Below are 72,089 nucleotides of genomic sequence, written 5' to 3'. Positions count from 1 at the left end.
AGTGGCAGTAAAGAAACAGCAGGAGAAGCCATGTTGAGAGTTTTATACTGTGACAGAGATTGGCGCCCCCTGCTGGGGAGGGACGTGGGATGGACACGGTCACTCCGGAAAGTAAACGGCTGCTCTGGATGCCGTGCCGGGGAGCTGGTGATCAGTGCAAGGCCAGGGCTCCAGACGGGATGTGGCCACAGTCCTCAGCCAAAATGTTACTCGGACTAAACAACGAGACAAAATGTGTTCTCCTAAAGCAGGAGGACACAGCGACTTCGTTCGAAAAAAAGAAAGCTTAAAAATTCTTTTATCCCCTTTCGGTTGCTTGAAGTGGTGCATTCTCGGAGATTAGACAGATGCAGACGCAGTGCTTACAGCGTCCGTTCCACCTGCGGGCGTGCGTGCACGCGTGTCCGCGCCCTCGGGCACGTGCGCGAGCGTGCGGAGCCGTAGAAACGGAGAGGGGGCCAGACGGTTCCACATAATTAAGCCGATAGCAGCGATTACAGAAGCTTAGCTTCAGAGCTCTGAACATTCCACCTCATTATGGAGTCAAATACACCAAACTGTCACTGACGGCTTAATTACAGTTCCGGGGTGGAACAATCACTTTAGGCCCGTCGGCGCGATCCATAAACTGGCTCCTAAACGCACGGAATTAGCCCGAAAAACGATGGTGCTCTCCACATCTCCTGTTTCTCTTCCTCCCAGAGATAAAGCTCTGGTAATTAAAGAGTCATTGCAATACTGCTGACTGCTGACTGAGGAAGAGTCATGAACATTCATGTATATATATATATATATATATATATATATATATACACTTCTTTAACCACCCCCCCTCAACCCCAGGGTTCAATGTTTTGTTCCCACCTCTTCCTTCTGTGCAGATGAATTAATGTTTGTCACCTAAGGCTAAATCCCTACAGTGGTATGACCATGCCCCACGTCCTCTCTATCTCTCTCTCTATCTCTCTCTCTCTCTCTCTCTCTCTCTCTCTCTCTCTCTCTCTCTCTCTCTCTCTCTCTCTCACCTTCCTTCTCTGCTTTCTTTTGCCCCCTCCCAGTCTCCATTTCTCTGCGGGCAGTGGGTTCTCCTACGCTCCTCCTCCCTGCGCCCCTCCCCTCACCATGGGCCCCTCACTCGGTCTGTCCCTGGACACGGCCCGGCCGACACCCGCCCTGTCTGATCACTCAGTACATCACAGCGCAAACAGGGCCTTTATCAGACTCGGGCTACTTACAATCATTTCTTATCACCCTCAGACTCACTCACTAGCTCGCTCTCTCTCTCTCTCTCTCTCTCTCTCTCTCTCTCTCTCTCTCTCTCCATCTCTACTCTCTTTCGTTGAGAGTTCCACTGCACACCTCATGTTCACCTGCACACACTGCACACTGCCACTTTCTCCAACCCCCCCTCACGACACCCCCCCCACCCCCATTCAGACTTCCATTAGATAAAGGAACACAACTCCTTCCTCCGCTGCAGTGCAATTATGCCGTGCAGTCAAGCATGCATTTGTGTGACAAAGCAAATTGCTTTTCCGGTTTGTTGTTCCTGATACAGATATGGGCTCAGGAAATCTGAGTGAAGGAGAGAATCGCTTCACCGCTCTCCACGCTCTCACAGATATCAGACGTTATTTGCTTTACGCCGCTGGAGGGTGAGTGTGTGACTGCACGTCAGACAGCTCCTCGTGCCCTAACTGTGGAGTTTAGGGGAGAGTTGATCTGGGGCCTAATTACAATGTGTCAGGTGCTGTGATAAGGGCTGGTGATTGCAAAGCATCGTCGGCAATCTTGGATTAGACATGTCTGAAGATAACGGGGATGTTAATCCTCAAAACCTGCTCCTAAATTAACAGCACCATAGTGCCTTGTGGATAACAGCTCTAAATGTGTTATTTTAGGTCTGTATCACTTCAGGAAAAGTGTCTGGTTCCAAAAACATCCCTTTAGGTTTCCCTATGCACGCTGGGCTCTGGAATTGGGCCTGTATAGTTCAGGCCCACCATCATTGCCCTGGCCGGTGCGGCCGGCCCAAAGCCCAGTGTGGAGGGCAGCGGTGGGGGTGTACACTTCCAGACTGTCTCTGTGGCCATGCCACTGAAAGAACCGTTCATGGTCACTGACTTTTTATTTATCTCCTGCTCTCCGCTCTCCCAAACCAATCAATACAGAGGGATTTAGGGAGGGAGTGACAGAGGAGAAATCACTGAAGGAGAGGAGGAAGAGTAGAGAGGGAGAGAGAGAGAGGGAGACAGAGAGATAAAAAGCAAGAGCGCGTGGGAGAAGAGAGAGAGAGAGAGAGAGAGAGAGAGAGAGAGAGAGAGAGAGAGAGAGAGTTGGGGAGAGTTTACTGAAGAGAGAAGCGACATGGGCCTTGTTTACACTCCTGCTGTTTCTGTCACCAAACAGCAGGAGCGATGTCCATAGTCCTGTGCAGGCACACTGCTGATCAGTGTGTGTGTGTGTGTGTGTGTGTGTGTGTGTGTGTGTGTGTGTGTGTGTGTGTGTGTGTGTGTGTGTGTGTGTGTGTGTGTGTGTGTGTGTGTGTGTGAAAAGTGCTGGAGATGAAGTGCAGCGAACTGCTCCGAGAGTGACGATAAACGGTCAGGGGCTGAGAGCGGGTCAGATGCTGGGGCCCCGCGCTGGAATCAGGCCCACAGCTCAGACACTTTGCTTATTTTCCTGTCGTTCATTCTCAGAGCGATGCAAAGCCCCATGGGCAGGTTCTGGGTTGCCTGCATCCAGGACATGCACTGCTAGATTTCACGAGTCCTAAGAATAGATGCGTTTTGGTTCTGCAGACATGAAATGTGGCTGCTTGCTAAATAAAATGCTTGCGTTCTTGGGGCCCGGGGTGGGGCTGAAATAAAGTTTAGCATAAACATGAGCACAGAAGCACTGGAACATACACTTGAAAAGCTGTTGTCATGGAGACTGGCTGCTGTCATGTAGCTTGGCAGGGGACCAGTGGAGGGATCAATAGATGATCAGAAGGGAGAACTCTCTCTCTCTCTCTCTCTCTCTCTCTCTCTCTCTCTCTCTCGTTCTGATTCCTGTCCAGGTATTAGGGCACTGACTCAGTCCTTCCTCTGCAGTTGGACTCTAAACCTGGCTATTTTAAGTTGCTCTGCAGAGAAACAAAGTCTGAGCCAGCGACAAGGACCATTCTGCCAAGGCCAAATTGGCTGCAATCTGGGCTCCTAAAGAAACCCAGGCAGCTAGTGGGACTCTAAAGTAATTTGTGCCTGGAAACTGGTCATTTGCATGGTTCTGTGGGATGCATATTCAGTCCACACTGCCTGGAAAACTGGGCACTTCAGAAGCCAACTGATTTATGTCTGTCAGCATGTGTATGTGCAGAGAATATGATCTGCATGTGTGTGTGTGTGTGTGTGTGTGTGTGTGTGTGTGTGTGTGTGTGTGTGTGTGTGTGTGTGTGTGAATGCATGTGTCGCATTGAGGGATGTTGAAAGCACTGACCACTCTAATTATCCTCTATTTTCTTCAAACATAGCTGGGCTTTTGTGAGCCTGTCCTTTGAGATCCACCCCTCTTCATTTTCTCTGAGATTCAATTCCACTTCATCCCTTGCTGTCTTTTACATATAAAACAACTTCTTCAGTTATTCCGCTGACATGCGTGTCTGTATTATTTGATGGCCAGGTCTATTCAGAGTGATTCCTCATTGTATACTTCTCCTGTGTGTGGAATCTGCCTGAGAAAAGCTTATTTTTTGGCCTGCAGTGGTGTGTTTGTGTGTGTGTGTGTATGTGTGTGTGTGTGTGTGTGTCTGATCAGCGGTAGGGTTACTGGCAGCTGATCCTGTGCTGTGGCTCCTCTGTGGCCATTGCTTTACTTTTCGGAGATCAGACCCTGGTGTAATCACGCAGTGGACACCTCTCCCTCTCTGTCAATTGATTGGCATGTGCAAGGGGAGGTGGATATGAGGCAGAGCTAGGGGACGGGAGCCAATTTGCGTTATCATCCCGAGCTGCCCCCCCACCCCACCCCCACCACCTCACCCAAGTGAGGTGGGCTGGCTATGTTTAAGTGAAGAGTACAGTGTGTATTATCAGAGTGGTGGGGATGCACTGTGGCTGAGTTACATGGTAAACATTGATAAAGTGTAAACCACACAGAGAAAATGTGTGATTTAGATCGCCAATTTAATCTGGCCTTCTCGGCTACTTAAGATCCTACTACCTACTACAAGCTGCAAGAACATCAGTCTACCATTATCTATCATTATCTATCATTATCTGTCATTGCCACAAGATACACAACAAGGGATCTGAAACAAGAGAACTACAACAGGAGGTTAACAATAGTGCAAATGCAGATGCAGCATTCCAATAACATCGAGAAACATGAGGGAGAAACACTCAAGACAATTAAACAGTAGCCAAATACAGGTGGAATGGAGTGGGGAACAAACTCCGCATGACAAGATGAGGGTGGAAACAGAGACCAGAGCAAAATGTTACATGGTAACATTGCCATGGGAACTGGACAAGACCAGAACTGAAAGCAAACATGGCTCTTGGCGTCATGGAAACTGCCGTGCCCGAGGAGGAAACTGTGATACTGAGGTTTATCACGTGGAAGATTAACTTTGCACATGCACGGTGCTGTCTGTGTTTAAGGATAAGGTAGAGAATGGGAAGTGTGCGGTTGAGAAGGGCCTGGGAATGCGGTTTTTGAGTGCTCGTACTGGAAGTGACATTCCTGGGACAAATTAAAGGGTGATAAATGGTTGATGAATGACCACAGAACAGGTCATTTTTAACACGGCAAAGCCCTGTTATTACCAGTTATATTAAGAACTATTATCAATTTTCCCTTTGTCTTCTTAACTGCTGTAAAACCTATGTGCATGAATTCCCAGAACTCACCAGAGCCTTGACTGAGATGTTGAAAGGAGGGAAAACTAAAAACAGAAGCATTGGAATGGACCCCGGAAGCCAACAAGGGCGACACACCCGTCAAGACGGCACTGTCGGAAGCATCTGCTTTGGCATTACTGGATGTGAAGAAGCCATCTGTGGTGCTTTGTGGGAAAAGTTGTGGGTATAATGTCATTGTCACATAGATTGCAAATGATGCAGATCATGAATTAGTCGGGCAGGACGTGCAGATTCTAGTCGTCGTAAACAGACAGCGTTGCAGTCTTCAAAATGTAAATTGCAGCTCCTGGGCATGTAGATGTCACTCTCTCCTGAAACTCCTGATGCGATTGAAGACCATTTCCACTACAAGAAGGGCATGAGGCAAATTAAAGCTGCTGGCTCCACACTTCAAGACTGTTTGAAATCAATGAACAAACCCCACTGAACCCATGGTTGATGAGGTAACTGCAGTTCACTTGTCGAGAAAGAATTGACCAGGAGGAAAAGATTCACCACTCTGCCATTTTCCCCAGAAGATGTGCGTGATCTCCTCTTTGTTGGGTCAAGCCAATGTTTTAAGGGGCAGCGTGGTAGAGGATGCGCAGTAGTATCTACACGATTTAGACAAAAAGAAAGAAAAGATGAAGGCAACCCAAGCTGCCGAGCTCAGGGATGCTACACCTGCCTCCCAGCTGTATCCTGGACGAGGTGTGAATGTCTTATCCACGTTTACCTTGCTCTGTGGGAAAGAGGAGAGTTCAACACTGTAGAAGGACTCTGATGACGCACAGATCATTAACCCAAGGACTTGAGCAGGCCGTCTCAGTCTCATGCAATGTTGCCGTTACCAGAATAGCTGCTCACCGCACGCGTGACTCTTATGAAAGCACTATGCCAACGAAGCTGCAAAAAATGCCCCATGGTGATCGTCCGCCTCAAGTGGACATTGCAGAACCAGTTGTGTTGGAAGGCACTGGATAGACGTGGATGGATGGATAGAGATGACGTATGACTTCACTACCCAAGAAGAAAAGGAGATGTGGAAAAGACATTAGTGCAAACTTCAAGAAGATAGAATTCAGATATGTACACTCCCCTACTCTCAACATGGTGGAATGCCATGGCGCAGACTCTGTAGTTGTGTTTGTTAGTGTCATGTAGAATATTTCTCAGAGGATAGCTCGAGTATATATGAATATGATTGGGTGGAATTACTGCGGATTATAGATTAATCACAAGATGCTTTGGACTTTGATGCACTGTCATTACTGCCTGAAGAGTTGCGAAGGACACCTGCAAACTATCAGGAATGGTCTCATTTCAACACAGTGAGCTTTAAAACTTTTTAAGTTTTAAGCCAGTTTTGTTCTCCCACCACCGGGTACTTTAGTATCGACTGCAGACCTTTTTATCTCCCTAAAGAGATTGCATCAGTTATTTTATTTGGGGCATATATTCCCACAGAAGCATGTGGTAGGGAAGCGATCAGTGAACTGACACAGCATGTGTCTTCTTTGGAAAGCCCTCAATGATCCAAGTCTTTCCTGGGACTTTCCGTACATCCAGCAGCAGGTCACGTTCTCCCAGAAATGATCAAATATTATTTCAATAACATTTTCAAAGGTGAAAATTAATGATGCCAGATCTGTCCAGGAAAGTCTGTGGCTGATGATACGTCATCTGTTACAGTTTGGTACGGAAATACAGACATCCAGACTCAGTATAAATTGCAAGGTATTTTTAGTAAAGCTTCAAAGATAATTGGAAAATCACTTCCTTCGGTGGATCTTGTTTATGTTCATCGCACCCTTATGCGAGCAAAGAGAACAATTCCAGAATCCTCTCCTTCATTGTACCATATTTTTCCAACTGCTTCCTTCTGGGAGGCAGTACAGGTCCATAAAAACCAAGACTTCACTTCAACAGCAGCAATCCTCCCACTGTGATGAGGTTACTAATCTCTTCTGAGTGGTAAACGTCATTACAACCTGTCTGTTTTCATGATTCTCCTTTACTAAATGTTGTATTTTGTGTATTGTATTGTATATTATTTATTATATATGCATAACATTATGTTTATGTATATTGTGCAGCAACAGAGTTAAATTATATCTTGTTGCATTGGATACAATTACCACAAAAATGTTGTGTGGCGATAAAAGAAAAAAATCAATCAATCAACCAATCAATCAATCAATCAATCAACCAGTACAGAAAGCCAGTAGCACTAATTAATGGCCTAGAACATGTTGCTGCCACCCTGAAAAACATCTCCAAGACCGACTGATGGCCTAAGATGGAATCTCCTTATCCTTGCCCAGTGACAACAGGGCTCATTTCACTGAAACAATGATGTTTTTCTTGAATGCTTCCCATGATGCCTTTGGCCGTTGCATCTTTTGTGTGCAAGGTCTTTCGCAAACACCAGACCAATGTGTGTTTCTCATCACCAGCCTGTTGGCACGCTCCAGTGACTTCATGCAGTAGGAATCCTGATGAGATTAATGCAACCAACATGTTTTGCATTGATGGATATCCTACACAGCTTGGTTGGTGATAAAACCCAATCCCAACTACAGATAACTTCAAAGTACCATTCTGAGTCCACAGCATTTGATAAGTGCATTACTAGTGTACTCAGTATAGAGCCACTGCAAGTCTCCCAAGTCAGAGAAACTGCCAAAGCTATTCAGCCTCATCCAACATGTCTTAAAAGATCAGAGGGGACCATTGATCCTCATATAATCCTAATTAGAAGACCAGCAAAATGTGGTGTACTTAGAAACCTGACAGTCAAAACTAGGCTGTTCCTTATATCACAAAATACACTCTCACACCATACCCTGATTCTAAAAGAAACTCTATTCAGTTCCAGTCAGACTAAGGCTACATCTCAGTCCTTGGTTCCTGTCATGACTAAAAATAATTTTCAATGTGTTTGAAGCTATACTACTATGCTTCAGATATCTACTATGCTGAATTAGCCAGTAAAAAAAGGGAAATAAGCCTGTGTTATAATTACACCAGTTTTCCCTGCAGAACTGTTTCTCCAAGTCTTAGATCAATTAATGGTTTTCTTGAGAAACTTGAAGAGTTGGAAATAGCGAATCACAAAGACATATTTAGTCCATCTTTTAGCTCTAAAGTTTTTTGGGTTTTTTTGCCCTACTGTGACATGCTTTGGCTCCTTATATTGAGTGTTTATGGAACAATAGATTCTTACTGGCTTTCTGATAAACCAGTTTCTCCAGTGCACACCCAGTTTATTCCTCCATACTCCTTTGCTGAACCAGTCGCACCTCACTCAAAACCGGACTGTGTTCATTTACATAATCAGGTGCCATTACCTCACCCAGGGTTAGTCTATGATAGTCATAAAATATCTCAGTGTTTGTACTTCCAGTTTGTCACCACATTAAAAGTGCCATTTTCGATCCACTGGTGTATATCCTCATGCCCTGTTTTTACTCATGATTTTACTCATGGGTGGATGTGGTATTGGCGTATGACCACCATGCTGACTGCTGTAACAGTTGTGGTTGTGGTTTCAGCGGTTGGATATGATTATGCAGTGAAACCTGTGATTAAATTGTCTGTATCCTTTGGTTATATGTAAAAGACGCTGGGGTATATATCCTCAGGTATGGTATGGTTTTAGCTGTTGTTCTAACAATTCTCAAGTCTACTGCTCTGTTAAATATTATGTTTGTAGGATGATTCTTAGACAAAACTTTGATGCCTGATGCTTTCTGGAGTGAGGGTCATCAGATCAAGGGGGTGATGTTTGCACAAGGTCTCAGAGTGCTGCGGAGGGGAACTGTGTCTCCCCATCCCTCCTGTGCTCTTATCAGAGAGCTCTTACTGCCCCATAAGGATTCACATGAGGTGTAGGCGGGATGCCTGTGCAGGAAAAAAACCCAAAGAGACAAACAAGAACATGTAAAAAACTGAAAATGGAACTTCACAAAGCAATCAGAAACATAAACAAACACACATAGGGCATGAAACAAGACAAGCGTAGCCTGTAGCATAACATGAAAACAAGAAACAAACACAAAAGGACACTGTCAAACAGGAACGGGATACAGTAACCACCAGGAGACAGTCTAACAAGGAGAACACCAGGAATAGCCGGGCATAATCACGGGAAGGGCACAGAACATGGAACTAGGAACAAGACCAAAGCATTAACAAAGAACACATGGCAAAGGAACTGCCATGGGAATCACGACTCCAGAGGAGGAAACCATACCCCTTACACATATCCCTTATGGTGTTGTTTCCTCCTCCTGTTCTGCCGTATCCTGGGGAGCCTGATTCCGAAGCAGATGATTAAGTGATTAATATTAAACTTTATGGAAAATGCTGCAGGTTGGAATGAATTTAAATCAATTAAAATGCTAAACTGCCTTCTTGTCCTTCTATTTTTTTTGTATTAGTTAAGTACTGCGTCTTCTTGAGCAAAGTTATAATAATCTGCTTGATTTTATGTTGTTTGTTAGAGTTCGTGGTGATTTGTTGATTTATACATTGTTAGTTTTGTGTGTTGTGGTTTTGACTTAATCCATGAAAAAGTGTGGGTCTGATGGGAGTTAAATCATTTAGAAGTTTAATAATTTAGGAAGTCGTCAAAACCCGTAAACTTTGTGAACCATGAAACATCCATGCTTGACCTGGAGCCCAGGAAGCAGGAGCATGATTCTGTCGTTGCTCCACTGACCCGTGATCATGTTTCTGAGGTTGGTCCACTGACCCGTGCTCTGAGGCTGATCAAGGGAAACATCAACTTTGCAAACACACACTGCTGTCTGTGTTTACTGATAAGGAAAAGAACTTCAAGCATCCTGATGATGAGGTCAAGGGCCTCTGAGTGAGTTGTTGTTTCTGGGTGCTTGAGGGAGAAATTTGGTTTCTGTTTAGTTTGTGTGTATGAATTTCTGAATAATTGTTGATATATTCATAAGTTATAATTAACAAACAACAAATTAATTACAATGACATTGATGCATGTATGTGCTGTTTTATGCAATTTTCTGCAGGAATAAAGTCAAAGCATATGGGATGTTCATAGTGAGATTAAAATATGTGTAATATAACATGTAACGGAGAGGGCGGTGGGGGGGTACTTGTACCCTGAAACTTCCAACCTCAATTTGGAGGAGGTCTAGGACACCATTTAAGGTTTGCATGAACGTAATCTGACATAATCTGTATAAGGTACTTGCACTGCTATTAAATTATCTTATATACACTCTTATAATCATAGATCGGTGTGCATTTCTAGTATGTCCACTCCTCACCTCACATGAATTTAAAGAGTTATGAGTTTAAAAGAACACAAGACAAAAGAATGCGATAGTGCTGCTTATACGAGCGTATAATATACATAACAAGTGTCATAAAGATCCTTATGCATATGGGTCTATGGGTAATTGTAATACTAAGCATCACCATCTAAACTCCAGAAGAAGCTGAACTTTGAGTGACAAGTTAGCATGCAAACCATCTCATAACATGCAAATCACACACAAGTCTTAGCTGTTCCAGCAAGCATACAGAAAGACAGAGAGAGAGAGATAGCATGAAGCACACATATAAACTGCAAAGGCATTAGGCATTCCTCTCAGGAGAGTTCAGCTTTCATCGTATTAGACAGTAGGGCTCACGGGAGTTCACTTGGAAAAGCTTTCTGATGTCCACAAGGAGAGTGATGCAAGTAACCCCAGAAGAAAACACCATGTGTGATTGACAGGAGAGGGTGGTAAATCAGAAAGGCAGAGAGAAGTCTAATGATGGTGATGTAGGGTATGCTAACTGTTATGGTCTTGGATATCCAGACACTTTTACGAGTGCAGCTCAGTATCATATATTTTTAACAATAGATGTATAGTTGTGCTCATAAGTTTACATACCTTGGCAGAATTTGTGATTTTTTGATATTTTTTCAGAGAATAATATTGAAAATACACCAACTTTTCTTTTATTCATGTTTAGTGGTTGGGTCACGCCATTTATTATCAAACTATTGTTTTTGCCCCTTTTTAAAATCATAATGACAACAGAAACTACCCAGATGACCCTGATCAAAAGTCCACATACCCTAGTCCTTAATACCGTGTATTGTATATCAATGACAGCTTGAAGTCTTTTGTGGTAGTTGTGGATGAGGCACTTTATTTTCCCAGATGGTAAAGCTGCCCATTCATCTTGGCAAAATGCCTCAAATTCCTGTAAATTCTTAGGCTGTCTTGCATGAACTGCACGTTTGAGATCTCCCCAAAGTGGCCAATGATACTGAGGTCAGGAGACTGAGCTGGCCACTCCAGAACCTTCACTTTTTTCTGCTGTAGCCAATGACAGGTTGACTTGGCCTTGTGTTTTGGATCATTGTCATGTTGGAACATCCAAGTGCGTCCCATGCGCAGCTTCTGGGCTGATGAGTGTAAATTTTCCTCCAGTATTTTCTGATAAAATGCTGCATTCATCCTGCCATCAATTTTAACCAAAACAGCCATATCCATTTTTTTTTTCAGAGTCCTGTATGTCAGCTGACATTATTTGTGGGTTTTACTTTGCATCCCGAACAATTTACCTGGCAGTTGTAGCTGAAATTGTTGTTGGTTTACCTGACCTTGGCTTGGTTTCAACAGAATCCCTCATTTTCCACTTCTTAATTAGAGTTTGAATACTGCTGATTGGCATTCTCAATTCCTTGGATATCTTTTTATATCCTTTTCCTGTTTTATAAAGTTCAACTATCTTCTCCTGCAGATCCTTTGATATCTTTTGCTTTCCCCATGTCTCATGCAGGGGTCTGTCAGCAGCCCAGTAACTTACTGACTCTTTATACACACACACTGATTGGCAAGAAAACAGATCACAGGTGAGGATGGTTACCTTTAGTAGCCATTTAAACCTTTGTGTGTTAACTTGTGTGTATGTTATCATGTCAAAACTTGTAAAACTTTTGATCAGGGTCATCTGGGTAGTTTCTGTTGTCATTATGATTTTAAAAAGGGGCAAAAACAATTGTTTGATAATAATTGGCTTGACCCAACCACTAAACATGAATAGAATAATGTATTATCATTATTATTCTCTGAAAAATATCAAAAAATCACAAATTCTTCCAGGGTATGTAAACTTATGAGCACAACTGTATATCTTCTCTCTTGACAATTGTGTGCTGGTCTGACCTGGTAATAAAAAAAAAAAGGTTTCATTGTAAAATAACAATAATAAAAAAAGATGGAGCAACTATGCATGGAACCACACTCTAAAACCTCCCTTAAAATATCTACATTTAAAATAAAATGTTATGCATGTTCTTGTTGCTATAACAACGTTACTTACCTGGTAATGCTTGCGTAGCCTATTCATGACTTGCATGCTATCACAACAGATTAAAAGTGGGTATTGGTACCAAAACATACAAATAAACCAGAGAAAGTGATATCAGTATATTGTTTAAGGCTGAGCATGTCTCACTTTATCCACGTGTCTTATCTGTCTACAGGACATTGCTTCTAGGTTGTACTTAATCTGTAAAAAAATAGAAATTCACTGATATGTGCTGGACTTCGTACTATTTTTATGAGACTATGCCTGCCTGGCCCTGCAGAAAAAAATGGGGGAATTTCAAGCCTTCCAGTCACGATGGGAGTCCTTTTCATCTGGTCTTCACTATTCTCACCGATACCAAATTCATGTCTCGACTTCACAGTGTGTTATCAATTTATTTACATTCGATTGCAGTGTTAATTAACTTTTCCAACTTTTGTGTAAAACGTTGAAAGCAATTTGGCCACTTTCGAGGCGCTGTCCATGGTGCTGAAGCGCGGGCTCGTCGTACCGCCACGGCACTTGTACTGCACACTGAATTCGCCTAGTTTCATCAGCGGAATAGTAAGGTCTGGCAGATCGATCGCGCTTTCTGCCAAGGTTTCTATCATGTTTCCTCCATGTTTTAGAGTTGTTCAATCGACAGGAGTGAAGAAGGAGGAAGGAATGAAAAACAGAGGGGGGGGGGGGGGGGAGAGACAGATCACTGATGACCAATTCTGGCCATTTGTTCCAGGGCCAGGGTACAAACGCGTGGTCGTAATCAGCGAGCTGCCGTGTGATGCCTTTATGAACATGCTGTCTCCATGTTTTAAATTGGTCTGAGTGATGCGTGCGCCGTTTTCGTTCCCCTAGTTAAAGCGAGCCACATGATTACTGTGCTCCGAGACGTTGCTCCCGAGGACTAAATTAAGTGAGAGTGACACACCGACGCCAGGCTGCGAGAGCTCGAACAGACGGTACACGGCCAGCCGACTGACCCAAGTACGAGGCCCCCTCGTCTCAGAGATAATAATTCGACACTCTCCCTGACAGCGGTGCTGTCCGCGACACGGAGCTGCTGGCTCACTAATTCCATTTTTCAGCACCTCTTCTCTTTCTCAGCTAAGTCAGTGTTTGCTGTATTGATAATGAATTTAGATGGACCTTGAATTACTTTGTTTTCTCTCTCTCTCTCTCTCTCTCTCTCTCTCTCTCTCTCTCATCTCATATTAATAAGTCAGTTGCATCCACCTGTTTCTTTCTGTCGTCAATGTAACACTAACGAAAGTCAGCGGAGCTTCCCGGTTGGTGAGAACACACGTAGGAACACTAATGAGAAAATGCTCACTTATTTTTTTTCGATAATAGGTGTGGTCTCTTTTCAGAAGAGCTCATGTGAAATCAGCCCGCGATGAGTCTAGTGAGTTTATACTGTTCTCGTGTGCACTTTGGTACACACGCAATAAAATTCCTAATTGTAAATTCGTCTACATATACTACACAAATTAATGAATGATGAGTGATTTTAATGAGCTTCATGGTGAGTTTATTGGGATAACAGTTACTAATAAACATTGCTGGCCTGCGTCTATGGCTTATATGTCACTACTACTGATTAAAGAAAAAGAAATCCTAATTGTTATTGATACGCGTGTAGCTTTTAGAGACACAAAAGAACTGTTTAGGCAGGTGAAGGCCAGTGAGATTCTTCTGTCCATGCATAAACCCGGCTCAGATATTCTCTCTCTCTTTTTCTCTCATCTTGTATTAATAAGTGAGTTGCATCCACCTGTTTCTCACGGTTAGAATCACTGTTGCGTGCACATACTGCCTAGGGGTGCGTAGAGACAAAGAAACTTGCATGTGTTTTGCAGCAACAGTCAAGACTGGAGTACGTTGTCTCTTGTTTTTGCACTTACTGCACAGATCACAAGAGGTGTGTCAATTAAAAACAGGCTTACACCTCCATGTTTACCTTACTCAAGCAGCTTTGATTCACCCATGACGTCCCCAAACCCTTACAGAGCAGAGTCTGGTGTGGAGGAAGACTACAACACTACCAAGGAGGTGGATTCAATAGCTTGGGCGGATGGCTCAGATTAGACTAGCACCTGCGCGCTACACTAACTATGACTTGGGAATGAGCCGAGAGCACCTGGAGCAGTGGACAGCTCCCGGCTAATTTGTGGTGCCACTGGTTTTCGGATACCCAGGAGGGAGATCACACACTCGGATCAACTTGCCCAAGGCGTGCGCATCTGGACCTCATTTCTATTCCATCCCTGCCATGCAGCAAGACCTTTCTGAGCCCAGGGCTTAAGCTCAAGCTGAAATTTGATTGAGCCGAAGGAAGCCAAAAGTGTAGAAAATACAGCCATTCTTCCCAGCAGTGCCAACCCAGTGGAGAAGTCCCAGTAGAGACAAATGGCATGGCTCTCTCCAAAGCCAACCTGCAAGGAGCGAGAGAGAAAACGCCATGACCTAAGGCTCCTTTGACTGATGTGTAGAACGGACGTGTGGGTTTTTCTGTTTAGTTCTGCTACTCCCCAACATGTCTAATGTTGGTCCTGTTAAGTCAGGGAAAGGTAGTGAGAGAGAGAGAGAGACAGAGAGAGAGACAGACAGACAGACAGACAATGGGATAGAGAGAGATGTACATAACCACAAGGAAACAACTCAAAACCGACACCACAGGTGGTATTTAAGTGATTGGGTCTTTTATTTCCCCCAATTACATTGTCTACTACATAACTTCAGAATATTCCATGTCAAGACTGGGATGAGTCGCAGTTTTTATCTTGATTTCCGTAAGGATTTGTTCTGGTTCAGTATAATTGTGGTCAGAAAGTGACAGGAGTCAGGACTGGGCAGGAGACCCGAGTCAGGAGAGAGGAAGAGAAGGAGAGAGATGCCTAATTCCATGCTCTAGTTCCTCATGTTCCTCCACAGATATGGCTCATTCTCCTTGGCTCACTTTCTAATACAGAGCCATTTCATTATTCACACATACATACACACACACAGAGACACACAGACACACACACACACACACACCAGCCATGCAGTATGTCTGACTCCCTATCCTTGGTTGCACTCCTGGGGATGGAAACAAAAGTTAATTGAAATAAATGAACTGGGGAGTGAATCAGAGTTGATTACATCAGCGAGGTGGGAAGTAATGTTGATTACAAGTGCAGAAAAGAGAGAGAGAGCAAGAGAAAGAGAGAGAGCAAGAGAAAGAGAGAGAAAGCCAGAGAAGGAGAGAGAGAGCCAGACTGGAAAAGCTGAAGGAGGTTAGAGAGCATGAGACAGAGACGCACGCAGGGAGAGAAAACGAGGAGCAAAGTGAGAGTGGATAATGAGACATGGCCTGGCTGCAGCCTTTAAGGCACCTCAGCCTCCCGGATCCTGTCAAATCCTCGTGTCTCTCACCATAATGTACGATATTACAGTCTTTTTTTTAATGCGCTCATCATTTTTTTTCCCCAGAATTACACTTTTTTTTTTTCCCATCCAGGAAGCAGATTATTATTACTTTTTAACAACTGTACAATATATAAAAATTAATACCACAGATAGTGTACATAAAAGAGGACAGGAAGTGGGAGATGGAGCAAAACATTTTGAGTGGTTCGTTAAGAGCATCAGGAGTTACACTCCCCCTGTGCCACAATTACACCGCACAGCTACTGGATAAGGCGCAGGATGGTAGAGCTGTAGATCACGGCAGCACGCCTGTGGGTGTCTGTGCAGTATGAGTGATCAGTGGCCGCATTTATGGAGATCTGTGCACTAGTGCTGGGTCTCACCATCCACTCCATCTCCCTCCTCCGTCCAGCCCCGTCTCAGGAGGAGGCAAATGAAAAGTAATGACTTTTTTTTTCTGTAGCACCACAGCAGAACGTAAAGATAAATTTAACAACAGGACAAAAGAATGAGAGAGAGACGATATTTGAACACAAAACAAAAAAAAACATCCAAATGAACACCAAGCACCAAGGTACAGGACCAGGATGAGAAGTAAAACTAATTTACATGTAGGGAATTTAAAGGGATGCGTTAATGTTGCTACATTGTCTTCACTGTAAAGCTCTTATGGGATTTTTCAGAAGTCCTACCATGCTTGATGCAAACACATCACAAGGCACAGAGAATTTCAGCACACCACTCAGTAAAACCGCAGATACTAAAGCTTTCACTAACCCAGGATGAAATCAGAACCCGTAACACGGAATTTATGTCCGGCCGTGGGGCAGGACGAGCACACCATTCCGCCTGTTGCCGGCACACAAGTGAAGAGGCTATTCTGCATATCGGGGCGACGCTGGGTTCTCGCTCGGTCACACCTTACCCCGCCCACTCAGCCCTTGCCCATTCTGCTGGGGCACAGAATTCAAACCGTGCTTGATGCCGTTTATGAGGACTCGCTGATTAAAGATGGACAGCACCGTGAGTCCGACGCATGACAGGCACTGAGTAACAATTAACCGGAGCCAACGGCACGTCCCTGTCAGAGCTGTTGTGAGGTATAACTGTGCTCTTGTAGGCTCCCACTGAGGTGAGGGTGAGGGAAATTAGAGAACTTCAATATTGGCTCTCTGGCACTTAAGCTGGTCCCTCGAGTAGCAAATTACTTTAAAATAACATTACTAGCACACAAAACAAACAAGCAATACATGTCACAGACGATAAAGCCCAAAGTTGCACCTTGGTCTGAGCGGTCTGTACACGTAGGTTGACAGGCAAGATGCCAAACAGAAGGTGATGCGTCGGCCTTTCAGTGTGAGTTTCAAGTGGAGTCTATTAATTCTAGCCAGTCACACCACATAATTCACATCTTAGGTGAGCAGAGGAGATGAGGGGGAAGAAATGAAATCAAATTAAATGTCAGCATGGACAATTTCCCTCTGATAAATGTGCTCCGTTCTCGCAGGAGGGCTTGCCGGAATCTCTGTGGATTTAGTTCTCTCGCGACCATCAAACGGCGCAACGTTCTTTTGCACATCTCGAAGTCGCTTTTTTAAAAAGCCACGCCCACCTATCGCCCCCTCCCCCCCGCCACAGGCACATTACATACATAAATAAACATCGTGCGTGGCGAAGGCAGAGTCCGCGCTCGTTTGGATGGTGAATCCCCCAGTGTGGCGGCGTGCCCCAGCTAGCCATGGAAACAGACAGGTCCAATCTGGAACCCAAACTTCTGGTTGCTGTTCCCAAAGTCTGAGGCGGCGACGTCCATGATGGGGAGCAGCTCCGATCGCGGGGAATCGATCTCCAGCACCGTGCTCTCCTGGCCTTTGCGCGTCTAGAAAACACACAGCGAGACCCCGGTGAGCAAAAACCGGCTCCAGAGGCTTATGTCTCCTCTGAGCTTCTGTCACACTGGCCTGCTCTGATGTTTGCTCATTCTGTAGTGTTTTAGCTCCAAAATGATCTGATAGTTTTCAACTTCTCAGCTTCCCTGAGTCGGGGAATAATTGGGTGATCTGGTCATTTTCTCTCACTGTCTCCTCTTTTCCCCTCTCCTTCTCTGTCTCCTTCTCTCTATCCCCCTCTCTTCTTCTCTAACCCTGTCTTTTCTCTCTCTCCCGCTCTCTCTCTTTTTCTTTCCTCCCCATCCTTGTCTTTTTCTCTCTCTTTCTCTCTCTCCTCCTCTCTATCTCTCTCTCTCTCTCTGCAGTTCCTCTGCTTTGTGCAAACACACAGTGCTAGTGAGTTCACATTACCGTTTGTGTGCCAGTATCTAATGAAACAGTTAAAACATTGAGAACCTGGTGTGATTTTTGTTTTAAAAACCAGTAATAAATTGTTCTCCCCAAAACACAAAGGCTTTACAAGATGCCAGAATGGCCTTTAGGATCACACAAACGATCACTTCCCCATGCAGTGTATCATGAGACAACCAAATCTCAAATAAATGCGATCGTATTTATAGAAATTCTGATTTTTTTATAGAAATCTCTGATTTTTTCCCTGTGCACAAAGGACTTGCTACCATGGCCACTACTACATGATAATTACTAACACCATGTGGCATTTTGCAAATGAGTTCCTGCGAAGCGTTCTCACTGGGTTTCATTTACTGCTCGCGCCATTAGCATTCTGGCCGGCACCCCTTTAAGAGCGTTCCCATGATGATCCGGACTGCTGTCCAGGCCGTGGTCCAGGCCTCCGCTCTGCTCACCTGGCAGCCGTCGTGCAGCGATGAGATGAAGGGCGCTGTGGCGAGCTTCATCTCCTCGTCGTTGGCGGCGCGGAAGCGAACGGCATGGTGGTAGCTGCCGGCAGCGGCGTCATACCAGCCGGCCGAGTTGTGGCACACGTAGGTGAACGTCTGGCGGGCCGTGGCGCTCAGGAGCTTGAGGAAGGTCATCTGGACCACAGGCATGGGAAGGCCGTCGGCATCCGTGTAGGAGAACTACAGCCAGGAGAAACCGAAAACCGCACACATCATCATCATCGTCATCTTCATCATCATCATATACAGTGTTTTCCAGACACCCAAGATAATTTTATTAGGTATGTTACCAAAAAAGGCAAGGAAGATTTAGAGAGGAGGGGGAAAAACTTTGCGAGAAGTGAAGATGAACTGAGATCTGAAGAACGAAATAGAAGAGCTGTCCCAGAGAGGCTGGGCTGGAGATGTTCAAGGGCATGACCACTGAGGACCGCCGTGTGTATGCAGAATGAGCACTGAAGGGAGTGAGATATAAGGATGCAGACACTCGCAATAATAACTGGACCAGGAAGAAGAGCACGAAGGGCCTTGAACATGATAAATGGTCACTTTAAGGGCCCATGTCCTACAGTCTTTTGTTTTATTTATCTGGCTTTATGTTACATAACATAATTCCTTTTTACACCTTTTTCCAACCTGTCTTTATTCCTTAGGCTGCTGTTACTGCGCCTTTAAGACGGATATAAGCAAAATACGTTTTGTTCTTATTGGCTGCCTTGTGCTGCGCCTCATCCAAAACGCATTTAGAGCTGAAACTTGCCCGAGAACGGCAATGTAAGTGGGCGGGGCTAAACTGCTGTAGGCTGAATAGGCGGAGATATGTAAACGAGTTTTCTCGTGACATCAGAGAAACAGTGATTTCACAACGGGCTGTTTCTGCAGATCACGCCGCACTGTATGACTTTCGTCATATCATTGTACTGCTCACACTAGACAATTTGTAACCGGGAATCCTGAGGTCGTTGTGGTCTGCACACTACATGACTTAGCAAGGACGGGCGATCACACGCATTCACCGTCCGACGAGTCTGTCTGGTCTCGAGACTACGTTTCGTCACACAGGGAAACGACACGATGCCTTGCGCGAGACGGATTGCCGTCGTTTTCCCTTTAAAGTAATATCTTTACTTTTTTTAGTAAACAATCAAGCCGTCCCCCCGGGGTTTCTGCTCATGCCTGCGATCCCATGGGCTGCAGCTCGACACTGCATTCACTACCAGTCATAACACTTTCACAGTACAGGATTTTGACTCGCTGACAGGTCCAGATATTTAACACGCGGGACTCTGCGTGCGTCTCCGATCGCGTCTTTGATCAATTGACACATACAGAGACGATTTTCGAGCCTCAAGCGAATGCTGGTTTGGTTATGATCTGAGGTTTTACTCGGCGACCTGCAAAACCTTTCTGCGAGTGGGAAATCAGGGCTAAAATTATGTAGCCTGAACTCGGCATTAGATTTCATATATGAACTGTCAACTGAGAGAATGACTGGTGCGATTTGAAACTTTAACAATATTTTTTACATTTTACATTTAAAAGAAAATTATAATAAAACAAGGAAGAAAATTGTCCTTTAAACTGAATATGCTGAGCGACAGGCAACATGCGTAGTTGATAAAGCACGGGAGTTATATGTGCTGATCACGTGGTGCGCATCAGCACTCTAGCAGGTGAGCTAACGAATACATGGTCCGAACTTCCAGCATCTTTCATGCTGAGAAACATCGAGAAACGTGCAATATTGCAACGGTGAAAACGTGCAATGTGAGAGTCAGGTGTCCATGTGGGTTGAAGGAGAACTGGAATGTTCCCAGGAACCTGCACAGGCTTAGCAGCTCTACCCGAGAGAGAGAGAGAGAGAGAGAGAGAGAGAGAGAGAGAGAGAGAGAGAGAGAGAGAGAGAGAGAGAGAGAGAGAGAGAGAGAGAGAGAGAGAGAGAGAGAGAGAGAGAGAGAGAGAGAGAGAGAGAGAGAGAGAGAGAGAGTCTATATTTGGGACCTTCTAGCTGCTTTTGTTTTATTTCTTGTTATTGATTCAGACTAGACGCCACAGGTCGCAGTCAAGGGCAGTGGTGTTTACACTTATTTGTTTCAATTCTACACCATGGCAAGTTCCACTAATCACATTCTCTTCTTCAGTGAGGAGGAGAACTCATTAGTGAAAACGTGTGGCTACATGCAGGGTGAGAACAAAATGATGTAGACTCTATAGCCTTCAGTGAACCCAACTGAGTGCTTCTGATCTATACTACAGAGAGAGAGAGAGAGAGAGAGAGAGAATCTTCTATTCTCAAGCGGCATGGCATCTGTCTATGCCAATCTCTGTGACAAGGTCACATATGTTAAGTTGTATGAATGGTCTCACAGTGAGGCAAACCCCCACTGCCATTCTGAACTGCTCTTTAACGATCTGGGTGTGGCAGAGCACTCTCGTGCACACTCACGAGGGTTCCAGCCTGGGGCGTGCAGTGTGGCAGAGCGCTCTCGTGCAGACTCACGAGGGTTCCAGCCCGGGGCGTGCAGTGTGGCAGAGCGCTCTCGTGCACACTCACGAGGGTTCCAGCCCGGGGCGTGCAGTGTGGCAGAGCGCTCTCGTGCACACTCACGAGGGTTCCAGACGGGGGCTTATGGGCAGGGCCACATACTAATTCCTCCATCAGGAATGCATGCATGATTTACTCCTTTGTTTCTTATTTTTAGTCCTTAATTTAGTCCTGTATTTCTTTATTTTACACAAAGAGGGGCTGGCAGTGAGCTATTTGTATCAGCCAGAGCACTGTGCAGCAGGCTTCAGCTTTCTGTTTCTCCCCTCAACAACATATCACGTAATGACTAACTTTCTAAGATTAACAGATCCAATAGCCCATTACTCTAGTTAAGCTACAATAGCCATCTATCATAAACATAACACTGTCCACAGTGTCAACAGCACAGGGTGCAATAAAAGGATTCACTGACCACCAGCCCATCCAGGTTAACTGAAAGGTCTTTGACAAGGGCATCGTTGAACTGATGCCTGGCCGACCATGTGGTAAACGGAGGATTTGGAAGGGGGCTAGAAAACAGTAAAATGGTACCTGTTTGCCCCTCCTGTACTGGCTGTACCACGTGCCCGGTTTCTCCCGGTTCCAGGCTGCTGGCTTCACCTGGGTTGAGTGATAAACACAGACGGATCAGATGGTGCGTGCTCTTCAAGGCTGGCCGCACCCCAGGCTGACAGGGGCGAGGGTTAGAGCCATGTGCGCGGGCGCTTTCCGGGGTACTCACCGTCTCAAACCGTTTGTCAGGGTGCAGGCAGGTCTCTCCGCCTGCGGTGAAGTTGCAAAACACCTTGATGGAGTCTCTGTGGCTGCCCTGATTTGGGTCGATCCAGTATTCGCCTAAAGAGGTGAGCGGCATGGTGACACTGCTAAATATTTCGATTTACATAACTGTTCAGTTCTCTGTAGTTCAGAATTTTTTATCGAATTACAAGTAAAAGTGGGATCGTTAGGATATATCATTAGTGGGATATATTCTTATGTATTCTTTGTGGTGTGCAATACTTGCAAGTGCATAGATTATCTGTTAAGCATTTATTGGTGAGTAGTCAGGGGTCCATTACTTAGCCTGCATCTAATGTAGCATAATAGTGACTCATATTAGATCTTTGGATGACCTGTTTAGCAGTGTGCTGGGTGTCTGTTTACACCCAGGTCAGGGAACCTCTCTGTGTGGTGGCCAGGTGTTCGAAACGTGCAGTCGCCTGGCATCGGATGCAGCTCGTACCATCATGGTAGTTAGGCCGGCAAATCCTCAGCTCCTTGCAGGTGCGCGCAGGGCTCTCGAACGTGCCCAGTGGCCTCCTCATCAGCTCCACCTCCGTCTTCATGGAGTTGAGCGAAGCGAACACCTCTTCCATGCCCTGGGCGTCTTCCAGGGGTTCGTCCGCCTGTAGCATGTCCTCCACGTTCAGCTGTGCCTCCTCATCCTGCTCCTCCCTTGTGGCCTCTTCCCCGTGGGTCTGGCCCGAATGCCTCCTTCGCTTCCTGCGGCCCTCGCGGATGGGGAGCGGTTCGATCATAGTAGCCGGAGAACCCTGGGAGAGGAGCGGTAAGGATGGAAGGACAGTTAAAATGGAAGGACAGTTGCTGAAGCTATGCGAGATGTCATCACATTTAGATGTAGAATGTTCCTTGACTTATTTACTCTGTACACCTCTTGCGCAGCTGTTTACAAACATCATAACCTATGATGTTCTTTAACTGTATGGAGATGTTAAATGTCACGTATCATCTGATGCCTTTCTTCAGCATTCAGGGCTCTGTGATGATGCCATTTCGACTTTTGATAGTGTTGACATTGAGAAGGTTCTGGAAGGGCTTAGGGAGCTTACAGGTGGTCCTGGTGGGCCGGACCGTCCTGGGTCTCCTTTTGGGCCGATTGGTCCCTGTGTTGGAGAGAGCAAGGAGGTGAATTCTGATTCAACTATCGCTCCGCCCCCAAACTCCCCTCCCACCCAAACCAGAGGCTTAGCCTGTGTCTGTCTCAGCAGGATTAGCCAGGGTTGAGTGACAGGGCTGCTGTCAGGTGCCCGACGCTACTCCTCAGTCATGTCATGACTGTTACGGCATAGTACAACTACAGACCCAAAGCCACACAGAGAGAGAGAGAGACATGGAGAGAGAGAGAGACACACACACAGAAAAACAGAGAGAGAGACATGCAGAGAGAGAGAAAAACAGACAGACAGGGGGAGAAACAGAAACAGAGACACTACTGCACTGCTAACACATGAATCAGGGAAAGAAAGATACAAAAAAACACTGCAGGGAGCGATATCAGGAGTGCAGGAGAGAGAGAGAAATGGAGTAAGTGAGAAAAAAGAATGAAGGAGAATAAGAGTGAGCAAGAGATTGCCAGTGTGACAGAGAGAGGAAAATTGATGTGTATCTTGAACAGGCATGAGGACAGGAATGAAAATATAGTGATCACAGAGAAAAAAAACTACAGACCTGTTCTCCTTTAGATCCTTTTTCTCCCATCGCGCCCTGTTGGGGGTAGAAAGAGCGGGGAAGGAGTGTGAGAGCGTGAGCCGAGACAGAAGGCGAGGCAGGAGACGCCCTGGAAGTGGTGACATGTGCAAAGTATGAGTGGTGTCGGATTGTGGTGCAGGGAGTCAGTACTCACAGACAGTCCTGGAGGTCCAGGGGGGCCCAAGGGACCAAGCAGCCCGCCCACACCCTGTGTGCCGTACAGAAAAAAATGTATGATGTAAAGCAATGAGCGCTAACATTGTGTCTGAAGTCTACAAAATGCTGCATCAGTGCATCAGCGAGTTATTCTGTGATGATAGGCTATATACTGCATGCTATATGCCATACGCACCGGGTCTCCTTTGGGTCCAGGTATTCCCTGATTGCCAGGCAACCCTCTGTCTCCTTTCTCACCGAAGTCCCCCGGAGGTCCAATGAGTCCAATCAGGCCTACGTGACCCTAGGGAGTGCAATTTTTTCAGCAGGGTGAGTGCTGGAGGACAGTGGGCTGATGGGCAATGGGCTGACAGTCAGCCCTAAAGGCTGCTGCACGGGGCATGTTCATGGTATGTTCAGCACAATTTGCCATGCATATGTGCAAGGGTCGTGCCCAAAGGTGCGAGCATTACTCATCCTGCCGGATGACCCATTCTGGGTCTCTCACCTTCTCTCCCTTCTGGCCTGGATCTCCTTTCAGTCCCGGCAGTCCAGCAGGTCCCTGCCAAAGCAAAGGACGATTAAAGGGGAAGTCTGCTTTGGCAGCGAGCCTGAATTTTCTGCAGCATAATTCAATCGGGCGGGTCAATGAGAGTGGGATATGCTGGAGTGCTTACCATAGGCCCCGGCGGGCCCGTCTGTCCAGGGGGCCCGTTTAAGCCCTGTTCCCCCTGCGTATGGAAAGAGATTGAGCAACTAAACACACATCGATTAGCAGGTACATCTATCCATAGTTTGGGTTTGTCTGCATCTTGTCTGTTTTTTTTTTTTTTTTTTCAGACACATCCATCATGGCATGCGCAGGGAAACTCACCGCAGAGCCTGGGATTCCACGCAAGCCCTCTGGACCAGGCTGTCCAGGCTGTCCCTGGGGTCCCACGGGCCCTCTCTTCCCAATCGGACCCTCTGTCCCTGGGGTGCCCTGTGGTGAGTAACGGAGCCTTCAGTCACCCGTGACAGAAAAGGAAGATGGCCTGATAACAGCACCATACCACACAACCATAAAAAGAGAGAAAATCCTCACCTTTGACCCCTTTTTCCCCTGTTTCCCTTCTTTACCGGGCATGCCCACATGACCCTGTCAAACGAGGAAAGCAAGATGGCGGTCGCAGTTTTTACATAAAGGGGCTAAGAAAAAGACGATGAAGAAGAACGCACCCTCCGTCCTGGTGGCCCCGGAGGTCCTGGTTCCCCAGAGGCCCCTGGTGGTCCCTGTACAAGCAAGAGGAATATAGTGGGTGAGAGTTGTACCATAATACCTTTATATCACATGTATGTGTACTGGCATGACATGTGTGATTACTTACAACGTTCCCAGGCTTCCCAATATCTCCCTTCACTCCTGGTCCACCATCAATGCCCTTTATGTGACAGTTATAGTGGCATATAATACACTGACAGCGCACTATAAATAAAGACATACAACAGTAAAATATCATCATTTATCCGTGATGGTAGCCGGTGATGGGACTCACGTTTGTCCCTGGATCTCCCTGGGGTCCTTGGTCTCCAGGAAATCCAAGGGGACCCTGTAAGGGACAGAATGTGTTAGAACGCTGATTGCTGTCCCACACTCATTAACATAGCTAGAACTGAGTGCCGTCAATTCACTCTGAATCAGATCTCCAGAAAAAAGAGGCTCAAAGTAGCGAGAAACAGGTTTGTATTCGTGTTCCCAAGGCCTCTGTGGCGAAAGCAATCCCTGAGGAGTATCGCAGAAGAACAGCTAGTGATTGGGGGGACAGAGAACTCTAGTGACAGAGAACTGTCGCAGCAGAGCGTCCCTGAATTCCTGGGGAGAATCGATCCCACTCACCAGGTTTCCTTTGGGGCCGTCCTCTCCCGGCTGGCCCCGCACACCTGGGGGTCCCGCGGCCCCGGGCACACCCGTATCGCCCTTCTCACCCACATCCCCTTTCTTGCCCTGAAAATAGGAGCCAACGGGGAGGTTAGCCACCAAACTCGGGGGACTAAAGACCCACAGCACTAAAGAGGAGGTGGAAACTCACAGGGGAGCCCGTTTCTCCCACGATGCCTGGACTGCCTGCCTCTCCATCTTCCCCCTTGGTTCAGAAAGCAAGTGAGAGAGAGGAACATGCATGCACATAAATGCAACATCGATCATGCCGAGTCACTTCGCATTTCAGAGAGCAAGCAGCCAGCCGACCTTCATTTCACGCCCTTAAGCAAACTGTATCGTGTTTTTCGATGCCTACCTTTTCACCCACTAAGCCAGGTTGGCCCACTCCACCAGGCAGGCCCTGAGCACCCTATGAACACAGGAAGACCCACAGTGACTTTAAGGCACTTGGCATGCAACTACGCACCCCCCGCCCCACCCCACCTCGACACACAACCTCCCCGCACAACCCACCTCGTTCATATTCATTTAAACTTGAAACTGAATTTGAAATGCCAAACCACATGCTTTCTCTTTGTACATAAAACCGGATTATGTGAAGCCAAAGCCCTGCCTTCTGCCAGTGCTGGGCCCGTTTCCTGTTTTTGGAACCTGAGGCTAAGCAGAGGTGAGCACTCACACAGCCGCTGACCCTGGAGCCTGACCCTGGTCCCTGGAGCCTGACCCTGTCTGAGTGGACGGCGGGTCCCTGTGTGCCCAGTTTCATTCCCACTCATGCCCTAATCGCCTGCCCACCTGCTCACACACTCCACTTCTACAACAGTCCACGGCACGCCAGGCTCGAGCGCGGAAACCCATCCTCTCCCAGCACAGCGCCCGCGGCCGCCTCGCCTTGCCTCGGCCCGCCTTGTCCCGCCTTGTCTCGGCGCCGCACGCACCGCGTTTAATAATTAACGTGTGGGGAACATCGAGAGGCACCATTAACAGAAGTAAATCTAACTCTCCCTCTCTGGGATGATAATCTAATAGCCCTTAATCATTCATAGCAGAGTAAATATAACTCATGAGCCAGGGATCGTGGCCCACTACTAGTTAATAATTGAAGGCTAAAAATCATCTGCTGGCCAGGGCAAGAGGGGGAGGTGCAGGAGGTGCAGGGGGTGTGTGAGGAGAAAGAGAAGGAGATGGGAGGACAGGAGGAGCACGGAGCTCACTAGCAGTGTATGGCAGTCGGCCAGCGTCAGAGGCCGATGGAGCCTAGCGCAGGGGCCCGTAAAGCACACATACCCTCATTAGGAGCCATCTGTGTGAGAGTGGAGGGCAGGGTTATTATTCTTAAAACAGCTCCAACCACCCACTACTGGCTTGGCCATGGGATAACCACGGCATTAGCCGCACACACACACACACATGCTGGGTGACAGTGTGACTCTTACCTCACCACCGATGGGTCCCGGGGGGCCATGAGGACCGTGCTGTCCTGGAGGGCCCTGAGGAAACAGGGACAAAACAACCACTTTTGTTACAGGAGCACATCATTATCCACACAATCGTCACACACACACACACACACACACACACACGCGCGCGCGCACACACGAGCCTGCTCAGTCTGCCTGTATCATCAGCACTTCCCTTCACTGATCTCAGAACAGTAGGGTTTTTCTCATCATTGCTTGCTGACACAGCGATGACAGGCCATTACAGATGACCTCATACCTCATTTCCCCTCCTTCCCTTCCTTACTGTCTTTTTTACTCTAATGCTCTCTCACTCGCTCACTCTCTCTCTCTCTCTCTCTCTCTCTCTCTCTCTCTCTCCATCTCCTCTCTGTCTCTCAAATCCCCTGATTCTCTCCCTTCGCTCTCTCTCAGTGAATTTTAATGAGGACCGTTTCACCCTCATTCTCTCCGGGTGAAATCTGAGAATCGCCCCGCTGAGCCATTAACCAAGCTGACTGGATCCCCATGGCATCAGGACCCATGGGAGCGCACGGTCCCCGTCGCCTGGCATCATGCTTCCACCTCCAGAAAGCTCCTTCCTCTTCATTCCTTCTTCCTTCGTTCCATCTTCCTCTGTCTTCTCTTTCTCTCCCGACTGTCACTCTCCAATCCGAAGGACGCGTCTCACACACACACACACACACACACACACTCGACCACATTTACTCTGATGCCTCACTCCCTAAGCCATGGTCACTCGTTCACGGCACGGTGTGAGAACGTGAGGCACACCGGAGGCAAACCACAGAGGATAGTAAAGAAGAGAAGGGTTGAGGTTTATTTTACCAGTGGGCCAACATGTCCAGTCTCTCCCTTCTCCCCAGGGGGTCCTGGCATTCCCTGTCCACACAGAGGTAAACTGTAAGGCTACAATGGAAGTCATTAGGGTTTCCTGATTCATGGCAAGTTTCTCAGACTGCAGGTGAGATGTGGATGAATGGCTTTACCTGGAGGCCTGCAGGCCCCGTGGCACCGACAAACCCCCGAGGTCCTTCATCACCCTTTGCCCCATACATTCCCTGCTGGCCCCTGGGACCCGGCTCACCATCCATACCCTGAGAGAGGAGCCGGCCATTTAAAAAAGCTAGCACACTATCATTTTTTCTTTTCTGTTTATGTACATAATGTACATAAAATGGTGGGATATGTGGTGGGACGGTGGGATGATGAGGGAGAGTAATTAGCTCCAGTACCTCCGCTACTCAAAAACAGTACAGGTGTGGACAGATGGGTTCATCGCTGTGGATGCTGGTGTATATCATGGATTAGCCACTAACATTGCTTATCAGCTAATGACTGGCAGACAGAGTTGTCAGATGTAGGGATGTACATACAGGTAAGCCAGGATGTCCAATGGGCCCCTGAATTCCGGTTGGTCCTGGAGGTCCCTGTGAAATAACACACCATAACCGAGTTTAAGGTTTATGCGTTTTCTGTCAAAAGTCACTATTAAACGATCTTATTCTCAGAATTGATGAATCGCTCGGGTGAAGGTCATACCGATTCTCCTTCATCTCCTTTGCTACCTTTCTGTCCTGGGCCTCCAGTCTCTCCCTTTGGAAACAAATACAACACCCACAAAATCAGCCGAGGTCAACCATAAAGAAAAAGGACGGCAACGTTTGTCAATGTAGGAATCTGAGGGTTCCGCACGCACCTTATCACCGTCCTCTCCGGGCGGTCCGTGCGGCCCAGCGGGTCCGGGTAAGCCCACGGGCCCCTGCTCCCCATCCTGGCCGGCAGGGCCCGTTAGTCCCTTTCCCCCCTGCAGACAGCCACAGACTGTACATGAGAGTCACGTCAACACCTCCCAAGAACTGCAGTCAGCACATGTCAGACAGTGGCACGTGGGGTCCTTTCAGGTTCTTACGGGTTCACCCTTCTCCCCCATCGAGCCAGGAGGGCCCACTGTTCCCGTTCGCCCGGGCTGGCCGATGCCGCCCGCTTGTCCAGGCGGTCCCCTCTCCCCAGTGGCGCCCTGCGGAGAGACACGGTACGTCTGAGTCGTTCGCTCGCGAGCGGGCGAGGTTTTAAATATCAGCTGCAGGCGACCGAGGGAGGTGACTGCGCGCCTCATGGTCCCATGAATCACACTTACAGTCGCTCCCGCAGGTCCGACTGGTCCTTCCTCTCCCTTCAGACCGGCAGCACCCTGAGAGCACACAAGAGCGACACGAGGAATCACTGGAGGAAGGGCAGCGGTTGAGCTCTCATCAAGCACCTACAGTGCTGCAGGTTGTAATGACGATGTCAAGGAAGCTGTGTGCACACGGCACGTTGTCAAGACTCCCGCGTGAGGCACGTGACCCAGGCAGGAGGGGTATCGCCCACGCTTGACCGGAGAGCATCACCACAAAGAAAATGGGATCAGAAAAGACGGAATCCGACGGGGGTCGGGGCGTGTTACCGTGGCGCCAGGCGTGCCTCGGCTGCCCCTGAATCCGCGCTGACCAGCAGGGCCGCTTTTCCCAGGAATACCCGTGAGCCCCTGATCACCCTGGAAACCAGAGAGCACACATACCAGCATTCAGTGTCGCTGGAAGCTGACTGCTCTGGCAGTCTGTTCTGTACTGACCCAAACCCAGAGTCTGACTAGCAGCCTGGTCTACACTGACTGAACAGATGCACATGAACAGTCACATACCTTGTTTATAAACATGTACCATGATTATTGAACTTTCCTGACAACGATGATGTCATTTCCAGACAATGATGATGATGGTGACACTGTAGGAGTCACAAACCTTTGTGCCTTCTTTGCCCGCAGATCCAGGCAGACCTTGCTCCCCAGGAGGCCCCGGGGGTCCTGGGTGACCTCTTTCTCCAGCTGGTCCCGTCTCCCCAGTTTTACCCTGAAACAGGCCACACAAAGCCAGTGCTCCAATCCAACACAGTTGTCTTCAGCTGGAACATGAAACACTTAGAGGCCGTGGATAAACACTGTGGAAAAATTCCCTGCTGTCGGCACACCCACCTGAGGTCCGACCACTCCAGTAGGTCCCGGTGGGCCAGTTTTTCCTTGGAATCCCTGTGTGAAGAAATAGGACAGTTAGCGCCACCTACCTCTGACCCCATTTGCAAAGCAAATAGTAGATGGAGTCATTTTGTGTTTAAGGGTTAACAGACATGGAGCTAACTGCCTCAGAATTTACAGAATTTACACAACAATTTATCAAAGCAAAATTCATCCAGTTATAGCAGGAGGAATTAAGCACTACAGGGGAAAAATAGCTAATAATCAGTTCACCCTAGCCTTTTCTGAAGATATCTAACTCACCGGCTCCCCCCGTTGGCCTGGGTGACCTGGTAATCCATCTTTTCCTGGAGGGCCCTTGGAAAAAAGGCAAACAATAGATTGCAATGTAAAAAGCACAAGACCTTCTTGTTCCTACATAGAACGTCCCCCATGTGATGAATGCATGAGGCTTACATTCGGTCCCTTGGCCCCTGGATCTCCGCTCCGGCCCTGCGGTCCTTGAGGTCCCTGCAAGAGTAGAGCAGAAATGTGGGGAAAAACAGTATGGGAATGTGAGTTATTGTGGGTCATTTCGGTGCCCTGGTGCACTGACCTGAAAACAGCTTCATTAGCACAGCAGTGTGAAGATATATTACGTACAGGCACTTAAAGGAAATGCTGGATGTTTTGTTGGCAGTGTGTACTAACCAGAGCCTTGTGGTGTACTGAGGTTTACACTGTTAACGTAACGAAAGCACAGTGCAGGCTAACCCTAGGCCCAACTCAGCACCATTAAAGAAAAACCAAAAACTGGTGTTAGAACTCTGCAGTTACTCTGCAGTTACTCTGCAGTTGCGATGTATGAATATGTTTGTGGTATTGTGTAAATGCCTTTCATCTGTAGTTTAAGTTGTACCTTGTCTCCTACGGGCCCTGGCGGGCCGTCGTGACCAGTGGAGCCCTAGCAGGACAAAAGAAGTGGCAAGTGAATATTTAATACAACAAAGCACATTGCGTATTCTGGACCTTTTTCGTTGGAACACCAGAGCGGTGTTTTTCATGCCCACTTTATCCCTCACCTTTTAATGGCTTTTAGTTTTATTTATTTGTTCTTTTTTTTCACATGGCTGGCCTACTCACCTTGGCACCGGGCACTCCTGTTGCTCCCCTGGCTCCTCTGCCTCCTCGTGACCCCTGTAGCCACGGAAACACCATCACGCAAGGGCACCCCACATGAACAGAAGGTGCTTGGGATTCTTATACTTACATTCGGGCCACGTTCACCTGCTTCCCCTTGAGGACCCGCAGGCCCCTGTAAAGGAAGAAGACAAAGGGATAAGCACACTCACACACATACACACACACACACACACTCACACACACACACACTCACACACACACTCACACACACACACACACACACACACACACACACACACTCACACACACACACACACACACACTCACACACACACACACACACACACACACACACACACACACTCACACACACACTCACACACACACACACTCACACACACACTCACACACACACACACACACACACACACACTCACACACACACACACACACACACACACACACACTCACACACACACACACACACTCACACACACACACATACACACACACACACACACTCACACACACACACACACACGCACACACTCACACACACTCACACACACACACACACACGCACACACTCACGCACACACTCACACACACACACACACACACACACACTCACACACACACACACACGCACACACACACACACACACTCACACACACACACACACACTCACACACACACACACACACACACCATATGGAAAAGTGCATGGAAGAGTCGACTGAAACACTCTCTCACCCTCCTTCCTTTCTCTCCTGGCACACCCGCCACTCCAGGAAAGCCGCCCGATCCCTGCAGGCGGGTGCAGAAGCTAATCAATTAGTGCATTCCGCTCATTAATCAATCTCTACATTTAATTAACCACAAATTAACCTCAGAAATCACATTACCATAAATAAACCTAACATTAATTGTTGTCTCTGATAAGCTATTAATAAAACCATGTCTTTAATAGCCATTTATCGCCCTTTCTATAAATGAAATATTGAAATATTAATGTGCCAAGAATTTCCGTCGCCCATAATTCATGGTACTACAATCTATCAGCTGATTGTGAGCTTTGCACACAGCTTAGCATGATTGGTGACATACCTTCGGTCCCTGTCTCCCTGGGTAGCCTGGTAAACCAGGCACTCCTAGTTTGCCCTAGGAAGGAGATGCAAAAATTGGGGTAATTGATCCATTTAACCTGCTTCAACAGTGACCCAGATTGTCACTACAAATGGTAAACCTCTGATTTATATAGAACGTGTTTAACAAAATACACCCAGGCATGTGACATAATGTAGGAATGACCACTGCCACCTTTTCTCCAGCGATACCAAGAGATCCAGACTCTCCGGGTGGTCCTAACTGACCCTTTGGCCCCTCAGGTCCATCTTCACCACGGGGTCCGGCAGGTCCAATGTCACCCTACGCACACACACACACACACACACTTGAATGGCATCTTGGAGGAAAAATTTTTGACAGCTGACAGGAACCAAGGATGTCTGAAGCAAGGCCATAAATCCCTTACTCTGTCTCCTTCAGCTCCCATATCACCTTTGGACCCCGGGAAGCCATCCTCACCCTGACACAAACAGCAGAGAGGCCCTCATTCACCGGCCAGCCAGTCTCTCATCATACTACATACAGAGCCTCCACTTCTGGTTTTTAGATTTTTATTTGGGGTTAAGAATATGAGCAACTGTTATCAAAAAACTATTCATCTGGAAATGCCACGATCAGCACCACAGCTTATGTCCGCTATGAGGATTTGTTCTCCAGTTCTGAAGAAAACATAGCAGCCATACATGTACACGCACATATATGTAAGCGAGAGTCATTTCCTCTACCTTCTCTCCTTTGCTTCCTTTGAGGCCCCTCACCCCTTCAGCACCCTGTGGCAGAAGACCAGAAAATGTTAGCGATGGTCACAGAACCTTCTAAACACACAGAACCTACTTAACACACAGAACCTTCTAAACACACAGAACCTACTTAACACACAGAACCTTCTAAACACACAGAACCTACTTAACACACAGAACCTTCTAAACACACAGAACCTACTTAACACACAGAACCTTCTAAACACACAGAACCTACTTAACACACAGAACCTTCTAAACACACAGAACCTACTTAACACACAGAACCTTTTAAATACACAGAACCTTCTTAACACACAGAACCTTCTAAACACACAGAACCTACTTAACACACAGAACCTTCTAAACACACAGAACCTACTTAACACACAGAACCTTCTAAACACACAGAACCTACTTAACACACAGAACCTTCTAAACACACAGAACCTACTTAACACACAGAACCTTCTAAACACACAGAACCTACTTAACACACAGAACCTTCTAAACACACAGAACCTACTTAACACACAGAACCTTCTAAACACACAGAACCTACTTAACACACAGAACCTTCTAAACACACAGAACCTTTTAAATACACAGAACCTTCTTAACACACAGAACCTACTTAACACACAGAACCTTCTAAACACACAGAACCTACTTAACACACAGAACCTTCTAAACACACAGAAACTTCTAAACACCCAGAACCTTCTAAACAGAATAGGCAATGGTGGCTAAACTTACAGATGCCGTGTGAATAATACAAAACAGTGCACAAGCCACAGAAACCATGTACGATTCCTACTGTAGTCCTTAAGTGGTCTAATTCTGCTAAGAAACTCTATATACACCCCCACAGACACACATAAACACACATGCCCAGGACACTGTTTCATAACTGTCTTGTTATTATTTCTCCTGTTCGTCTACTGCATCTCACACTGCCAGGACGTGTCCCCTGAGAGTGCATTGCTCTCTACCCGGACGCATCAGCTGACAGTCGGCCACATAGCAGCACCACTCCAACATCCGTCATTCCACACGTCCGCCGTCTCCGGGGGCGGGGCTGAATCAGCCGCTAGGAAAAAAACAAACTCTGAGAGCTGCTCTCACCTTCACTCCGCGGGGCCCCGGGTATCCGATGGGCCCTTGCGCTCCGGGTAACCCCTAAAATTAAAAAAATAATAATTTAAATGTGGGCACTCGTAATACCCCTGTTGTGTCTGCCCCATGCAGTGAAAGTGTACTGGCCATGTAACACTTAGCATCTGTGAGTGAACCAATACAGCCCACGGCAGCTGGCGCCGAGCTAACGTAGATGTGCAGAGAGTGAACGTGATGAAAGGGAGTGTCTGTGCGTGTGAGAGTGAATGTATTTAAAGGGAGTGTCCGTGTGTGTGAAAGGGAGTGTCTGTGCGTGTGAGAGTGAATGTATTTAAAGGGAGTGTCCGTGTGTGTGAAAGGGAGTGTCTGTGCGTGTGAGAGTGAATGTATTTAAAGGTAGTGTCCGTGTGTGTGAAAGGGAGTGTCTGTGCGTGTGAGAGTGAATGTATTTAAAGGGAGTGTCCGTGTGTGTGAAAGGGAGTGTCTGTGCGTGTGAGAGTGAATGTATTTAAAGGTAGTGTCCGTGTGTGTGAAAGGGAGTGTCTGTGCGTGTGAGAGTGAATGTATTTAAAGGTAGTGTCCGTGTGTGTGAAAGGGAGTGTCTGTGCGTGTGAGAGTGAATGTATATAAAGGTAGTGTCCGTGTGTGTGAAAGGGAGTGTCTGTGCGTGTGAGAGTGAATGTATTTAAAGGGAGTGTCCGTGTGTGTGAAAGGGAGTGTCTGTGCGTGTGAGAGTGAATGTATTTAAAGGTAGTGTCCGTGTGTGTGAAAGGGAGTGTCTGTGCGTGTGAGAGTGAATGTATTTAAAGGTAGTGTCCGTGTGTGTGAAAGGGAGTGTCTGTGCGTGTGAGAGTGAATGTATTTAAAGGTAGTGTCCGTGTGTGTGAAAGGGAGTGTCTGTGCGTGTGAGAGTGAATGTATTTAAAGGGAGTGTCCGTGTGTGTGAAAGGGAGTGTCTGTGCGTGTGAGAGTGAATGTATTTAAAGGGAGTGTCCGTGTGTGTGAAAGGGAGTGTCTGTGCGTGTGAGAGTGAATGTATTTAAAGGTAGTGTCCGTGTGTGTGAAAGGGAGTGTCTGTGCGTGTGAGAGTGAATGTATTTAAAGGGAGTGTCCGTGTGTGTGAAAGGGAGTGTCTGTGCGTGTGAGAGTGAATGTATTTAAAGGTAGTGTCCGTGTGTGTGAAAGGGAGTGTCTGTGCGTGTGAGAGTGAATGTATTTAAAGGGAGTGTCCGTGTGTGTGAAAGGGAGTGGATGTACTTAATGGGTGTGTCGGTGCGTGTGAAAAAGAGTGAACATTCTGAAAGGGAGTGTCCTTGCGTGTGAAAGAGAGTGAATGTTCTGAATGGGTGTGTCCGTGCGTGTGAAAGAGAGTGAACATTCTGAAAGGGAGTGTCTGTGTGTGTTTAAGGGAGTTCCCACACACAGGAAGCGCTAAAGCTTAGCAGTGTGGACAGCATGCAGCTGTTTACGGGATGCTCTTTCGCTTTCCCACCCCGCATGAAATCTTGGCTCCGTGCATTTCCTCAGCAGAGTGATCTCAGGGAGTGTAGCAGCTGACCGGAACGCATCCACATTCAGCCTGCGTGAGAGTGCATGTTCCTGCATGGGTAACCTCGTGTGTGTCTGTGTGTGAATGACTCTGTGTGTGTGTATGTGTATGTGAGCAAATGAGCACATATGTGTACAAGTTCATGCATATACTTGTGTAATTGCGAACGAGTGTGTGTGTGTGTGTGTGTGTGTGTGCGCTCGCACGTGTGTTTGTGTCTGTGTGTGTGTGTGTGTGTGTGTGTGTGTGTGTGCGTGTGTGTGTGTGTGTGTGTGTGTGTGTGTGTGTGTGTGTGCGTATAACCCACCTGGAGCCCCTTCTCTCCTGGGGGTCCCTCTCTTCCTGGATGACCCTGTGAGCAGAATGACCAGGTGTTACAGTAACAGCAAACTGACTATAACACATTCTGTTTCCCTTGAACAGCTAACGAGCCACTGCCTGGGCCCAAATAATGCCCCCATCTCTACCGTCCACGCTGGTGCCCCCTCAGCTAATGCCCCCATCTCTACCGTCCACGCTGGTGCCCCCTCAGCTAATGCCCCCATCTCTACCGTCCACGCTGGTGCCCCCTCAGCTAATGCCCCCATCTCTACTAACCGCACTAGTGCCCCCTCAACTAATGCCCCCATCTCTACTAACCGCACTAGTCCCCCCTCAGCTAATGCCCCCATCTCTACTAACCGCACTAGTGCCCCCTCAGCTAATGCCCCCATCTGTACCGTCCGTGCTGGTGCCCCCTCAGCTAATGCCCCCATCTCTATCGTCCATGCTGGTGCCCCCTCAGCTAATGCCCCCATCTCTATCGTCCATGCTGGTGCCCCCTCAGCTAATGCCCCCATCTCTACCGTCCACGCTGGTGCCCCCTCAGCTAATGCTCCCATCTCTACTAACCGCACTAGTGCCCCCTCAGCTAATGCCCCCATCTCTACTAACCGCACTAGTGCCCCCTCAGCTAATGCCCCCATCTCTACCGTCCACGCTGGTGCCCCCTCAGCTAATGCCCCCATCTCTACCGTCTGCTCTGGTATGCAGCTTGTGCACGGAACATGAGGAGCTAATGAAATCAGCTACATGGATGAGCGCACGTGAAACCCACATGCAGCAGTTAGTGTAAGAATCAGATGTACTTACTGGAGGTCCATCTATCCCAGCAAGCCCCTGCATCCCAATATGCCCCTGGGGTCCCTGTGTTGAAAGAGAGAAACAGAGGAATCTCTGGTCAGGGAGTCGAATAGAACCTGTACCGGTCAGGTGGCTTCTCCGGGCAAAGCAGACACAGACCGACCTTCACTGCCTTTGTGTATATCCCACATGGCACAGTTCTGTCTACGTGACCTTTCTGTCCCTTGTTGAAGCAGCTTTGTAATGTGCAAACTAAAGTGGCTCATTCGCCTCATTTGTTTAGATTCTCGTTTCTCACCAAAAACACTTGTGGCCAAATCTGTTTACACCCTCCCTCTGCCATGTAGAAAAATAGCAGCTAGTGATCTAGGCATTGCATCACTCGTGAATATTAGTGAAAACGTGCAGTACAATTATGGCTTGCACTGCAGGGGATCTTACATGGACCACAGCCATTGTGGTTAAAGGAGACATTTGTTTGTGATAACTGATGCCATCAGTGTCATTATCGTTGATAGAAACCACATTATACACACACACACACACACACACACACATTCTCACACACCATTAACCTACAAGCTACAATACTAAAGTGCCCTCTGATTCAAATCACCAGACCTAAGCCTTATAATACCACCTTTCCAAGTTTGTTACTGGAATCGGCGGCTTTAATCTTTTCTCCTTTTTTTCTGCGGCTGGGGCTGCATCAGCACCTCTGGCTCCGAGCGGGGCCTCTCCCACTGCTGCCCGTCGGGACGCAGCGGGAAGCCCCCTAGGTGGGACGCAGTGGGAGGTCTGAGCCGATCCGCCTGGTGCGCACCAGAGGTCAATTCTGGCTGTGTTAACAGAGACGTGCTCGAGGGTGTCTTACCTTTTCTCCAGGCAGGCCAATGGGACCCTGAGGACCCGGGAATCCCTGTGACGAGAGTGGAACATTGCCAGGATTAGGAGCATGGTATGGTGAGTGGTTGCGTGCCTGGTCTGGGCGGCAGGGAGACACACGTACCTGGATGCCTGGGTTTCCCTGTTGTCCCGGGGGACCCGGCTCTCCTGGCGGGCCCTTTAAATAGCAAAACATGGGAGTCAGCATGTTTCTTATAATAATGTGTGTATTAATTGAAACACCCCCCCCACCACCACCCATTTAAAGTATCACAGAGAGATCCTCCTGCTTTTCAGTATCACAGAGCATGAAGGGACGATGGCAGTACCTTCATGCCTTCATCTGCCTGTAATATCAACATTGCCACTAGATTTAATTGGGTAATGGCCCTTCACATTTATTGCCTTGAACGTCCCCCCAGAGACCTACCTGGTTTCCCTTGAGTCCCTGAACTCCATCCACACCTTGAATGCCCTATGAGAAAATGGCAACAAGAGAGAGTCAAATTCTGTACGTGAACTAGATATGCGTTGGCTGAAAAACAACAGCTTTCAAACCGGGACATTTTTAAAGCTGCGTTTTTAAGTTGTTGGTTTTTTTTCATCCATCTGGGACAAATAGAAGGATCTCAGAGAAATCTGTCATTAGTGAGCACTCAGGCAGAAAATAGACTGACCCCCTGCTTGTAGCAGGGCTTTTGAGAAATGTGCAGGTCTGCTTGGCCCTGGGCTACAGCTGCTCATGAGCTCCACCTAGTGGACACACCTCACTTGACCACCTTCATCTTAAGGTGCTTTGAGAATAACGTACAACACTCCAAAATATGTAGCTCTTATGATCTTATGCAGTATTGGACATGAGTAACAAGCAATCAATTTGTGTCTTTTCCACTGCATGCTGAGTTAGACAGCAGTAGTTTGCTGATGCAGCTTTCTTTACTGTGTGACCTTTGACCTATGTGAATCGATTTGCATAGGAATCAATGACTTGCTAACTTACAGGCGGTCCGGGTGGTCCGTGTGGCCCTTTAGGCCCCACAAGTCCCCTGGCCCCCTGAAAATGACCACAATGCAACAGTCAGAATCTGTAGAGAAAGATTAATTTAAGCATTTAGGCTCGCACACGGAAACACTCCCTGCCAACGTGCATGTGCGCGCGTTGTGCATACACCCTTGCTGGTGCACTGGTGTACCCGCATGCCTGCCAAAGTGTCATCATGTATGTGTGCAACTGTGTTTGTGTTCTCGCATCAGTCTAAGTGTGCATGCATTTGTGAGGCAGTGGGGGCTGGGTGAGGTGGGTGAGGTGGGTGGGGTGCGGGGGGGGGCACACGCAGCTGCTGGCACGTGCGTGGTCCACTGCAAGCCAGCCAAGCCACCTGTTCCAGGGCCACATCTGTGATCTCCGGGGAGGTGATTGATATGGAAATATAATCATACAAGCCAGGATCTCATCCCCCCCCCCCCCGTTTGCCAATCTTCCGCACCATCCATCTCCGTCTCGCTCCCGTGGCCCTGGCAGCACGAGAGGGGCGCCTTTAGAGAGGCGGACCCCTGCGGAGATCCAGCTCACCCGCAGAGCCCCCGAATGGAGCCGGAGTCCCAGCTAATCAGCCCTAGGGCAGACGGGGAGGGGCAGAGCGACGGAGGCAGGATGTGTGGACGTGTGCATGACTCACAGGTTCGCCCGGCTGTCCTCTCGGCCCGACTGGTCCGTCTGCTCCCTAAAACAAAGCGCATCACTCACTTTTTACTGTGGTCCCACATACGCAGAGCTGCAGGAACAACAATGCTATATTGCACATGCACATGCATATTGGTAAACACATGACAGCCTGCATTTTCTTCTTTTTTACCAGAATTATTTTCAGTTGATGAATAATGCGAATGCTCTCATTCAAGAAGTCGCCCACAGAACAGAACCCTTAATGCCTGCAATTGGTCAGCATGCTCACACCACAAATATTACACAATTTGTAAGTCATCGCAGATGCATATCAGTATCAGTATTGCAAAGGCCGGTATCATGATGATTAATGAATGATATATCGTACCACCCTAGCTACACCTCTGTCATAATTCAGTCTTGCCAGTGTGTTGGCATAATGCAAATACTGGTGCGGTGGGTCTTCTGTAGGTTTTGCCCGTGTGAGCCAAAGCCAGAGCCGGAACAATATAAGACTTATGCATGCAAAGATATTCTTTTTTTTCTTCCCTCTCTCCCAAAAGCTTTGATCAGCCTGAATTGCTACAGAATAAATTTTGCAACTTTGCATAAAGAAACCTACTACGCTGCTAGTTATGCATGTGCCTCTCACACCGTGCACCGCCACGGGTTACGCCTCGCACGGCGCAATCATACAAAAGCCTATTAGTGAGATGACGGAGAGTTTGATGAGGCTTTCCCATCATGCCACATGGTTCCAGTGGTGTGCAAATGCATGACTTCCATCACCTTCTCTCCAGGCTCCCCGACTGGTCCATGAGGGCCTGGTTTCCCTCTGTCGCCCTGGGCAGACAAAGCAGGAATGAAGCGCATGATAGCGGATCAGCAGACGGGTTTTGTGGGAGGGGGCAACTTTCTAAACTGCACATGGATGAATGAGATCAAAGGAGGCATGCAGCTGAACAGATGTGCTCCAACTGGACGGCAGGGATGGCGGGACATGAGGAAGGAGCTCCGTGTCTCCACGTCCGTGTCTTCACTCACCCTGTGTCCTTTGTTCCCTGGCAGGCCTGCGAGCCCATCATAGCCCCTGTCGCCCTGCGTCAGAAACACACACGCATGAGCAGGACGCACGGTATGTGCGGGACAGCGCGTGCATGACTTGAATGTGTACGCACGGATGCACACGTGCGCATGCACGGGACCTTCATTAACTGAGGTTCGTTTCTCAATGTCAGCTGGCTTTCATTAATACACACGTTGATGCAGGTGCGTGCAGAGAGGGATGGAGGGGCGGAGGTGTTTGTGGGGCGCCTCCATCTGCCGTGCGGCCCATGGGTGGAGTTGCTTTGGTTAATCTTGCCACAGGCAGCCTCTGCGGCTGTGTTGGGAATATATGCTATGTGTCTGCAATCCTGTCCTGCAGCTGAACATGTTCTCCGTCCTCCGCCCTCCACCTACTGTCCTCCACCCTTTGCCCTCCATCCTCTACCATCCACCCTGCATCCTTCTTCCTCCACCCTTCATCCTCAACCCTCCACCCTCCACCTGCTGTCCTCCACCTTTTGCCCTCCATCCTCCACCCTCCACTCTGCATCCTTCTTCCTCCACCCTTCATCCTCAACCCTCCACCGTTCACCTGCTGTCCTCCACCCTGCATCCTCCTTCCTCCACCCTTCATCCTCAACCCTCCACCCTTCACCTGCTGTCCTCCACCCTCCACCCTTCACCCGCTATTCTCCACCCTTCACCCTCCATCCTCTATCCTTTATTCTCCATCCTCTACCCACCACCCTCCGCCCTGCATCCTTCATACTCCACCCTCAGCCCTCCACCCTCAGCTCTATAGTCAGAGGCTCACTAGACAAAACCGGCCTACATCCCCGTCAGTGTTCCACCCACCGACCCTAAAACGATGTCCACCACTCACACTGACACAGGCGTGAGGATACGAGCCATTCAGCAGTACAGTGAGCACCAGGACCTGCAGTGTGATTAAAACGTTGATGTCTGCTTAACGCATTATGAACGCACACATGTATGAAACTTGCCTTTGCGCCTGGCTCTCCTGGAACCCCTCGAGCTCCATCTGTCCCTGAACGACCCTAAGGAGAAACACACTCTCCTTTGCCATGGTACTGCGCACTCCATTACGGGACTCATTTATCCATTAGACATGAATCAAAGAAACTCAGAGCCATCTGAATGTGCATGTGTCATTATCAACATCTCATATTCAGGACTATATTGTCCCTCTAAGACAGGGGAACTGTTTTTTTTCCCCTGTCCTTTGCAACTCACATCTACCAAATTATGGCAAAAGTACTGCAGTGGAAAAGAATTCCTACCCTCTTTCCTGGTTTTCCACTCGGACCCGTAGGACCTGGTAACCCTCGGGGCCCCTGCAAGAGCAAAACAGAGGAGAGAGAAAAGAAAAACAAAAGTGAGGATCTGAACACGTGCAGCGCGCCGCTCTCTAAGGCCACGAGCATCACGAGACTCATGACACCTTTAAGCATTCATTACTCTGCATGGCAAAGAAGAGTGGAGAAGTTGAACGTGAACTTGCTCACCGAAGGTCCGGGGTCCCCACTGTCCCCTTTAAGTCCATCTGGGCCCAGGAGACCCTGCAACACACATGCATCTCACGTGACACCGCATCCGAACAGGAGGTACAGTTCCACGGCCCACGTGCTATCGTTCATGGCCTATTGATCCAAAGCTTACGCAGTCCGCCAGCTGGCCACAGTGTGACTTCTTGATCAGATCACACCATCGTATAAAACGTATTATAAGTGGCAAAAAAAGTCTCACCATTTCATTATCATCACTGGCCAGTAAATTATGTTAAATAAAGGAAGTTAGTCCCAGAGTGCATTAAAGTCCCAATTACAATGCTGGGCAGAGCAACATTTGGTACTGCATTCAAATACAGAATGCAGTACCAAAAAAGCAATGAGCTGCTGGCTTTCTGTCCCCGGTGTTTCATTACCGCTGCCGGCCAGCAGACGGATGATCTTTAGCCAGATCGTTAGGTGGTACGGACATGTGGCTGCGTGTGCAGTCAGAGTTTAACATCAGGTGGGAGACGCAAACTTTATTCCCCCTGCACTCTGAGTTTCTCGTGCCAGCTGCATCAGGTTACTCGCTTCTGTACGCAGAGTTCAAGGGTTTGGCACGGCGCGAGCTGCAGTCAGGAAGCAGCCGTTGCTGAAGGCCAGCGGGATGTCAACAGGACTTCTAAACCGTCAATGACACAGGACAGGTGAGGAACTTGTCTGTGTTTTCTCAGAACGCGGCATTTCTGAGTGAGCGCATTGTTTCCACGTTTGAGTTTACCTCACTCCAACCATGCAAATGAAACAGAAACCCTTACCATCGGTCCTGGTCTGCCCATGAGTCCCACGGGCCCCGGAGGTCCGGTCAGCGAGAGCTGAGAAAGGAAACGCAGAGAGGTTAAACATTTGAGACTTCACAAACGGAGGAAAGGTGGAGCAGATCGGGGCAGGGTGGGGCGGGGCAGAGCGGGGCAGGGCGGAGCTTGGAGTAGGTGTGGTCCTTACTTTGGTTTGCTGCAGGATGGCTTGTGCCTGGGCTTCCTGGGCGGACACCACGGGGCCCTTCTGAGAATCACCGCCATACTGGAACTCAACGAGAGAAAGAGAGAGATACAGTGAAAGGGAGCAAATGTCCACAGGTCAGTAGGCCAGAAATAAAACCAGCCAAAGAATCGTGAACATATAAAACAAAAAGCTTAATATATGAAACACTTGATATATGAAATACTTATATATCATAAATACTTATATATGAAACAAGGGCCACTGCAGTGGAAAGAGTGAGGTTGATATCACAGCTCCCCCATGTGGCCGTGAGCTGCTACTGACACAAACGCATGGAATTGCATTTTTATGTGCAGCAGATGTGCTTTTATCTGGCAGTAGGGTCTCGGCAGTAGACATCCATATATGCCTGCGACATTAAGCAAATGTGTTTTAATCTTACTGGTAACATTAAAAGAGTGCCTGGAGGACCCGGTATCCCATCAGCCCCTGCAAGTCCTGGACGTCCCTCAGGCCCCTTTAAGAGAAGGCAAAAAATAGCATTTCATTAAGCATGCGCATGTCTACACGTGTGGTCCATGTGTGAATGCCCCATTCCCACCAGTCCATTAAAAGCAACCCACCATCTATGTCCTGGGGTGGGGGGGGGGGGGCGGCACGACACATCAGTCAGCATCAACTCACTACCAATTAGCTCGTCTCCAGAGTCCCAGAGCCCATCATGTGGCGCGTTCCTAATGCCGTCTTAAGCGCTGGCACCAACATTAAAGAGTCCGTTGGAGCTAATAACTGCCGTCCATCAGGCCAACAGCCATGCTGGCCACTGAGAGGGAAAGCATACATGTGGAGAAGCCCCTCGCTAGGAAATGTAAGGGGGCCCATCCAGGGGTGCAGTGACGCGCGGCTCGCGCTGCCCCAGCTTTCCTGTGGAGCTGAGATGGGACGCGGGAATCGATTCCAGTGACTTAACCACTGCACGCAATCAGAGGCAAAGCCTGTTCTGAGTACACTCTAGAGCATGGACACCGAGTCCAGTTCAGTGTCTGTGTTTACAATGCCTGATCACTCTTATACACTTATACACACAGGGAGTGCACTTGATTCTGCCTGAAACATGTATAGAGGAGGGTGTGTAACTCCACGAGGACAAAGGCAAACATGTGCACACACACACACACACACACAAGCACATACACACAAATGCACACACATAAAGACATGCACACCCAGACAATCAGGACAGAATGTATGAGTCATGATTTGCAGATGCCCGAGGTCATGAGGACCCACGGCAAGCTCGCGCTCAGAGGGGTCTGTACAGACTTGCTCTGTTCAGACCACTGGCTCCACATACTCCACACACTCCTCCCCGGGACCTCTTGGGTGTGTGAGTGTTTTGGTTGTACCTGGGGGATGCACTCACCACATCACCTGGATCTCCCATGTGCCCCGGGGGACCTACTACTCCTTGAATGCCTGGAAGACCCTAAGGAACAGATCCACGCCCTCATCAGACTGGCCTTAGCAGCAGATGGATTTTGATTCACAGTGAGGAGGAGAAGTGTGGAGACAAAGTGAGGAGGAGAAGTGTGGAGACAAAGTGAGGAGGAGGGGTGTGGAGAAGTGAGGAGGAGAAGTGAGGAGAAGTGAGGAGGAGATGTGTGTAGATGAAGTGAGGAGAAGTGAGGAGGAAATGTGAGGAGGAGACATGTGGAGAAGTGAGGAGAAGTGAGGAGAAGTGATGGGAAGTGAGGAGGAGAAGTGAGAAGAAGTGATGGGAAGTGAGAAGGAGAAGTGAGACTTACAGCAGGTCCTGGTGGTCCCGGAGGTCCTTCCATTATTGTTCCCTGGTAAACAGAACACACACCTGAAACCAAACGTCCAGTGAAGGACTGCAGGTCAAACTGTAGCTGGTTACCACGTCTCTCTCACCGGCTCCAGGGTGGCTGCCTCTCCTTTCTGGCCTTTCTCAAAGTTTTGCTTCCCCTGAGGAAATGCAGCGAGGATAAGATCTCAGAGTTCACTCACAAAGCACACATTAACCAAATTAATATCTTAACTAGCATTTTGGTTCTAGATCATTTAGCTCATATTTTCACTCATAAAGTTAAATTCTCCCAGTCTTCTAGTAAATAATTTTGCTTCTTCCTTCAAGCTATGATGCCTATCAGTAGAAGAGCAGGTTGCTGTAAGAGTGTCGACTGACTGCCGCTGGTTCTACTCTGAGATGTAGGGCCAACCTGTCCATCCCAGGTCCCCGCTCTCTCTCTCTCTGCAGGGCCGTAGCGTTCTACGAAGACCTCATACTCCTCGTACTCCTCGTACTCCGCGCTGTCCGTGCCATTCCGGTAGTCGCTGTACTCGACAAGCTGGAACCGAGTACAAGTGATCAGTGCTATGGTAACGCCAGCGGTAACCACCGGAAGCTCAGTGCAAAGATCCTCACCTCATGCTCACTGGCATTTGCTCCGGCCATCACCGTGGAGATGTCAAGGTCTCCATGCGGGCCACCATGAACGTTGGCCGCGTGCCCCTCCACATCTGGCATTTGGGTGGGCCTCTCTGCCTGTACATGAGCAAACCAGGGATCAGTACAGCGGCGTGGAGTGAGCCGGTTCAGGTCGATGCCGGCTTTGCTCCACGAATCCATGGAACAGGAATGTTAGTATGCTAGGCTCACGGCATGTGGGTTATACACACACACACACACACACACGCGTGCTGTGGCTGCAGAACACAGCATCGGGTGTGAGTTCTTAACAAAGTGGTGGATGTGGGGTTAGTTACTTCTCCACATACTCAGTTAATGAGGGCTGATGCTAGCAGGGGAGCCATATGGTGTAGCAGCAGCCCTGCCGACAAGAACGAAACGTAGGGCACACCGCGCACCTCAGGGTGGGCCGCAGAAGCCCACACCTCAGCAAATCACCACAGAAACTGCCTGCGTCCGTGTCTGTGGCGCTAGGTTTGCTGTGAGCTAATTTTGAGCAAATTTTTTTTTCAGATTTGCTTGGAGTAGGCATCGTTTGGAAAAAAAAAAAAAAGCCTTTGAACTGTGAAGTTCACAGAGAGGTGTGCAGTGTTTTCGCTGACCGTAACAAAGAACTGACACACAACATCATGCACAGACACACGCAAAAGAACATACGCATTATCACTCACTTTCATCTGCGCACATCAAAGTGTCACAGCTGAAGATGAGCCTTAATCCATATGTCATTAAATCTACACAACTAACTAACGACGTCTATGACCTGGTTAGTGGTGTGGGAGGCAGGCCTGGGGCGGGGCTCGGGGATGGGGGGGGGGGGTGTGGCATCTGCGGTTAGGAGGCGTTAAGTAGGACAGTGGGTGGTGGTGAGGGGGAGCAGGAGGAGAGTGGAGCAGGAAGGGGTAGACATGTTTTACAATCTACCTCCACCTCAGTCACAGAGGACTGGGGCGACGGAGTGAGCGTTATGGCAGGGCCCTCTGTGCTCTCGGGGGAAACAGTCATATCCGGCTCATGAGTAGGCATCTCAGGGATGCTGTCCGTTGGGTCGCCGGTCACAGGCGGAATTCCCGTGGCAGCCATGGGCTGTTCCGCGACAGGCAGCACAGTCCCGGGGGGCCCGTCTCGAGTCAGGTACTCCGGAGGTGGCGAGGACACCTCAAGAAACATCTCCTCCAGAGAGTCCAACTGCTTTCTCTTCTTGCGGGACTCCTTTTTGTCCCTTTTCTTGGATTTGTTCCTCTTCTTTTTGTTCTTCTTGCCCTTTCGATCTTTCTTGGAGCTTTTTTTTGGGACTTGCGGTTCATCGCCTTGAATCGTGGCCTCAAACTTTAAGGGTGGGATCTTTTGCATGCAGAAGCAGGTTGAGAGTTTGGGGAGGGGCATGGATGGAGAAGAGTAACAGAAGAGTGAGACACTTGATGATGCTGACAGCAAAAGAACCCCCTCCCCATCACCAGTAGTAAACAACCTTCACAGTGTACAGAGAGAAGACATTCCAAGAATTCCTAATTCCATTTTCCACATTCCCTGATGGAGGTATGGGGATGCAGACTGGATCTGATAAGCCCAGCGCTGTGGTCACTGTGTCACTATGGTCACTGTGTGCATCCGTGTATGTGTGTGTGTGTGTGTGTGTGTGTGTGTGTGTGTGTGTGTGTGTGTGTGTGTGTGTGTGTGCGTGTGTTTATGTGTGTGTGTGTGTTTGTTTGTGTGATTGAGTGTGGTAGTAACTGTTGATAGTTTTGGGCAGTCATGAATGGGATGTGTTTGTGCAGTAGAAGTAGAAGTAATGCAAGCAATGTTGATGAGACCTGCTTTTACATGCTGTTCTCTCAGCTGTGGCCTAGCAAAGCAGAAAGCCAACTGGCTCTGTCTCTCTGGCTGCTAAAAAATAATCATACACGCACACACACACACACACACACACACACACACACACACACACACACTCATACACTAGGCATGGGAAGCTCTGTGCACAATGAATCTTCCCCCTGACCTTAGTAGATCCACCCAGAGGGTCCAAGCAAAAATGCTACCCACTGACACTCTTCGTCAGTGCTCTGACTCACACGTGCAGGCAGAAGCACACACTCTCTAATGGGTTCTCACAAACTCACACACACGTCGATGTCCAATGACACACACATAAACAAGAAACACAAATGATCACAAACACTATGCATTACAAACATTTTGCAGATACTTACACACACACACACCTACATACACACATGCATGCACAGACACACACACACACACACAAACACAAACATTTATGCTGTCCAACATTTAGAGCCTGCGACCTGCTCCCAGGACATACAGAACTGTTTTTTTATTGTGTTTGCTGGAAAGAATGCATCACCCAAATATGCAATCAAGGAAAATCCCTCCAGTGGACCTAGACTCCACTAGTGTATCTACAGCTATCCAGGAACAACCTTTAGTGGGTCTCTGTCTATCAAAGAATAAGCTCTAGTGGATCTCTAGCTACCAAGGAAGAGTCTAGCAGATCACACATCTCATGCTAAACACACCCTGTTAAAAAGTAACACTTTCAGGTGTTCCTTTAAGGAGGAACTAATCAGTGACATGCTGGAGTGTTAGAGGGGGCCAGTGTCAGCATAGCAGAAACAGCTTGGGCCAACAAGAACCAACCTTCTGTGGAGTTTAGTGGAGTGACTCACATCTCCTAAAGTTGCTGCACTTTTGTAAGCTGCAAGTTTTCAGAAAATAAAATACATGTATTTTAAAAATATATGAAGCAATAAATTGGCTTTGCCAGGAAGCGGAAGGGTGAGGGGGAGGTATGAGGGGAGTGATAAAAGTGGGGAACAAGAGGAAGTGAGGAGTGCTCACAGTCTGCCAGACACGCAGCAGGTCCGACTGACTGATGGAAGGAGAAATTCCTTTAGGTTTAAAATGCAGTCGGCAACTTCAGGGTGTAAACCAAAGGAAACTGAGCCAATTTAGAAATCTGAGTCAGGAGAAGTGAAGGGCTGCTGAGTGAGGAGGGTGTGTGTGTGTGTGTGTGTGTGTGTGTGTGTGTGTGTGTGTGTGTGTGTGTGTGTGTGTGTGTGTGTGTGTGTGTGTAGGCACTCACCTCCTCAGGTTCATGGTTCTTTGTGTGGTAAGGCAGAGGTGAGTCACAGTCTGGGATGTAGTGTAGACAGTAGTCAACTGCAGCCTGGGGATCCTCCATGATTAACAACTGCTGGATCTCTCCCTAGAACACAAACACACAAACACACAACTGCTGGATCTCTCCCTAGAATGCAAACACAGAAACACACAACTGCTGGATGTCTCCCTAAAACCTGAACACACAAACACACAACTGCTGGATCTCTCCCTAGACCACAAACACACAAACACACAACTGCTGGATCTCTCCCTAGAACCCAAATATGCAAGCATGCATAGACACACACGCACACACACATGCACACATGTATACTAATCAGATACTGTTCAGATACCAGCCAAACTGAACAAGCAAAGAGAAAACGCCTTTGTTCTTGAACTGTTGTAGTACTTTAATTGCTGGGTAGTGTAAAGAGCACAGAAGCTGGTTAAAAGAGCTTAAGCAGATTCACAGATCAAGGGTTTAACAGAAGACATGCGTTGCAACATGAAAAGCTCCAGTGTGCTGAATTAATTGCACAGCATGTTCCTACTGAAGCACGGGCAGATGCCATCAGCTGGTGCCTTTTAATCTTCCGCTGGACTTTAGCAGGGAGCTCTCAGAGCTGGGCTTCACCATCTATTTATCATGCATGGAAAGCAACCCCCCCCCCCTCCCCACCCTAGGACAGAGAGCCCCAGAACCCCTCACCTCACAGAAACACACTGAAATAAAATGAGAAATGTTAGAGTTACCATCAATACCTCATTGTCAAATAATGAAACGGTGCTATCTTTATCATCATCTACAAATGACTACAAATCTACGAATGTTACTACACCAAAATTTAAAACTGACAATAAAACACTCAAAGAAACAGTTTGGCAGCTTAAATTGCTTACATGCTGTCTTGACACTCTGCCATCTGACTTTCTAAAAAATATATTTGGCTGAGAAGCAGCTGAAGAGCAATGAGTGGTTAAGGGTATGGTTTCGATTTAGAAGGCTGGAGTCACGTTTTCTGAATCGGCAATTTTGAATCTGATATGATGGCTGTAATTTGCAGTACCCGTGTGTGAGATGTGTAAACACTGTGTGTAGTCCCTCAGGGAGCACTTTTAGGCAATCTGTATATGTACTCATTAGGCAAATTTGTACAAGAAAACAAAATCTCATCGCAGTTACGCACATGACACATAAATAACCTTAACTCTCTTCCCTGGTGATTTCAGACCAATAGATGCACCCTGTCTATTTTTGAAACACATAAACAAGTGGATGAGACAGAATTTCCTGCAGTTAAATAAGGGCACAGCAGGGCGGCGGAAAGTAGCATCTCAAAATCACTGCTCATCTCGAACGTAGGGATTTAAAAACTCAAGATCCAGTCTGAGGCCTCCGCATTTGAACAGGCTCAAATCTCACCTCTAATAACCACATCAAAACAATAATCAGAATAGCCTTGGACAATCTTCTACGAAACGTCGCATCAGTCGAAGGTTCGGTGTCCCAGCAAGACATGGAGAAGCCGGACACGTTCATGTCCAGCAGGGTGGACTACTGGGAGTGGTCTCATAACTGGTTTCATAACTGGGCTTCCAGACAGATTTTCCAACAGCAGATGCATCTTTCTTGCTATGCTACTGCATGAGTTTTAATCAGCACAAAAAGGACAGAGAAGGTTACTCCAGTTCGAAAAATCTCATTGCCGGCTTTCAAGTAGTTATAGAATCGATTTTAAAGTGCCACTATTAGTCTATAAATCACCGAATGGATTAGGACCAGAAGCCATTTCAGACAGGCTAAAAGAGTGCACACCAGTAGAGCTCGTAGATGTATGGGTGCAGGGTCAGTAATGGTGCCCACAACTCAAACTGAAATGGTGAACAAGCATTGAGCTTTTAGCCTTCACACACAACTAGAACACGTTTCAGGAAGGACTTAGCTGGGCCCCAAATGTAGCCATGATTAAATCCACATTTAAAACATTTGTTTTCTTGTGCCTATAAGCGTTGTACTTGTAGGAATCAAATAAAATCACTTACATTATATATGAAGGAGATCATGTGATTCAGGTGCAGACTGCCCATATCTCCTCTGATCTCATGATTTCTCACTCCCTGCTCCTCTTCGGTCCTTGCACAGTGCTCATGATCATTGGGAGCAGTTAGTTAACCTCCAAAGCCCCCAACCAACTCTTCACCAACTCTTCATCATCCTTCAGACCTTCTCTCTCTCTCTCTCTCTCTCACACACACACACACACACACACACACACCCTGTATCCCCTCCCCAAACCACTTGCCTCTTTATTTTCCCTCCAAATATATTGCTTTTGCTTTAGTTCATAAGTTAGAACTTCTCTGACTGGTCTCCTGATTTGGGGGCTGCTCTCTGTGCACACGTCGACAGAACAGACAGGATACTGAAGAGACGGCCGATGTCCCACAACTGCGCTAGGGTTTGACCAAGAAGCTACAAAACCTTTACACTACTTATATATTTTGCTCCAATTTTAAGCAGACATTCTTGATTCTGTTATGGGTTTTCATTACTTTTATTATTTTATTATTTCTTTGTTTTGTTGTGAATGATCCTTTCAGTTTAAATCCATTGTCTATAATGCGTTTCTTTGATGTGCTATATAAATAAACTTGCCTTGCCACACTCAAATGCACTCTCCCCGCTTTCCTAATTCAATCTCTCCTCTGCCGCCGTCATTTCTTAGATGTGTGTGTGTGTGTGTGTGTGTGTGTCTGTGTGTGTGTGTGTGTGTGTGTGTGTGTGTGTGTGTCTGTGTCTGTGTGTGTGTGTGTGTGTGTGTGTGTCTCAGTTCTTTCCCAAACAAGTGCTGTCTGTCAGATCTTGGTGCACAGCTTCATTCATGGGTATGGAGATCTAACACAAAGTAACTCTCTCTGAAAGTAGCTTCTCACAAGTCTTAGTGAGTCCATGTAATTCTGATGAAATCAGAGGTAAAGCAAAACTTCACCCTGGAAATGGGTCCTCAAGAGAGCAAAACACACACAGACACGCACACATACACACACACACACACACACGCCCACACACATGTGAGCGCACACACACACACATGCACGCGTGCATGTACGCACACGTACGCACCTTCAAAGTGTCATGCAAACAGCTCATGTGAACTCCCTGTCGTCTACATGTAGAATGCACAGAATGTACAGAACCCCTGGGCTGGACCACAGAAAGCGGTCTATTTAAGCTTCCGCTAGTCAGTCCCAGTACGTGTGCTCTCCAGCTCTCCGGTGTACAACATATGCTGTGTACAACGGTGCCCCCTGTTGGCCAGCCGGCATAAAGTCTGAGCTGTATCCAGCTTGCCAGCTTCTGTTCCAGAGAAAATCTTGTTTAGCAAGAGTACATTCCACTCATTTCCCACTGAGCGGTTCTTTCGTTGGACAGGAAGTGGAGCACCTAGGATTCACCACATTAGCCTTAGCAGCAGAAAGCATAAGAGATCACACACGTGCAGCACAGCCCCCAAGGGCTTCTTTCCACAAGGATGTTTTTACAGGGAAAATATGTCAATGTTGCCCTTAGTTGCACTCATCCAATCAGCCCGACATCACAGTGAAATGTCTCCCTTGCCTGAGTGGACACACTTGTCTTCTCCTTGTTTGACAGCTCAAGGACTCAATGAACAGCAATTCTCACACAGCTCTGTATGCTTTTAAATGGATCTCTCAAACGCAGACACACACACATGCACAACAATGTGTCTGGTTGAATCTTTTCTCAGCACCAAACAATTCCAAACCATGCAAATAACCCTTAGAAAGCTGGGCATTTTGCTCAGTCATTCAGACTTGACGGACATCGTGCTTAACGGGCTTTGAGCTGTGCAGCTCTTTCGCAATGTGCACTCGTCCTGGAGAGGAAAGGAGGCTGTGGTTCTGACCGCAGTCCCCAGGCTCAGAGGCTGCTTTCCCACGCCAGCGAAACTGGACCAGAACACAAATCCCCCTGGAAGCTGGAGCCCGGGAAACGACCCGGGGAGTGAACGTGCGCCATGGCCCCCCTCTCCCTGACTTGCCCCAGAGCCAGGCGAGCAAAAAACCAGGAGCGTAGTGATTAAGGAAAGTTAGTCATTACTTCACATAGGCGGTTGCAGTGTGTGAACAGGGAGTAATGTGAGATTGTTTTCTTGTTTAAACAGTGGAGGGTCTTAATCATCGACCAGGCGGAGGTGTTCTGGAGAGGACTGAGGATTCTGTTCTGGGAAGGAATGGAGGTTTTATGGGTGTGTGTGTGTGTGTGTGTGTGTGTGCAGCAGGGTCTTGCTGTTGCCTAGAGGCATGCTGGTGTGTGACACAGAAAGGGCAAAGAAGGTTTTTTGAGGGCAGGTTTGAGGGCAGAGGAGACAGAGGATGTGAGGGTGTGTCTTAGTTGGTCTGATCAGTATGGGAGGGGGTGACCAGAGGGGGTTTGGCCTGGTCTGCAACAGATGCTTTCATCCGGTGATAAAAGAGAAGAGAAGCCTGTGTGACTTTATAGCTGTACTTCAAACAAAGAAGCCAAATTAATATGGCACATGAAGAGAACCCGGTGAAGAATGAACTCATTTGTACATCGCCACTGGCCCCCACAAGCTCTCAATCACTATTAGTCAAGAGCTTTAGGTGAAGTATTCCTTTAAGACACTGATAACCTTTCTGAAGGTTAAAACATGCACAGTTAATGGGACCACAAGGCTACACTGATATCCTGAGGGAGAGAGAGAAATAGAGAGAGAGGTGCTATGGAGTGTCTGACTATACACCACACACACACACACACACACACACACACACACACACACACACATGCACATACGCGCACACCCACGCACAAAGCAGATGCAGACACAAGCCCTCAGGGCCAGATAGGGATGATGGGATCTCTGCTCTCACCTGCATTTCAGACTCACCTTTTGGTGAGCAGTGCAAGCCATGAGTGCTTAGAGTGGCAAGGGTTAACCCACAGCATGCACAGCCACAAACTGGGTTCATACACAAAGTATGAGAGTATGCCCTCTGACACACAGCACTGGCTTCAAAGAGCCTAAATTATACAGTTCATTAATCTAGCAGTTTAATGGGAGCGCTGCCTCTCAAATATCTGGCCTCTGACCCAGTCCTGTGAACAAAACAGTGACCAGCACGGGTCGCCGTGGGGATAAACACGACAGGACTCATTTGTCAAAATCCAGTGTGGTGATGTGCGGAGCCACATCCGTCTTAGTCTGCCCCATAGAAACAATTTTGGTTATTCTGAATGCTTTTGTGAGTCAGACCACACGTGTTTGGAATGGGAAAGTTTCTCGCTTGGATGTGTCTTGTCATAATCCACAACCGAATGTATCAGCAAACAAGGCTGTGACACAATTAGCACGGTCCCAGCAGTGGGAAGATGTGGGCCCTGAATAAGTCTGGGACACCACCATGGTGGTGCACCTCGCTCGGTACACCACCAACTCCACGCAAGCCTGCGCACCACGACCGCTACGTCCCTATCACCCTCAGGTCCTGTGCAGCTAAACAGCAGTAATCAAGTGATCTGTCAGGAAAAACAGCAGCCCCTGTAAAAATCACCTATCCGAGTAAACAGGGCATGGCCAAAGGGTAGGTGATTCCCTTACGGGTCATCCAATAAATGAAGCCGATCGTAATTTCCATAAACACGATAACTCCATCACAGGCATATCTGAAGAAGATGCAGTGACAGCTGGAATGGCAGAATTCCATGCATCCACTTAGCTCATGTTCTGGCCTTCCTTTTCCATGACAAATGACCCATATGAGGTGCCATTCTTTATCCCAGCTGCGTGGTGCCAGCTCAGCATGGTGCTGAGACACAACCTTGCTCTTGATGAGCTCCTCAGATTGTTATGTGGTGACAATGACACACTGACTTTTAATATTTGCTAATTCATGTCTGGACTGTGTCTGACCATGTCCGACAGCTGGAAGAAGTTAAACACCTGCACACTAGTGTCTACGATGTACATCATGGAAATGTCATTCACTAAGCTCATTAAAAAAAATCAATTCTGGAAGATTACATCAGGAAAAAATTTAGATTTTTACATTTAAATTTAATAGGATTAATTGTCAAGGTTTTTTTGTGAACCAGTCATCTCTGTGTCAACCGACTCATCCACGAAACCATGCCATCCCAACACATCAGCGCACTCACTGTCCCAGGACAGTCTCGCCACGCCCTCAGGAAGCGTTGTGTCTTTACCTCGAACACCTCCTCGTCCAGCAGCCGCGTCCCGAAGACGGTGACCCCATCTGTGCTGACCACGGCGCCATCGCCACGCTGAAGCTCCAGGGTCTGAACCCACCTGCAGTCCAGGTACAGCGTGACCGATTTTCCCCGCACGCTGTATGCTATCCTGTGCCACCTGGGCAGAGGAAGCGGAGAGGTTAGCCATGCTAGTGGAGAGGACAATGTACAGGAACAGGAACATCTGAAAAGCCAAGCCTCCAGACACGCTTCCTGAACGCATTGTGAAGGGTCGTTATCGAATCTCGACTACCTCTCTATATTTTGAAGCAGTAAAAGAAAAAAAAAACTCCTCTGTATGTTTTCATGTCTTTATTATATATATATTATATGCTTTGTATCACCTTTGGTCATGTAAGATCGCTCCCGTTTAGCAGTATCAGTATCACACCATTTCTCAAAGTCCCTTCAAATGAATGTAACATCTTAGGCATTAGTAAAACACCACTTTCAGTACTGAGGGAGTAGCCGGGACTGCTCTGGCCTGTCTCTGGCACGGTAATCTACGCTGAATGACTGGTATGAGGTATGGCTTCTCTGTAGCTGTGAGTGAAAGGCAGACATTTTCTTGTCCAATTTTCAGTCTTCTCCCACAACACTCACAAGCCTGGTACTCTGTCAACTGACTTCACCAGAACGAGTGGCTTTACCTGTCTCGATATTTATTTTGTGAGTGACCTGTTTAGAATGAAGAGCAGGTATTATCTGGATGTATTTAATATACACTTATATTTGCATGTATATCTGTAATCACAAAAATATGCAAATATGTACAATCACAACATAAACTTAAAAAAACATAAAATATATGCATTTGAATATAGCTGAAATATCCAGATATCCCCTGCCCTAAATTTAAATGATGAAATTGATGAGTGGCCACTGGAAACATGGCAGAACTGTGGTACACACCAGCTGTACACCCAGATTACTGGTGCAGCTACAGAGTAGATTTGCCTAATAAAGTGATGAGTCAGGGGCATTTGAGCAGCTTTACTAGTTACAGAGATCAGAGGGCACTCACTTCCCATCAGCCAGGTTGATCTTCTTGAAGGTGGGGTACTGGTCGGGTGTCGGCTGTCCCCACTGGTCCTCATAGAGGAAGACGGGCGACTTGCCCAGCTCCAGGCCCAGCTGCTGGACACCCTGCTCATCATATACGGATAGAAGGAAGACATGCGCATTCTTCCGTGCCCGCACCGTGGCTGTCAGCGAGAAGTCCTCAGGAAAGGCAGAGTCTGTCGGAACAAGGAGTTGCACACGGGCTCGATCACCATTCGCTCATCAGCCCACAGAAATCACAGTCAAAGCACATACCACAGGAACAGAGTTGGACATGTATTGATTGCAATAAAGTATATTATGATGTGGTGTCCCCACCAGGGGACAAGTCAATAGTCTCAGCTGGACATTTCACCTACTAAAGAGGAAGCAGGTCAGACAGAGATGCATTGATGTGTCCCTACGGAGAGGACACATACCTGGGAAGAGCTGCCTGGTTGGAGCACTGAGCTGAATCTTCTTGTCTATCCGGAATGCCATGTCTGCTTCCCCCGTGCCCTGCCTATGGGTGCACAGCCCCGCATCTATGGACACGCCCTCCAGGCGATCTGAGATCTGCAGGCCACCCAGGACGTCAACGGGATCTGCTGGGCAGGACAGAGGAGACAGGAAAAGTGTTAAGATTTTGCGTATGCCAAAAAATACCATAAGCACCCTTCGTCCCCATCCAAACACGAGCATCTGTGTTCCATCGGAGTTTTGTGAGGCTGGGCCACTGGTTCCCAGCAGCAGTGACGTGTTGTCCCTGTACTGGTCAGTGTTAGCTCCGTGCAGTTGAAGAGTATCCCCAGGATTTGGAGCAAAGCGCTCTCAAAGCTGGTCCCTTCAAGACTGTGTTGGAGGACTGGTGACCGGCAGGAGTCTGGAGGTGACGTGGTGCTGTAGGCCTGCCTCTTACCTCCTGTGAGCCCCAGGGGCTGCAGATGTTCTAAAATCTGCAGGTGTCTGGCGGCGACTGTCATTAAGGGATAGAGCCCCGGCGTGGTCTAGCTAAGCCACACCTGCCACCTGTCTGTGGATGCTCTCTCCCAGACCTGCCTGCTCCTCCCCTTGCCTGGCACACATCCTCACGTCCTCTTCTCATGTTAGCTCTACTGTAAAGCTCCTTCATCGGGACATTACAACATGACACCTTACAGCTCTCTAAAGCCTTTTCTTGCCAAGTGACTGCCCCTGACGCCCGGGTGTAGCAACAATGGCTTATCAGTACTTAAATAAATCATGTGTCAACACTCACAGGCTTTCTGGATCCAAGAAAGGTATCTGGGGTATTTGGGGGGGGGGGGGGGGATCTGGGGTATCTTTGTGCTGAGGTGCAAAGGGCAGCTCGGGGCACCTCTGCACTGTTATCCAATCCCATGTAGGTCTTGGTATCTAAACATTTTACAATGGAAATCAGCACCCTAATCCTAATGCCACCCCCCTCACCCCCTGAGCGTTCCTTTCCCCTGGCAGTAATTAAATATGTGGGAAGTGTTTGCCCATGCAGACACTCCTGGCTGCGAGGACCACTGCTGGATTTTTATGGCTTTATTTATTTGCTTAGCACATGCCTCTTGTTCCAGGCCTTAGCACTGGGTGACGCGAGGCATAGCAACAGGAGTCTTGGCAACAGTGCTGAATGGGGTGTGGGGGGGATGCCGCCCAGCAACACCATGGCAAACATCAGGTCGTGATTTAAGAGTGTGTCAGACGGGGCTCCACTTTGACATGGTGCCTATAAATGCTTAATCACAGAGCTTCTTCTATACAGAGCGATCAGCTTCACACCTGCTGGGCTCACACACCAGATGTCAGCACTCCCACACGTCATCTGACTGTACTGGTCTGTGATCATGGGTTTAATTTCTATCAATCCAGCAGGGAAAATGTTGGATGCTTGTGCCAGTCAAGAGCTCCACTGTAGACAAAGGGATTAGAGATGAGGGGTTAAACTATCGGAAAACATACGATGATGGCTTCCTTCTCTTTCGGCTTCTTTCATACGCATGTGTACACACACACACACACACACACACACACACACACACACACGCACACATAGACACACACATGCTTATGCTCACACAGTACAAGATAGAAGGTATTAGGACCCTGAAAGGCCTCATAATCTGCTGTAATCTAATAATTTTCTGTACTTATTGTTACACAAAGATTGTTACACTGAGAGCACCTGACACTTCTGCAGATGCACTAAATAAGTGAGCACCGGCACAAAGAAACAAAACAACCTTGACTCCATGGGACGCGTTTAGTCGGGACAATAAAGTTATACGGCCATAAATCATGCGCTTTTCACTCTGTTCCGATTCACAGAAAGAGAACGCCATTTAGGGAGAAATGGCTGACCAAGTGACTGAATGAGCTCAGACTAACATGGCACCATTAAATGTCTGACCTCTGACCTCTGCAAATACGCATGCCATTAAAAACAATGTCCAACAGAACTGGGAACCAGAGCAGGAATGCCATCTCTCTGAGGGACATTTTACTGAGGACTCCCACCATGTTTATATATTCATAGAGGGTATGGGGGGTTTTTTGGAGGGGTGTCATGTTTTTTTTAAGATGGAAATGGACATATACACCTTGTCTTGATCAATTATCAGCCAAACGATTAGAACCCTGAGGTTGGTTCAGTTTCTGGTTTTCAAATGAAAACAGTCATGTCAGTCGATGTGCCAAACTACTTTTGAATGGTCTAATGGGGATTATCTGATGTCTAATATCTGTCTTAAAATAATTTTTTTTTAAATTTGCTGTCCTGGAAGTTCTTCTCATTCTGCAATAAGATACTGGGTTGTGGGATTTGGCACTGGGATGAAACAAGTCTCCCGCACTTCCCAAGTCTCCCACACTTCCCAAGTTGCCCGCACTTCCCAAGTCTCCCTGTGCTCATCAGGCTGTTTGCACAGGCCCAGCGAGTTCTCTTCTCCCTGGTTTCATAAAGAGTCTCTGGGGCAGGTGGCGGGGTGCCAGGACAAGGGAGGGGGTGGTTGGAGCCAGCCCAGCACTCTGTTCTCTCTTCCCTCCAGATGCAGCAGCACGTATAGTCTGCTTAACGCTTCCGGGCAGCCAGAGGCAGTGCCGGCCTTGCGTCTCCTTCACGCAGGTCTTCAGTTTCAGTGCACGAGGCCATGTCAGGGAGACATGTCTTCCAGGGGGATTACCTCACCTGGCTGCACAGCACCTGCATAGAAGGGTGTGTCGGTGCAGGTCTGTGGACTCCGAGGGGTAAGCCGCTGTCCAAGATCACCTCAGATAACTCACACCAGCCATCAAAGATTGATGGGGGCTTGAGAAGAACATTCCAGTCCTTGTATGAAATTATTCAGAATGCATAAAACAACATCTATAGTGGAGACTCCCACTGAATACCAAGTGGAGCACGGTTGTAAATCTCGGCTCCTGTGTGCGCGGCGAATGGAGGTGTACTTTCATCACCTCTGTCACAATAAACCTCACGCACCCCTCATAAAGAGAAGACAAGGGGTTAAATTGAGATGTCTCTACTCATCAACACAAATGCCCCGGAGACTCTCCTCGCCACAGCCCTGTTGTCCAACCTCTCTGCTTTTAACAACAAAGAATCAATCCTGAACTTTGTTGGTTGACTGTGTGTGTTGGTTACAATTAATCGCAAAGGACTGCAAGGTTGTAGCAAACATTAGCTCTTACAGCCGTGAACAGCAGCATTTACATCTGGACCGCCAATCTAAACTCAGTTAAAAACAGTGGATGACCAGTCAGTCATCACTGCTGGCTCCCAGAATAAAGGTGAAGTGGAGGATCTACACATCCCAGAATAAAGGTGGGGTGGAGGATCTACACATCCCAGAATAATGGTGGGGTGGGGGGGATCTACACATGCCAGAATAAAGGTGGGGTGGGGGGATCTACACATCCTAGAATAAAGGTGGGGTGGGGGATCTACACATCCCAGAATAAAGGTGGGGTGGAGCGATCTACACATCCCAGAATAAAGGTGGGGTGGGGGGGATCTACACATCCCAGAATAAAGGTGGGGTGGGGGGATCTACACATCCCAGAATAAAGGTGGGGTGGGGGGATCTACACATCCCAGAATAAAGGCGGGGTGGGGGGATCTACACATCCCAGAATAAAGGTGGGGTGGGGGGATCTACACATCCCAGAATAAAGGTGGAGTGGAGGGATCTACACATCCCAGAATAAAGGTGGGGTGGGGGGGATCTACACATCCCAGAATAAAGGTGGGGTGGGGGGATCTACACATCCCAGAATAAAGGTGGGGTGGGGGGATCTACACATCCCAGAATAAAGGTGGGGTGGGGGATCTACACATCCCAGAATAAAGGCGGGGTGGGGGGATCTACACATCCCAGAATAAAGGTGGAGTGGAGGGATCTACACATCCCAGAATAAAGGTGGGGTGGAGGGATCTACACATCCCAGAATAAAGGTGGGGTGGAGCGATCTACACATCCCAGAATAAAGGTGGAGTGGAGGGATCTACACATCGCAGAATAAAGGTGGGGTGGAGCGATCTACACATCCCAGAATAAAGGTGGGGTGGGGGATCTACACATCCCAGAATAAAGGTGGGGTGGAGCGATCTACACATCCCAGAATAAAGGTTGGGTGGGGGATCTACACATCCCAGAATAAAGGTGGAGTGGGGGGGATCTACACATCCCAGAATAAAGGTGGAGTGGGGGGGATCTACACATCCCAGAATAAAGGTGGAGTGGGGGATCTACACATCCCAGAATAAAGGTGGAGTGGGGGGGATCTACACATCCCAGAATAAAGGTGGGGTGGAGGATCTACACATCCCAGAATAAAGGTGGAGTGGGGGGGATCTACACATCCCAGAATAAAGGTGGAGTGGGGGGGATCTACACATCCCAGAATAAAGGTGGGGTGGAGGATCTACACATCCCAGAATAAAGGTGGAGTGGGGGGGATCTACACATCCCAGAATAAAGGTGGAGTGGGGGGGATCTACACATCCCAGAATAAAGGTGGGGTGGAGGGATCTACACATCCAGACCTCCAGGGCTGCGATTGAACCCCTTCTGTCGTAGATGCGCACCCATTACCAGATCAGTGTTTTGACATCATTTCACCCAACCTGCTGATTGCTTACCTGTTGATTTGTTAATCTGTGGTTATGCATATGGTCATATGCTGCGGTTTAATTTAATGCCCACAAAATATAAAATGTTCTTGAGTTCTCAAAAAAAAAAAAAAAAATTTATAAAGAAGCTCTCTGCTCATGTTTTCATTTAGTGTACTATGTCACCCCACAGCCATCAACCACAGGAGATCCTCCAGTGGAGAGATCTTCTCCAGGACCTCCGTTCTTTGCTCCACACCCTAATCTACACACACCAGAATGCTGCATCCCCCCCCCCCCCACACACACACACACCGATCTCGTACACTGCCATAAAATTAAATCACAACCGTATGAGCTTGTCTCCTGAATGCACAGTAAGGCAGCAGCAAAAAGTCTAAAAAAAGATGCCCACTGACAAACGCAAGAGGAACGCAAGCACAAGCTTACACTGCATCGAGCGGCACCTCTAATGTAAGGTGATATGCAGGCATCAGGCCTTTACGGGGCAGTTTCCAGATCATAAAGCGGTTGTGACAGGGAGGAGAGGTAAATGAGATTGCTTCACTGATGTAATGGAGTAGACGTGCCAGCACGATTTTCACCGCATTAGTCTCAGTGCTTGATCTCTGTGCTGAAAAACAATTAGAAATGATTTGCTTTAGAAAAGCTAAATGTTGCATTTTTGTCTGAATTAAACATGATGCATCTGGAAAAAACAACGCTGCCCGTTTCCCTCTGTGGTGGTGAAGCCCTCAGAACTAAATGCTCAGCACATAATTGTTTTTCTTTGCATGACGCCACCATCTTTGCTGTATCTGTGTCAGGATTGGGCCAGTGTAGTTGCTGTCCAATCACAGCTTTCTACCGAACCTGGGGGCGTGATGTAACAGTCGGTGAGACCTCAAGTCAGGCATACCACTAATCAGGCTTAACGCCTAACAGCTGCGCTAGGCCTATATAAGCCCAGTGACCCGCTCTTTGTCAAAGACTTTGGGTATTGAGGTCTGTGAGTGCTTGTGCTGCAACTCACTTCTGTGCTTTGAGGGTGTCTGTGTTTTTGCATGTCTCCTCTCCAGTTTTCCCCCTCAAATCTGTCTCTCTCCCAAGGCTCCGCTTAGCCATTGTTGTTTCTACCTGTTTTCTGGTTTTGTTTGGGAAGTTTTAGTTTGGTTTTCCCCAGGGCATCAGGGCTGCCGTTCTTCCCGTGGCATCCTTGGTTCTCCCTTTTCCCATGCTCGGTGTGGTGTTTAGTTTTTTTTCCCTCTAGTTTTCTCTTCCTCCATTCCTCTGAAGGGTGATATACGCACAGGTAGTCTGATAGCTGCTGTGGTCTAGTGGGTCTTTGTCTGCCTTGCAACAAGTTGGCTGGGGTTCAACTCCCCTTTAGTTATTTACTTTTTTTGTTTACCTGTTCCATGATCTAACTGCACACGGGCCCACCATTAGAGCGTGGTTGCTCACCCAGCCTTTTGGCTTTCGGGGTCCTTTTTGGGGCCTTTTGGGGTCATCACCTAGCTGACCTGGGTTCGAGCCCATCTTACAGAAAGACCCAGCCATGAACCCAGCTCTACAGTTAGACCTAGAACAGGTAAAGGTGGCTTTGACTAATCAGGGGGTGACAGTTGTTCGACATGAGCAGGCCCTGCAACAGATCACCTCTCAGTTGTAGGTCCTGACAGACCTCCTGACATGAACACCAGTGCCTCCAGCTGCCCCGATCGGGGGGCAGCTGGAGCTGTGGCAGCAGCAGAGCCTGCCCAAATCCTGCCCACCTCGCATTCAGAGCCGTTGCTCCCTGCCCCTGAGCGCTATGCTGGCGAGGATTGTTGTAGGGGGTTCCTCCTTCAATGCTCACTGGTTTTTGAGTAGCAGCCCTCCTGGTTCTCCACTAAGGGCATACATCATCTCCCTTCTAACTGGCTGGGCTCTAGCATGGGCCACCCCAGTCTGGGAGCACCAAACAGACGTATGTTCCACTGCGGCAGAGTTTGCTGCTGGCTTTAAGTGGACTTTCGACCATCCAGTCGCTGAAGGGGAGGCGGGTTCCTGTCTCCTTAATATACGCCAGGGGAAAAGAGCGGTGCTGATTACGCAATCAAATTCCGCACTATGGAGGCTGAGAGTGGATGGAACCCCACAGCGCTGATGGTTGCTTTCCACCAGGGCCTCAGCAAAGAGCTTACAGACGAACTGGTCCACCATGCTACTCCCGCCTCTCTCGACGACCTGATCAATCTGGTATTGCATATTGACAATCGCGTAAGGCAGAGGTGCAGAACACGGGGACCAGAGATCAGTCAAGGCTCTCGCAGAGCTCCACGCACCCTTAGCCCTGTTCATGTGCCTGACAAGCGGGGAGAGTCCGGATCCCACCCAATGCAGCTCAGGCACACCCACCTTGAGCACGGGCGTGAGCGCGATGCTCGGATGCGGGAAGGGAGGTGTCTGTACTGCGGAAGCTCAGGTCATCTCCACCCAGCTTGTCCTGAGCTCCAGGGAAAAGATAACGTCCATCAGGGGAGGGAGGACCTCTGATGGACTCAGCCAGTCCTCCCCGAGCTCAGGTGTTGCTCAGTACCACAATGGCTTGGGGAACGTCTGAAACACGTCTCCAGGTATTTGTGGACTCTGGGGCAGCGGGCAACTTTCTCGATGCTGGGTTGGCCAACAAGTTAGACTCAGGTAGACTGGCTGAGCTGGTCGGTGCTGTCTTGGGGTTCGATGTGTCAGACCTCCTGCCTGCAGCCACCCAAACCTCAGTTTGGGGCTGGTCACAAACCCAATGGTCTGGACCTATCTCGAGTCCCCCAGAAATACTGGGACCTTAGGGAGGAGCAGACAGAAGGCCCAACTATTGCCCCCCACCGGGCATATGACATGGCCATACACCTCCACCCAGGCTCCAGTCTCCCTAGAACCTGCTTATTCTCCCTTTCGGGGCCCGAACGTCAGGTAATGGAACAATATATCCAGGAAGCCTTAGCCTTAGGATTCATCTGGCCATCTGCTTCCCCGGATGGCGCAGGGTTTTTTTTTTGTCGGGAAGAAAGACGGCGGGTTATGCCCCTGTATAGACTACCAGGGCCTTAACAAAGAGACTGTCAAAGTGTGTGTGTTTGTGTCTGTATTGCCATGCCCTCTCATGTCGTTCACTTGATCCTTGTGTGTAATTGTCATGTGTGTGTATATAAGTCTCATGTCATATCATTGAAGTTGTCGGTGTTTGTGTGTGTTGAGTCATGAATGTTAAATTTAAATTAAAACTTGTTTTTAAAAATGTTTTTGTTTAACGTGCCTTGTCCCCGCATCCTGTTTAACCCTTCAACGTCACAGAAACACTGACCTACCGAGGATGCCTGGGAAAGGCAAAAAGAAGAAAGGGAGGAAAGGAAGTCAACGCCCTCCCACAGCACGTGCAGCGAATTCTCCCATGTTCTTGGGCACCCTACTGACTCCAAGTGCAGGTCCATGTGCAGAAGCAGGGGAGTCATACAGAACCACGGCGGGCGGCTGGGACTGGTATAACGATTACCAGTCCTCGGAGTCAGACTCTGTGGACTCCTACTGTCCAGCGGAGAGAACTTCCCTCATCCTGGCCTTGCTGCAAGGAACTACAAGGAGGGAGGATCCCGCTGAGCGATTTTCAGGGGACCCTGTGTATGGTCCTGGATCAGACATTCCGGAGTCCTATGGAGACCAGCCGGACCATGAGAACCGGCACTCGGAGATGGACTCTGCTGGGTCCTAGGACCCCTGCCTGGACGATTGTCGGGACTACACAGATTATGGAGAGACAGGGGAGTGTAGCAATGTCTGTCTGCTGTCAGATATGGGTTCTGATCGTGAGGAAGACACTCCAATGGAGGTAGAAGAGGACCCTCATAGGGATGTTCCCTCCCATAGTGACGCCAAAAGCTCCGAGAGCAATGAGCCTCCAGCGCCTAAGGCACCACCCAGGGCACGCCTCCCAGGAGCAAGCAAGCTGCCCCGGGTGGCTAGCAGGGAGGCATCATCATCAGAGGAGGACACTCCTCCACCTAAGGCGAAGAGCCCCAGAGCGCATGCGCCTACGTCTAAGCCTAGTGGAGGCAAAAAGGCAGCAGTACCAGTGCCAGCACCGGAACCGGGCAACAGAGCTGGTGTGCTTCCCAATGCGCATGCGTCCCTGTGTCTGTCATCGTCTTGGTCCCTGTCCTTCCCTCTGTCCTGCCCTGCTCGCGCTGGCCTGTGGTGGATTGTCTAGTCCTCCAACATCACCTTTTGGCATTGGTCTCGGGGCCGCAGCCGGATTGGCTGGCGCGCCGGGAGTCGCACCCTTGGGGGCCGGGCCTCTGTCTTTAGTATGGCCCCTCCCCCCTCAAACTTGTGTGTGTGTGTCTGCATTGCCACGCCCTCTCGTGTCGTTCACTAGATCCTTGTTGTGTGTAATTGTCATGCATTTATATAAGTCTTGTGTTGTATTATTGAAGTTGTCGGTGTTTGACCCAAGTAGCATGTTTGTGTGTGTTGAAACGTGAATGTTAAATTTAATTTAAAACGTATGTTTTTGTTCAACGTGCCTTGTCCCCGTGTCCTGATTAACCCTTCAATGTTACAGTTGGAGGTCTCCTGCATGCCGTTGCCTGTGAATGCCAGCAAAGTCGGATGCTGCTCAATTAGCATGCACCATACCCTAGCTACATTCAGCGTGGCTCCCATTGTAAGGGGTCTGCAAAGCCTTGTGTATATTGTCGGTCTTTTAGGATTATGATTACACAGAGTAATCCCTTAGTACCTCCCAAATCTTCTATAACCTCTCCCACGAGATCGGCGTGAAAGGTAAGAAGGTAAACAACAATATGCTTAGTATTACTTAGATTTGACACTGAAAGCACTGCACAGTAAAAAGCAATGTAGCAACATGGATTGCTTTTCAAGGTGGGGTGCACTCACTTTTGAATTAAATTAAGCATGGATTCACATGAATTCAGCATATTGTTTTTGGAAGATAAAAAAAACATCTTGCTAGCAATGATTGTTTCCATATTCCTTCACCCACTCCATCTACACCAATAGATCAGCTGCAGAAACAGCTCACCCACCACTGACCCATGGGACAGGTGACCCACATGCTGAACTAACTAGCTACATGGACTATATAAAGCAATGGGTCATGGCTGTAAGATAGGCGGTCTATGGAGAACGGGTTTCCTCTTGGTCCTCCCAACCTTTCTCTCTTAATCCACCCAAGGAGATTTGCCTTGCCATCGTTGCCACTGACCTGCTCATTAGAGATCTGGACACATACGTGTGTGGAGCTGCTTTGTGACAATGTGTGTTGCCATGACAGAACAATTCACCCAGGAGCTCCCACAGCCAAAACCCGGACCACACCCAGGAGCTCTCACAGGCCAGCCCCCCTCCCCCGATACCCTTTGCTAATGCCCCAACCTCTGCTGCCTCTCAGCTGCTCACTCCCTGGAACAGCAGGACCAGAACTCCTTTTTCATAAAGTCCAACGTCCTTGCTGATTCCAATAAAAAAATTCTCTGCTGCTTTCCAAACCAAATCACCACTTTCCACTGTTTGCAGAAGCTCGATACAAAAACTGGCTGATTCAGAGCAACGTCATATGGGATCATTAAAGATGTTGATGGCTCTTCAAGGACGAATCTGCTTTAGGTTATCTCTGACAGTGATGTAGCCGTCGAAACTGGAGACCAGTGTATATGAGCCTGGAATCTCAAACAAAGCACTTCCTCAGTCTTCTGTATGTTCCAGTAAATGGAAGTGTCTGGATAACAGAATGGTCTAGTGAACTGTTTTACATACTGTAAAATGTTCTGTTTGTTGTTCTTTATCATTAAAGCAAAGCTTCCCCCAGATTAACCCTTGATAAGTGATGGAAGTGGTTGCGTGAGTCATCTGTATCTGTGTGTGCAGGAGCGTGTACGTGTGCCTTTTGTGCATATCTGTGTAGGCGTGTGCATGAGTGTGCATGTGTGCATGTGTTTGTGTATCTCTGTGCATATGGGAGCGTGTATGTGTGTGTGTGTGTGTGTGTGTGTGTGTGTGTGTGTGTGCGCATGTGTATGGAGCATGTGTGTGTGTGTGTGTGTGTCTCTGTGCAATTGGGAGTTTATGTGGGTGTGTTTGTGTGTTTGTGTGTCTCTGTGCATATGAGAGTTTATGTGGGTGTGTTTGTGTGTGTATGTATGTGTGTGCCTGGTGCATTTGTGTTTGTGTGTGCGTGGTGCGTGTGTGTGTGTTTGTGTGTGTGTGTGTCTATAAATATGGGAGTTTATGTATGTGTGTTTGTGAGAGAGAGAGAGGCAGACTACACTGCAGCAGGGGTGCTGGGCATCATTACACATCACTCTCACATTCTTCTCTGTCCCCGGTTTGTACTGCTGATGTTTACTCACGGCGAGGGGGACGGACTGCACCAGAGCTGCCGGACCCACAAAGGAAACACCTGCAACCCTCAGCCCCAGGCACTGTCCACTAACACACTCACTCCCATCAGCAGAGCAGAAGATCCAGACCCTCGCTGAAGACCTAGTCTGTTCTTCACAGTAATGCATATCAACACCTAAATAGCCATGATTTATAGATGACAGGCTCATCTGCGTTCATTTGTGCTACTCGACACTTTAGGGCAGGGCAGGGTATGAGAAACAGATGCCATTTCCTTTTGGTAAGTAAAAATACAATCTAACATGACTGGCCTGGCCAAGCTCAGTGTAATGTTGCTAGCCTTCCTCCAGTTTCCAATATGCACAAATTCTTTCAGAAATGGTACATCCCGTTGTCACCGTGGACCTTGGGACTGCGGGATTTGGGAATACCGCCTACATAATTCCAGCATCACCGGCTGTTTCTCTCCTGGCTTGACCTCGTGTTCCACAGGATTTCCTGCCTTAAATGTGCACACGCAGGGTGGGCGGCGTGCCTTGGATCGTAAAGACAACAGCGCCGCTTGTCCTGCCGCCGAGCGTCCAGAGTCCGCTCCAGTCCGGCGGGGCAGCGCACATCGTCTTTGTGGCCTGCGGGGAAGGTGGGCGTGGCTCAGTTGGGGCGGAGCATGAGCCATGACACATGGGCGTGGTTTATGATTGGTCTGGAGGTCCAGAACTGTGCTTACTACATATGCATGAGAATAACCAACTGTTTTCCTTGTGCACAGGACAACACCTGCAGAAGGAGACATTTTGGGAAGATTTTGGACAAGCCTAGTCCTGTACTATAAAATACTGTTGGGAGGGAATTCTAATTTACATGTGTGAATTAGTTAAAGCCTATGCTTAATCCTAGTCTGCTCAACCTGAGGCTTTTCTCAAGATCTAAGGCTACAGCAAGGATCAGCCTCGCTAATCTCCAGAAAGGAGCCTGCAGGCTGTGATAGAGTAATAACACGGACACTTGGACACTTGCAGAGAGAGTGGTCGTGACTCTGCGGGCCAGATGTTTGTGCTGGGGAGGGTTGCTGGTCCAAGCCGCCCATAGCTACCAGCATGCAAGACGCAGGCAGTGAAATTCCACACTGTCCGGAACGAAGACGTAATTCCCAGCGTGGCAGAGAGAGCTGTCCGCCGAGACATGTCCCCCCCCCCACCCCTCGCCCTCACGTCACCCCCTCCACTTCCTCTGATCCCAGGCATGCTGCTTGTTTTGCTTATATTTGTAAGTCGGTTGTGGCTGGATCAAAGTGGATGGAGCGCCACTGTGGGATGCCCGGGGGGGCGGGGGGGTGTTGTGAAGCTGCAGGATCAGACAGGGCAGGCAGGCGGGGGGCTCCGTCGCGCCGCCTCTGTGAAAAGAACATGCCAAACATTGACATAAAGGAGGTGGGAGTTTGGTGAAACATAAACACTCCTCCTTTGTCCTCGACGGCAGCATTTGGAAGAAGAGAGAGAGGAGCTAAACTGCAGAAACGTGGACCAGAAGAGAGAAGGGGAGGCTTCCGGATGCTCGCAGGAGCGCCCGACTCACAGCCGCCGCCCGCCGCAACGAAAGCGTGCTGCCCTTCCGCATGTGCGGTCGTGCGTGAGCGGCGGAGAGCAAAACATTCTCCACGCTATAGAACAGGCACTTGGCTGTTTACAAGTTCAGCAACATCTGGACTGGTCATAAGGACCGACGCCATGCCAGCACCTCATATCGCCGTCTCGCAATCTGCTAGTGATTCTCGTTTTTGGCGTTGCGAGATCTCACAGGCCCAGACAGTGCTCCAGCAGAGTCCGATCACACCGCACTGCACAAATTAAAGATGAATACATATCCAGTGACCCAATTTAGAACGGACTACACATGCTACATATATGTGAGCACTGCAAGGGAAAAACCTCCCAGTGAATCCTTCCAGTGTCTGGGAGTTTCCTCCAGGAAACTTCCCTGACAGCGCCGCCAGCTGCTTCCACGGCTCAGGCTGAAAGGGACCTAAATGAGCACGCCTTATCCAAAAGACTAATCTCCATCGAAGGTACGGGGTTTCCAGCATCTGACATCACAGCTTTTAGGAGTTCCGCCGGCAGTCTGTAAGCGAGTGAGCAGAGCCCTGCAAGCTCAAGCACAGCAGCAGTGCACTGGGTTCAGAGGAACCACTAAACCTCTTCTGTACTTACTCTGTTCAAATAAATAAATGTCAGTGACTTTTGATTGTTTTTATCATCACATTATCAACTGCTTTACAATACCTCCAGACATTTTAGCCTCATGAAAAATGTTATTTGAATATGTATATTTTTATTTATGCAGTGGAGGTAAAATTGATGATTTCTCTTAAATGTCTTAGTCATGGACAATACAACTAAACTTACACATCTGAGGTTTTAGATGGAACATTCTTGCTGGACATTTTCCCTCAGCCACTTCGGACAAAAAGATGTGGATATATGCTGGGATATATGCTGGGATATATGTGGAGAACTGTATGTGGAGAACTGCAGCAGCTGGGGAGGTGCAGACTCTCCTCTGCTTGCTGACGTCCAGTTTAATACCAGGTTGAAAAACAAGCTGACATAAGGTGTGAACTGTGTCTGGGATAAGAAGAAATTATTGATGGCTTTATCAATAGGTCACAAATGAACAAATTGCAACAGATATGTCGTTTAAATCAAAATCGGGGTGTAACAGGTTGCTACTGAATTATTATTCATAGGAATGTTACCTGATGGGGAAAGCTGAGGAATGCTATCTCTGTGAAATATTTTACGGCTGTCAGGACAGGATGTTACCGCTGTCCACCCGCTTCTGCCCACTCACCTATTTCTCAAGACACCGTTAATCATTTCTCGGTAAACCAACATGGGTAACGAGCAAACTCGAACATGACATCAGTCAGCCAAAGAAAAAAATCCGTTGTGCTCGGAAGTTGTTTGAACGCTTAATAGCAATATTTAACATATCAAAACCACAAACGAGAGAAATGTTTCCGACGTTTAACTCAGCAATTACACTGTATAAGTTGTGAACATTTCTGCATTGTGCAGTAGTACTTCCATTTAATAGCAACCTAAATGTTATAGTTGAAAACCATGAAACAACTACAAACATTATCGTGTGCGGACCGAAAAATTTACTGGATGGGAAAAAATATTTCGCTTCTTTCAAAATTCTTTCATCACTTTTAGTAGCCTCTAAATTTAGTCCCGAAGCAACTCCGTAATCGAGTGCAAACCAGCAGCATCGCTGAAGAGACAATGAATGTGTGCAGAGGATGTTTTACCAAACCAAACCGAATAGTTAATGAAACACATGGACAAAGAGGGAAAAAAAAGCACCGTCTAAATAGTTACTCAGTCAGAGATTAGCATTTGATCAACTTTACTGAAGTGTTTTCGAATGTAATGCAATAGTCCAAGAAAACTCAAATAAGATCTTTCGTGTGGTGCACGTTAAAACTTTACAATTATAGTAAAATAACTGAAAATATTCAAACTTTCACAGATACTTTACCCCCTCGCGTCGCGGAGGTGTGCAATAGGATGATGAGAACCAACGGCAGTGCTGAACAAACCGCAGTCCCCTTTGAACGATCCATCTTCCAGAGCAGAGAGTCGGAGTGGTAGTGGTAGGACCCACGGATTACAGGCGCAGCAGCCCAGAAGCCATGCGTGGCGAGCCGGGGGGGAACCGAGTGCTGTCCGAGCCTGCCCGCTCCTCAGTAGGACTCAGACGACTTTTCTGGAGTATCCTCGTCCCCGATCTCTAGTCAACTGTGCGGCTTGCATCCAGTTTCGTCTTCTCTCACTCCCTCCCAAACTTTCTCAACCTCCTCTCCCCTCCCACGGAGCGGTGTCTGGCGATTGCTAAAAAAAGGATGAGAATCGCTGCCTCTAGACAACGCGGGTCAAATTGCACGATGCTGAAGTAAGTGGCGTTTAGACGCTTAATAAGCACTTACTACGGAGTAATAAGCGTTTGTTGGGCCTCATGGGTACACCCATCCGTTACGATGCTCTTTTCAGCCGGTTTTCAGGTGTATGAATGTAATTAATGCGTTAATGATGATTAATGTCGACTCTTCCTGCCCAGACAGATGAATTGCCTAAAGTGATAATTATGAAGAATTAATTATACGCAGCATAATCTACCACATGCAAGTACATAAACAGAGACGCCTGAATCATCCCATGCGTGCACTCAAACCATAAACAAGACATAAACAAGAACTTTACATGTAAAAAATAGACGGTGAGCTATAACACCTTTGGGCAGTCAATACTGCGTGATGATGGAATGACAGGGAATTCCTGCCGTGTCTCTGTGTTCCCTGCTGCACTTGCTACAACAGGACTAAGACACCACTATCACCAGAGGGCATCTTCAGTGATGGACCTGTTACCTAGACGACTGAGGCCCAGTCATGCAGAAGAGTGAGAGGATCACATACACAGGGGGCTTTGATCGTACCTGGTACCTGTTCCTGCAGGGCACTGCAGGATGAGTTTAGGATATCTGAGTTCCACGTAGTAGAGGGATGAGTCTATCTCCACTAGAGGGTCTGTAGAGGAGAGAGGACAGGCCGTATCCCTCCTTTTTTTAAATTACATGTACACGTCAAATATTTCATCAGCAAATCAGGACAGCCAGATTTGCATAAAGATTAGACATGCATG

The 72,089-nt window shown here is 48.0% G+C and overlaps 1 protein-coding gene across 2 annotated transcripts; it reads right to left on the bottom strand.

The window, feature by feature from the left end:
- Positions 1-14,904: 14,904 nt before the first annotated feature.
- Positions 14,905-71,334, bottom strand: col5a3a (collagen, type V, alpha 3a). 2 transcript variants are annotated; one of them, XM_035525796.1, is made up of 67 exons: positions 70,927-71,334; positions 56,309-56,476; positions 55,852-56,065; positions 54,783-54,945; positions 48,507-48,629; positions 46,325-46,744; positions 45,356-45,475; positions 45,150-45,278; positions 44,842-44,895; positions 44,715-44,756; positions 44,333-44,395; positions 43,352-43,426; positions 42,910-42,993; positions 42,723-42,779; positions 41,920-41,973; positions 41,695-41,748; positions 41,398-41,451; positions 40,391-40,444; positions 40,136-40,189; positions 39,360-39,404; positions 38,681-38,734; positions 38,111-38,155; positions 37,805-37,858; positions 37,670-37,714; positions 36,805-36,858; positions 35,981-36,025; positions 34,134-34,187; positions 32,994-33,038; positions 32,675-32,728; positions 32,461-32,568; positions 32,248-32,301; positions 31,894-31,947; positions 31,267-31,311; positions 31,140-31,193; positions 30,916-30,960; positions 30,474-30,527; positions 30,321-30,374; positions 30,018-30,071; positions 29,788-29,895; positions 29,451-29,540; positions 29,142-29,195; positions 28,914-29,021; positions 28,701-28,808; positions 28,544-28,597; positions 28,378-28,431; positions 27,991-28,098; positions 27,830-27,883; positions 26,978-27,031; positions 25,897-25,950; positions 25,690-25,743; positions 25,497-25,604; positions 25,156-25,209; positions 24,988-25,041; positions 24,839-24,892; positions 24,705-24,758; positions 24,495-24,602; positions 24,298-24,351; positions 24,129-24,182; positions 23,817-23,924; positions 23,619-23,672; positions 23,444-23,479; positions 22,825-22,878; positions 22,218-22,527; positions 21,717-21,829; positions 21,527-21,595; positions 18,394-18,627; positions 14,905-17,514 (listed from the first exon to the last, which is right to left on the bottom strand). In XM_035525796.1, exons 1-67 carry the CDS (start codon positions 71,009-71,011, stop codon positions 17,368-17,370), a joined length of 5,649 nt encoding a protein of 1,882 aa, XP_035381689.1. In that variant the 5' UTR covers positions 71,012-71,334; the 3' UTR covers positions 14,905-17,367. The 2 variants fall into 2 exon arrangements, with proteins under 2 accessions (XP_035381689.1, XP_035381690.1); XM_035525797.1 differs by having other exon boundaries at positions 56,309-56,473.
- Positions 71,335-72,089: the final 755 nt, after the last annotated feature.

This window comes from Electrophorus electricus, chromosome 4, assembly GCF_013358815.1.
Source record: "Electrophorus electricus isolate fEleEle1 chromosome 4, fEleEle1.pri, whole genome shotgun sequence".
In the NCBI taxonomy this organism is placed as follows: Eukaryota; Metazoa; Chordata; class Actinopteri; order Gymnotiformes; family Gymnotidae; genus Electrophorus; species Electrophorus electricus.
Note: the sequence above shows the minus strand (reverse complement) of the source record. Positions and strands in the feature narration are given on the sequence as shown.

Bases quoted from the DNA above. Each gene is read 5' to 3' on its own strand.
- col5a3a (XM_035525796.1), bottom strand. From the start codon at position 71,011: ATGGATCGTTCAAAGGGGACTGCGGTTTGTTCAGCACTGCCGTTGGTT. The intron at 42,994-43,351 runs GTAAGATTAAAA...TCTCTCGTTGAG, and splicing joins GCACTCTTTTAATGTTACCA to TTCCAGTATGGCGGTGATTC. The intron at 30,375-30,473 runs GTAAGCCTCATG...CTTTTTTCCAAG, and splicing joins CAGGGGCCAAGGGACCGAAT to GGCCCTCCAGGAAAAGATGG.